The 60948-nt window shown below is 38.9% G+C and overlaps 1 protein-coding gene and 1 long non-coding RNA gene across 3 annotated transcripts; one reads left to right on the forward strand and one right to left on the reverse strand.

Moving 5' to 3' along the window:
- Positions 1-14276: 14276 nt before the first annotated feature.
- On the reverse strand, positions 14277-37861 carry LOC113144699 (uncharacterized). The gene is made up of 3 exons (XR_003297186.1): positions 37740-37861; positions 14450-14551; positions 14277-14294 (listed from the first exon to the last, which is right to left on the reverse strand). It is a non-coding gene; the product is annotated as an uncharacterized LOC113144699 (long non-coding RNA).
- tnmd (tenomodulin) lies at positions 14320-60217 on the forward strand. Of its 2 annotated transcripts, XM_026330924.2 has the most exons (8): positions 14320-14563; positions 18950-19084; positions 42022-42162; positions 46679-46786; positions 52839-53001; positions 54267-54361; positions 58399-58609; positions 59321-60215. In XM_026330924.2, the coding sequence occupies exons 1-7, from the start codon at positions 14516-14518 to the stop codon at positions 58606-58608; spliced, it is 900 nt and encodes a 299-aa protein (XP_026186709.1). In that variant the 5' UTR covers positions 14320-14515; the 3' UTR covers position 58609; positions 59321-60215. The 2 variants fall into 2 exon arrangements, with proteins under 2 accessions (XP_026186709.1, XP_026186708.1); XM_026330923.2 differs by having other exon boundaries at positions 14321-14563; positions 58399-60217.
- Positions 60218-60948: the final 731 nt, after the last annotated feature.

Genomic DNA, 60948 nt, shown 5'->3' on the forward strand with positions numbered 1-60948 from the left:
AAAATGATGAGTGTCAGTTGGGAACTTGACTAACTGAGGAGGAAGAGGGCAAGATTAGCACCAGACTACACTTCCTCCCTCAAAGCAACACACAGTGTATTGCAGCCTGAATACATTCAACAGCAGCAAAATTCTACATATATCCAGAACCTACTTCAATGTTAAATACATACTTGTCTCAGGACTCTTAATATTAATTTAACAATATTTCTGCAGCTAGCAATTACGCTCTATCAATCTATAGATTACTACTTTACTAGACATTCTGAAAAATTCCTTCACAATTTACTAGAGAGGTCCACATACCTCATTTTCAGGGTAATGAACAGCAGGAAATACCCACATTGGAGAAGCTGAACCCATGACGATTGGCATTTTTGCTTCATAATTAGGGTTAAGGTTAATTCATATTCTTTTGTTCAGGTATTCAGTTACTGGAGTGTTTTTTGTTCCAGGTCTATAATGCCAGCAGTCCTCTTTGTGGTGTATGAACAGAAAATGTAATGACTGATTGGAAACCTTAACAGTTAAATATATCTTCTTCTTTTTTTTTTTTCTTTTGGCTGCTCGCAATTAAGGGTCACCACAGCGGATCAATTGATCTGCATGATTTCTTTGGAACAGTTTTTACACCAGATGCCCTTCCCGACACAACCCACTCCTGTGGGGTAACTTAGAATCACCATTTTTAATCACCATACATGTTTTTGGACTGTGGGGGGAAGCCAGAGTACCCAGAGAGAACCCACCAAGCACAGGGAGAACCTACAAACTCTACAGAAAGACCCCGGTCGGGCTTCAAACCAGGAACCTTCTTGCTGTGAGGCAACAGTGCTAACCACCAAACCACTGTGCTGCCCATACCATGACATATTTGTATTATAGTTGAAGTACAAATTATTTTTGTAATTATTACTTATTTTATTTCTTTATTTAAAAAACTCAATCCAATAATGAATGCTGTGCAATTAAGCTCTGCAAGGAATCTCGCACTTGTAGTGGGATTATTATTATAATAACACTTTAATTGATCCACTGACAGTAAAAATAGAGTATAATGTAAAATAAAGTATGGAAAACACAATATAATAATAGTAGTAATGATAACAAAAAGATCTCAAGTTGAGGATGTCTGTGTCAAATTTCTATTTTGGAATTCAAGAATAAATTGAACATGTTTTCATGATATTGAACAAATGTATGAGCAGTTTCAAACCTGCCTGCAAATGACTTAAATATGTAGGTAATACTTTTCAACTGTAACTTCTCATGTTTGTTCATGTATAATTAAATCTAAGGATAGTTATGTGTGATCAGTCATTAAGTTGGTAGGTAGGTAGGTAAGGTAAGGTAAGGTAGGTATAGATGCATAATAGGAGAACATTTAAATGTTGACAAGTATATTAAAAAACACTAAAAATAAAATTCCATTAAACAGGTCTTTAAATACAGCTTTAAGTTTCGTTTTGTTTAGTTTTGTTTAAAGGACGGTGTTATCAAAAACAATATATTTGGTCATTTGATGCTGGAAATTTGAAGGAAAGAGATAAATATACTAAGTAACGTACTGGCCCTATCACATATGCAACAGACTGATCATTTCTAGCTTGTGCTTTTTAGGTTAATGGTCTTTGTATTTTGTTTTCTGCCTTTTTTTTTCAGCTGGTTCATTTTCTAGCCCTGCTCCGAGTGTTGTACCAAGACAGACACACACATTTTTTTGTTGCTGTTTCATAACTGAAGTCTATTATTACTGCTCTGCTGCCATTACAGACACTTCTTTATTACCCTCTTATAATTGCTCTAAGAAGGTCGTTTTGATCAAATATTCATAATCAGTGCACATTAAATCTTTGTAAGTCTTAAACTCACCTCTACATGTATCTCAAAACACCTAGGCGCTCCAATTTAATACCGCTTTTGTTAAAGTTTTGGGCAAATACTACAGTTTTAAATAAAGAAAATGGAATAAATGACTATAGCAAACATTAGGTAAGTTTTTTTTCCCTTCTTTTTGTCTCTTAAGTGCATTCTCTGACCAAAGGTAACAGCTGAACATAAATACAAGAGGAGCCATTATTTAATTTTAAAATTGTATTGTGTAATTTAAACTGATGAGGTGAATTATCCCTCGCTGGCAATTTAAAATTTTGTGCTGTTCATGGCTTCGTCTGATGAAAGGAAAAGAAAAAGTACAGCATTAAAATAATTTAGAGCCCTTCTGTGAATTAGGGTTCTCAGAAAGTAAAGGTCCATTTGAATAGCCCATAGCTTCAAAAATATCTTGTCTGAAGAAGCAAATCATGATAATTAGTATGTGATGAATAGGTCTATTTTGTCCCACTGCTCTTAAGCACAAACATAATGAAGCTTTGTCTTCTATTTGTCTTGTGTTGCTTTTAATTTATTTCCTCAGGTTTTAAAAGGAACGTGGTCCACATTAAAGTAGCTCACATTAAAACTTTGGAAATTTTTTATTTATTTGACAGTACTTTACGGGCAATTACAGTAAATAGGCCCGGCCATTGCCAAGCATTTCCACTTACATTACTTGACCTTTTGAATACAATATGGCAATTGTTTAAAGTCAAACTGAGACCAGATCATGCACAGAGGCGTTCAATGGAAGGTGTGCAGATGAAATACTACCTGTAGTGTTGAGGCGGTGAAGATCTGGTTAGAAATTTGCATTTATCTAGCTTCTTAATTTTAGTTTTTGCAAATGTTTTCAATTACAGTTGCAGCAACAGATGTTCTTATGGTGCATCAGAGGAAACATGTGCTGACAAAAGCACAGCTAGGTTTGACATTGTAGTTTTTAACTCTACTGCATTTATTTGGCAGCTGAATCTTCTTTACAGATTCATATATGGAATTAACATACAGGTAGTAATAATCCATTAATATAATATATATAAAAGTATAATTCCCATTGGGCCCCTTTTCCTGAATGGTAAGTGCTTTTCTTCAAGTGTAATGTTTACTAAGGTGTAGTTGAGATCCTAGAAAAAACAGCAAGAGGATTTCGAAAGTAGACAACTAAAGAAATCCCACCCTTCGGTTCCGACTTCCCTCCAAAGCCACTTGTCCAGACCACATGAACGCACACTGATGTTTTGGGGGGGGTTTTCTCCCAAGAGGGAGCATTGAGAAGAAGATAACAGCATCTCTCATGGTTCATTCGATGTAACTTAACTAATGCTAGCACTGGGCTAATACATACATAACAATTAAGTTGGGGGAAAAAACAAATCCACATTCCAAGCAAATCAAAACTGATCTGTGGAGCAGAAAATATGGCCACCATGGCTTCACTTTCCAGGCCCTTTTACTCCCTCAGTTGTTGCCACTGTTAAAAAGCCACACCTGTATTAATCCTGGTTTTAGTTCTTGCAGCCTCCGCCTTGTTTTTAGTTACAGCTTTTCTTTACAGTGTTCTGTTTGTGAAAGAAAGCTGCTATGGGAACCTTCTATCCCATAACTCACTATCTGTAGCTATAAAAACAGAGCACTAACACATATGCTCACAATGCCCTGTGGGAGACTCTTGGCTCATTCAAGGGCACAGCAGACGGCAGGTTGACAGGCAGGTTGGTCATCCAATGGATTTGTCAGGGTTGAATAAAATGATTGGTCAGGCCTTTCTCAACCCTGCTTCTTCCACAGAGGACTTTTTTATGTCATTACATTTAAGTGTTTTATTATTTATTTAGAGAAATTTAAGAAATGAAATAAAAAATGCCTCTGAAAGGAATCGTCATCGGTACCTTTAAGTAACATTTCACTTTGATGTGAGTATCTTTCCATAAAGGTATCACATGGAGCTATTTTTCTTCTCACCAAAACAGACTGCATCATTTAGGTCTATCAAACATCTTGAATGTGTTTTTCTTCCTGATTAAATATTCATGGGCACAACTTTTGGAATAAAAAAAAAAAAAAAATTAAAAAGCATTGTTTACACCTATGTCTTCATGCCAGCAGCTCTCTCTTCCTTGCCTTTGTTGATGCATCCTTACATTGTTTTTGTGCATTGCTGCCATCAGTGGAATAGCATGACACTATGTGTGCATAGTACATCTAAATGATACGTTTTTCAGGTCACCAGCAGTATTTTCAAGTGCACAGCACACAGAGGCTGTAGCCAGTTTTAAAGAAAATGTAACATTCTGCACTGTAAGGTATGTGTCAACTGACTGCTATTATTTCTGCTATACAATTATTTAGCCAACATGCTTGTTGATATGTACTTACTGCACAAAACAAAAAGGCTTTTTGAAGATGGTGGGGGTTAATTCTTGTAATAGCCCAGTTTCCAGTGGGACCTCAGTACCCCACAGCGAAGCAGCAATAGTTGCTTAGGAACCACTTCCCTCTTCCCATGGAGTCCTTTTGTGTGAGCTCAGTGCATAGCCGCTACTTACTCTGCTTTGCTAAACCCTAGAGGGTGTAATGTTCTATGTGCTGTTCACCTCATACGCGTTCAACTTTTGTTTCCAGGAGATTATTAGCAATTATTTACTTTCAGCAAAGGAGATCAAGATAGGTCCTTCGTAGGGGATTAAGATTACAGGTAGTGATAGCTGCATGTCATAATCCAGTTAATGCCTGTAGTGAGATCAGGTGTTTACAGTCTCTACCCATTTGTTCAAAATGAAGGCTTCTCACATGCACTACATTATCTGTAATATCATGTTGAATCTCAGAGAAATCACATTATTCAGTTATTATTGCATCGCCTGAATACTAGATGTAATATCATCTTGAGAGATACTGTGTGTGCCTGTTGTCGCAGTCCAACAGGTGTAACGTTATGATCACAGCAGAAGATGTTTTCCCAGATCATTTAATCCTCTTTCACTACAGTAGCTCAGTATTCACTTTCACACACTGTGCCAGCACTGGTTCTTGCTTTAGAAAGACCACTCTGACCAAACATTGCACATTAAAACTTCGGCATTAAAAGAGACACTAACTGCTGAACATCCAATAATGTAACTGGGTTTAAAATTTGGTGATGTTTGAGTCTGAATTGTTTACCACAACATTTAATTCATGATTTGATAAAAAAAAAAAGCAAATTTAGTTTTTAACAAGATTTAAAGGTGCAATGTGTAAAATTTAAAAGATTTAGCTACATGTAGTGGTGAGATTACAGAATGCAATACCCATCTGTTTCTACATTTGGCATTAATAAAAGTATTATGCATAAAATGTGAACCTGTTATAGTATTTACACCTCCAGCAGTTACAAAGTAACATTATCTTTCATTTGAATTGGTATATGTGTCAACCCAGTGAAAGTCCAATATTAACTCTCCTTTTAGACTTGTTTCTGGTCTTCTCCAGCTCCTGAGAAAAATCTCTGGCTCTTTAGCAGCTATATTCTCAATTACGTCCACTGGCGTAGCACTAACTTTTCTCTCATTTGGTTTTGTTTTTTTTTTAATTTTTGGAAAACATGTCAGCCAGAACCTACTAAAATAGGCACACACACGCACACATGCAGGCAGGCAGGCAGGCACGCGCACACACATATATATTATATATATATATATATATAATAATCTTTATGATTACTGATAACAAAGAGAGGGAAGTGATAACAAAGAGAGGGAAGGTTGTCAGGACTGAAGGAGTTGAACTCCCAGAAAGCAGCATAGCGGATGTTGAGGGCAGCTACAAGTACCTTGGAATCCCACAGGCAAATGGGAACCAGGAAGAAGCCGCAAGGAAAGCAGCCACAGCCAAATACCTACAGAGAGTAAGGCAAGTCCTAAGAAGTCAGCTAAATGGGAAGAACAAGTTCCAAGCCATCAACACCTACGCCCTGCCGGTCATCAGATACCCCGCTGGCATAATAAGCTGGCCAAAAGAGGACATAGAAGCCACTGATGTCAAGACAAGGAAGCTCTTCACAATGCATGGAGGACTTCACCCCAAATCCAGCATCCTGAGACTGTACGCTAAGAGGAAGGAAGGAGGCCGGGGACTGGTGAGCGTCAGAGCCACCATCCAAGATGAAACAACCAAGATCCATGAGTACATCAGGAAGATGGCCCCAAGCGATGGAATACTTAGTGAATGTCTCAGGCAACAGAAGCCCGATGCAGAGGAAGAAGAGCAAGAACCATCATGGCAGGACAAACCCCTGCACGGCATGTACCACCGACAGATACAAGAAGTGGCTGATATCGAAAAGTCCTACCGGTGGCTGGAAAAAGCTGGACTGAAAGACAGCACAGAGGCACTGATCGTAGCAGCACAAGATCGATAGAGGCCGGGGTCTACCACACCAGGCAGGACCCCAGGTGCAGGCTGTGCAAAGATGCCCCTGAGACAATCCAGCACATAACAGCAGGTTGTAAGATGTTAGCAGGCAGAGCGTACATGGAACGCCATAACCAAGTGGCCGGCATAGTGTACAGGAACATCTGTGCCGAGTATGGGCTGGAGGTCCCAAGGTCAAAATGGGACACGCCTCCAAAGGTGAGGGAGAATGACCGAGCTAAGATCCCGTGGGACTTCCAGATACAGACCGACAAACAGGTGATGGCTAACCAACCGGACATAGTAGTGGTGGAAAAACAGCAGAAGAAAGCCGTAGTGGTAGATGTAGCGATCCCAAGTGACAGCAACATCAGAAAGAAGGAACACGAGAAGCTGGAGAAATACAAAGGTCTTAAAGAAGAGCTAGAAAGGATGTGGAAGGTGAAGGCAACAGTGGTCCCCGTGGTAATCGGCACCCTCGGGGCTGTGACCCCCAAACTGGGAGAGTGGCTCCAACAGATCCCAGGAATAACATCAGAGATCTCAGTCCAGAAGAGCGCAGTGCTAGGAACAGCTAAGATACTGCGAAGAACTCTCAAACTCCCAGGCCTCTGGTAGAGGACCCGAGATTGAGGAAGACACACACACCACCCATAGGGGTGAGACGGGAATTTTTTATACATACATACATACATACATACATACATACATACACACATATTTCAGTGAGATACTGTTCCCAAAGACAAAAATAGTGCTCTAAATTTCTATTCTAAGCCATCATGCCACCATAATTACATGTCATTAGAAATGGACCAAATGACAGGTTTACTGAGCTACATTTCATAAAAATAATTAACAATTTCTAAAAAGAGTCATAAATAGTTCAGATCAAATAATTTCATATTGATTGTTGCTGTAGGGGTTTATTCATTCAGCTTTTATATTTTACCAGATGGATGCAGTTGAATCAGCATAATTCATAATTAATGGATTCATGCAATGAATGAATCATTACACCCCTATTGATAGTAATTAATTTTATTAATATTTAATGACTGACAAGAAAATGGTCTCACACAGCTTAAAGTATAGGAAAAGGATGGAAATTTGAGAACAAGTTTTAGTTCAGTGGGATCAACTGAAAAAAAATTAACTGGGTCAAATTTATTACTATTTAGATTGATTACTCTTTTATTTCCAATAACACATCAGCTGCAAACAATTAACTACAGTCTAATTAATTAATGTATAATCAGTATTTCTAAATCTATTTAGGTAGTATTTTATTACCTGGAAAACAGACCATTTGTACACAATTTAATCTTTTGTGAGTATTTTTTTTTAATCTGTCAGGTAGCTGTTAGTTTGTAATTAGGATGCTGTCTCTCACCATTTAATCAACTTGTAGCAAATTAGTGTGTTTGTTTTTACACCACTAGATTTACAATGTCAGCATGACTAAATTAAGTTGCAAAAATTCAAGTTTATCTTTAATATTATCTCTAAGAATCATTCAGAAATGTACAGCAGTTACCTTTAATTGTGGACTTTTTCCAAATTATATTAATAGAACAGACTACAGAGGTGATCTTTCAAAGGTGGTTTGTCATGTCAGTTTTTGCACACAATACATCCTCAAATTTCTCTTTTATATCAACCAAAAGCAATACCTGTCTAGCATTCATTAATTGTGAATGACTACTTAAATGACTGACTTACTATGAGTCCACAAAGTAAAATTATAGTAATCAATATCAATCAATTTGTATTCTCAAACAGTAATAAACCAGTAGATAATTGGTAACGATGCTACAATGGCTACAAACGAAGCAGATATATTGACAGCATGTACACTACCAGCCAAGTGTGACAAGCAAAGTTTTCACTACTGAGTAAAATTGTGCCCATAGTAAGTCCACAGAATAATAAAAGCATAATAAGTGAAGCAAATCTTCTGCCTTATGTAGGGAATTTTCTCTCCCTATGCACCAAACAAAGCTTCCGAGGCCTGTGGATAATCACTGCCCTTTACCTGTTGTCATTCATCTAGAGGAGTCAATTGGTCTGCTTCTGCAGGGTGCAGAGGTAATTACGATTTGGCTATGACTTGCATTTGGTTCTATTGTCTGACTCTGCAGCACACATGCTGGGATAGTGGGGACTTGAAGCTCACAGCTAATTCAGGAGACTTCCACTTTGACTATACCACTCAATGTTCCCCCCAGAGAGCTGTGCTACCAAATAAACAAAGCTCAGCCAAGATGAGTCAAGATCATCACGGTGAAAAAATGCCTGCACCTATTTTTATCGTTCACTGTGAGAGCTTTATTTGTTGAAATAATATTTTCAATCCATCCCAAGGAGCAGAATATTTACTCTTTCATTGATTCTGTTCCATTTATTGGTGATTGAAAAAGTTGCAAAGCAAGAAGTACAATTTCACAATATTGCTGTCTAGATCATTTTCACAGATCTGCCTCTCTTCAAACTCAGAATTGTATTAATATTTAATCGCATTATAAATTGGATGAGGAATACAATTATGTAAGTAAATACACCTGTCCCATCAAGCAAGAAATTGAGAAAATCCCCCAGCAAGTAGCTTGACTCTCAAGGTGAGATTTGGAAAATGAATGTATAAACTTTGGCAGATTTGGCAGCGCTCTGATCCACATTCCTGTTCATCAGGATCCTCAGCATGTCAAAAGTTTCTTACAGATGATGCATAGGTATCCCTCAAACTCTTATTTAAAGTCCTGTGCTTTAACATCAAAAAATACAGTTGGTGAATAGTGAATAGTTATAAATTTTAAAAGACAGATGACTGCAGTGATGCACATGGATTTAGTGAGGAATAAAGCCTGTAAAATGGTTTCAATTTACTGATTTGATGTTATGTTTGATGTTATAATTTATATTATCATATTAACAATGGTGAAAGTTGAATTATCATCCAACATTCTGTTCAGTGTTTTCATTTTAATCTACCATTTTGATTTACTCTCACAGAATTGTTTTCAGATAAGGCTGTCAGCAGTGAAATCACTAACTGTAGACTGATGAATTTAGTAACTAGCTGGTGAATGTATGTATGTAAGTAGCACTTAACAATACAGATACTTATGTAAATATCTGCTGGATGTAAATAAAAATAAAGTTGATGTCATGTTGTATTTGTGTTTGCATTATTTCAGCTGCCCCAAAAAACATAAACATAGCTTTTGCATGTTTAAGAGTGAGGCATTACAGATTTCTAAACTGAGAACTTTAAACCAGAAGAGTATTAAATGAGGAACTAGAATTGAAGGCACTTTTGTTGAGCTAATGGGGTTGTATTTGTTCTCTGGGAACAGGATTTTTTTTTTTTTTTTTTTTTGGAACAGTGGAAAATTTGGTTAAAGGGTGGATTTGTTAACATAAACCAAATATTGAATTTTAAATCAGTCTGGGTTATTCCTAAATAATAGAGATTTGGGTGCACTGTGTCTTCAAAAATTCGATTCAAGCAGCACAGATCTTGCTTCTTTGAATGAATGATTTGAACTTGCTGCAAGAATGCTGATTTTTAAAGTATCTATGATGATATAAAAGGCAAATGACTATGTATAATGTAAACAAGATCTGACACCTGCCAGCAAAAACAAAGATGGCAGAACACCTTCTGTGAATTTAGCATGGTAAAAAGTGAAGTGTAGGGAGATGTTTTTGCTTTGGTGGGCTCAAACTAAACAATTATGAGTAAATAATCTAAATCAACCTGACCTGATGATTGATTCTGAGTTATGTTTTGGCAAGGATTAAAATATTTTTACTTTTGCAGGCCTCAGTGGATATTTGGCACTTTGAAATATGCAGTAGTAAACCAGCACAAGCCTTTGTCAGTCTGCTGAAGAACCGAGTGACTCCTGGGAAACAGCGTTGTGTAAACTTCCTGTGCAGAGGTATACATCCTTCATCTGAAGCATGAGGAAGATCTGAAAGATAACGGATGGAGGTTCTCAAATCTTTCATCTAGACCGAGTCAAGAGCCGTGACTGCCTCTTCACGATGAGCCCATTCCTGCCCCACCTTTCCTCCTCCTGTAATGAAAGACTGAGTTGGTGTAGCTGCGTCGAGGCAGGAGGCGGATAATCAAATCACACAGGATATGTCACATTTGACCTGTACAGACCCGGTTTCTGCACTCAAAAGTGGGACTCAATCCGCGGAGGTGTTTTTTTTCCCTCAGCAGAGAAAAAAAATAGACAAATTCTTAGTCCTGTTTGTTTTTTTTTTCTATCTTTCTGCATTTCTATCTCTCTTCCACATATTCTTTCTGCATCTTTTTCTCTTTCTTCAGCTGTGTCAGTCTCCCTTCATGTGGGAAGAAACTGTTAATGAATGTGGATGTGCATGTGGGAAATGTGTGGGTTTCCACTACAGCTTTCTCTGAGTGACAGAAGCCCGACAAGGCTTTGGAGCCTGGCTTAAGAGTTTTTTAAAAAAGCAAACAAAGAACAGCTTTTTTCCAGATGGCCACTGCAAAACAGACAAAATATACTCAGCAAGTTTGTGGAGGCAGTGCCTGCCTGAAGTACTACCATACAACTCATTTTGAGATGAACTCCTGTTGTCTGATGGGAAAAACTGCATATATATATATATGCACAGAGAGAGAGAGAGAGAGAGAGAGAGAGAGAGAGAGAGAGAGAGAGAGAGAGAGAGAGAGATAGCTATATGAACAAAGCTCCTAGGATCTAAGTTGATCTGCTGGATTTGTAATGGGCATCGCTGTTGCTCACAAAGTTCAATCTGTGTTTGCAAAAGTCACAAACAAGAGAAAATTTCCTATCAAAGCTATCGGGCCTGAAGCATGGTGAGGATAGATTAAATGTTTATTTTGTGATTCTTCCTAGTTTGCTAAGGTTGCTCCCATCAACCTCTACTCTAATCTGTGAGTATCTACTATGCACTCCAAACTAAATTGCTGTTTATTCTTTTCTGTGGGTGTCAAAGCCGCAGCCTGCTGCTGAATACTATCGGGGGAATGAGGGTCCCAGGATGTTCAAGACTGCTGCTGACACAACACTATTTCTGAAAGACCTGCCACTTGATTTAGCCAAGCAAACTGTCATGGTAATTGTGAAGATTTATATCAATGGGAAAAAGCTGACGAGGTCCCACAGCTATCAGATCTGACAGACTTAATATGTACTCAAATGTTGCCTGCCACACTAAAGACCCGCTGGTTGACCAGTTTAACCTGGAATGTTCCACCTCAGATGGCATTGAGCGAGCCGTCGGTTTTCAAGTCTGAATCGAGTGTGAAGTGGAACTTTTAAGTTGTGAAATTGTGCTTTTAATAAACTGGAATCACTTCAAAACATTTTATCACACCATTTAGCTTTTGATTTGTGCGTCATCTCAGATGATATGGTTTGCATAAATAGACTGAGGCTTAGGTGTGCTTTGAAACCATATTCTTCAAACCCTGCCACAAGATAAGACATGAGAAATGTACAGTAATGGTGCATTGGGTAGTTCTAATTTTTCAAGCAAAATTACAAGACAAAGTTTAAAACTCAACAAAATGGAAAATATAAAATTAAGACAAAATGGTTAAACATAGGTTAAAAACTGGTGCATTAAGCCTGTATGAAATAAAATCTCAATAGAAAAAGACTTGGTCATGGTTACAATAATAAATGCACCTTTACCAGGTTTAGCCACAAAAACAAAACTGCTCTACTGACAATTGGTTTAACATGGGACAAAAACACTTGTCTCTTGTTTGAAAGTCCTGTCTTTTTGCCAGCACATCCATCCGCCCTGACCTTATCTAACTCTTTTTGAAATATCAGCGACAGTGGCTTTGGCTCACGTCATAACCACTACAGCTCATATAACAATACATACAGCTGAAATGCACCATCTAGCCTATTGGTAGATGCAGTTTGTCCCTACCAAAGCATAATTAGTGCATGGGCATGAAAACAACTGGCAACAGTCATTTCATGGGGTGATAACATTTAAGAGATCTGGCACTAAGTCCTGCGTCCAAATCCTGCCCATGTCCTTAATCATATGTCATCGTCACAACCTGCTTCACCCAGTCACTGCTGCCTGGCTTCACTGACTTCCAGTATAGATGAATCCAAGTTTGAAGTGCAGAGGAGTCTATCATACTGTTGTGTTTTTAGAGGCTGGAAACAAACCACGACTTACAGACTGACAGGTTACTAAAAGAACATGTCACTGTTTTCAGGTCATGGTTCACCTGAAACTGAATAATATCTGAACAAAGCAAACAAAAATGTAAAGGGACAAAAGGGAAGAAAAAAAAAGGGAACTGTAGGTGCAATCACACTTTCCATGAGTCACAGTGACATTTTCAAAAACTATTAATGGTACAGGGCACTGGCTGGATGAGAGAAATAACTGGGTACCTCTCAATGGCATTATTAAGTATACAAAGACCTGTATAAAGTTCGGAAGGTGCCAATATTTGAGTTTCATTTACTGCACGTGTAATTTAACCCCACCCACGGGCCCCTAACATTGGTTCAATACTAACGGCTTTGGAAACAAAAAACAACAAAAAAAAAAGGGTTCTACAATAACATCTCAGCTTACAGATTAAAAAAAAAACATGTATCACTGATTTTGAACCTTTTTATTAATCAGCTTGATGTTCTGTTACCTTTACTGCAGACACAACAGCATTATAAGGTTTTATAGCAGAATGTCCTGAGCTCCTCAAATGACTCTAGAAGAGTTTTAAAGTCCTGCTCCACCCCTCAATGCATTTTTCTTATTGTTACATCACTTGGATGTTTCAGAGTCTGTGCAGAATGATTTATGTGCCCAGATAGTTGGACACTGGAACGCTATTTTCACATCTGTTTGCTGAAAAAGACAACTCTCTCTGTGCTGAAATCTCAGTTTAATATGTATATGTATGAGCTGACTTTGGTATCGCACTTGGATTGGAAACCAGTGTTTGATGTGGAAATAAAAAAAAGTAACAAATCGCACTTTTGTGCACAAAAATAAACCCAAAATAAAATGGTTACTGTTGTCAAACCTTTTCATCCTGATCCTGGCCTTTTCTGAAAGGTTTTGAGGTAATGGTTAAAACAACACATTACACTAATAGGTATTAAACTGTGTTTATAGTGAAATAAACATTATGTCAAGTTTGACTGCTATATCATTTTTTAAAGTTGTGCCTTGCATACACTCCTGATACTAAATGTTTTCACAGCTTTTATGATTTTAAAATGTTGGCGCACACAGTTTCACTGCCCTTTATATCAGTGTCTTTGTCAAGGTTACATGGTTACAACTGGTTACAATTGATCCCAAACTGCTTTCAAAACCTCCAGTTCACAAACACTGAATGAACAAACTTTTATGTGAAGTACAGCAGGAAAGTTCTTGGGTCCAGTAGTTAAACTTTTGGCATAAACAACATCTGCAGAGATACTCAAGGTAGAAGAGGTAGGTTTAATTTTAAGAATTTTTAAAGAGGCAGTTGTGGGAAAACCAATTCAAATTTTATAATGATTATTTCAAGCAGAGTAATTTTATATGTCTTAAAACATGAACGGTATCATTAAACTACTGTCCTCAAATTACAGACTTAGCTTCATTTCTCTTTTATTTCCGTTTGTGTGCACATGCAAATTCTCCTCATTTTGGAAAGGTCAGTTCTTCCAGTGTGCTTCTATTCAGCCATTTCAACTCTTGTTTGCTGTATCTGTTTGTTGTTGAGTGTGCAGGCTGACAGGTGGAGGAACAAAAGCAGAAGGAAGGTACAGGATTTGAAATTGTTTTGATAGTTGTGAAAATAGAACTGAAAAGATCCACATCTGCACTATGTAGAGACAATTCATAATTTTTTTCACCTGCAGAGTTTTTGTAGTCCAAGCTGGAATCTTTTGGAAGCTGTGAGCCATCACTGTATTTTTATCCAAGTATAGTATGTAATTTATTCAACAGAGGGCTTGTCTTTCAGTCTGAATCCAGTTGTGGCTTTGTACCTTTGAAATGTGAGCAGACAGGCAGGCAGGAGAGACATCTGCCTTTCTTTTAATGGGTATTACAAATGTTTCAGTAATTCCACTCCATCTGAAACTTCCCTCCCCTTCAGCACACTCCCAAATTACAGGAAAGGAATGAAGCTGGGACTCTTTACCTTGCAGAGCCTTGGTATTTTCTGCAGCTAAGAAGATTGGAAAGATCCCTCCTAAGGACTTGCATCATGGAGACTAGCAGTCAGTCCAGTAGCCAACAGATTCTGTGGAAAGATGTGAGTCCATTTTTGTTACTATTGGGTTTGATATATTGCATTTAAATTCACACCACAATCAATTTAACACCAATTGCATCATTTATTGTCTTTTTAAATATACTAGGATGAGTTTTAGGGCAATGCACTGTCAAGAAAACCTTTACTATTTTACAACTCAGTAAATTAATTGTAGGTGGCAGCAGTACTGGTTTAAACATGAAGAAAATCCTGTGATATGAAAGTGTAAGCTTTAAGTAAAATATGTCAAACGTCCTTTGCCTTTTTTGAAATCAAAAAGCAGTGCTGCTTGATCTCCTGCCGAGTGATATGAGTTTTCTTAGAATAGTAATTTTTCCATCTAATTTCTTTTGGCTTTTCACCTCAGCTTCCTTCTTTTATTTCCAATCTCATATTCTGTCTCTCCTGAACAATTGTATTTGCTTTATATCTATAATATCTTTGCTTCTCACAAGCAAGCAGCATTCAAATATACACCATGAAATGTGAAAAAGTAAACTCTTTCAGTGCCCAGGCAACTGTTCCAGCAGATACTCATCATAAATACATAGTAAGGGATGGATGGAGAATGATGATGATTAAGAAATCACCTGTGGCTTCTTATTTCAGAATAGTTTTCATAAAAATTTTAATGCTTATATGTGTGTGCCCCAGTGTGATAAACCACTGCCTAAGCTTGTTGGTTATTTGGGCTACTTCTGTGCTTTTTCTGTGGTTTTCTTGAGGAAGTGCTCTTTCCTTACACGATAACAGCAGGGGGCTCCAGGCACTCCTCCTCACAAAGCTCAAGAGGAATTGCCTGGCTGATTCTGAACTCCTTAAACCTTTAAACACTAGTTGGCGGATGCTACACACTCAGACTGCTGCTCACTCTGTCTCCATCCCTGCCGTTATTTTTTTCTGTCTCTCAATCCCACCTTCTTCCTCTGAGTATTCGATAGTCAAAGTAGAAGCAGCGAGAGGTTTGTCCTCTAGTTCAGTTTCCACTGCTTATGCAACCTGCCACAAGAGAGTCTTTTTTTTTTTTCCTTCCCTCAGAAATTTTCTTAAAGTAAGGAATTTCTGGCTCTGATTGTGGCCCTCTGTTTTTCATCATGCCTCAGGAATGTACAGTACTTTGATGTCCCTCACATTTTTGGTGGTTACTGTCTCCCATATGTAAAATGAAAAGTGAAGAGTAGAGTAAAAGTAGAATTAATTAAAAGTAAGGCTGTAGTATGAAATCTATCTATCTTGAATAATGTGTCATCTGTCCTTCTTCAAGTCATTGTGCTATACCAGAAATTCAACCATTAACCAGTAACTCTCTGCGATGAATGCTAAGCCATATTTCCACCAGTCATGCCACCTACACACTGCATTGTTAAAATAATAAAAAGGAAAGATAAAATATATGAATATAATATTCAAGACTATTCTGGACAATTATTTTAACACTTTAAAAGTCCAAAGGTCACTGAAACCTAAAAAAAACTGTCGTTCTAAAAACAATTCTCATATATTATATGAAGAAGTCATTGTGTTAAAAGTGCTGTTCCATCTACTGCAGCTTAAATACTGTAACAATCTCAGTCACAATAGAAAACCAAAGCTGCTTTATCATCATTTTAAAGGACATAAGATAAGCAACACCAATTTTGCTAATTGAAGTTGGTTCCTTATTTATTTATTTTTTTTACATATCTGCTTTTCTGTTGCCCTCTGAGACCTTTCAAAGTGGCCCAGTGTGAATGAGAAGCTTTCATTTTCTCCCTACTGGAACAAAAGCCTGTCTTTATTAATTTGTGGCCTTAAGCTTGGGGAATAGAATACAGCAGGCAGAGTTTTAATTTGAGCAAAAGTTTAATAAATGTAACCTTCCTGTGGAACTTGTAGCAGTCCTTTCTTCCCTGTGCTTGACATAGTGATGGTTATATTTCTGTCATCAGTGCCTCACTGGAGGATATATTTTGCAGTTTGGCCAAATCAAATGCCATCTCTTTTGATTAAAAGGGAAAACTGAAAATAATGAAACATGGAAATGATAAATTAAAGCAGTTGGACATTTTGGGAAATGTGCTCATAGACTATCTTGCTTAGAGGGAGATGGGAACATCAATACTCTTATATTGGTTTTGCTTTTGTTTATTTGTTTGTTTGGATTTTTTTAGCTCAAGGCTAATCTCCCAAGAGTCAATCTTAAAATCATAGTAAAACATCTCAAAAATGCATTAAGCCGATAGCAACATATGCAGGACATGTACACATTGTGACTACACAAAATCATAATACACACAATTCCATGCATTCATGCAATAATAATTAATCATACTTAAAAATACTTAATCTACACAGCACCCTGTATATATCTAAGTTACTGAACACATTTATGATTTTAATATATAATAATAAAGATTATAATAAACCACAACAAATAAGTTGCATTAGTTGTACTGTAAACATTACTGCAGTTCAATTGTTTTCTTGTCCTGTAAAGATCTTCCTTTCAGTTTCTATTTCTATCTTTGCTACTACATAATGATATGTGAAAGAAGAGAAAAGAAAATGTGAACCCCTAAGGGTAGGCACATTTTATGTGTGCCAGCCAGTGTACCTAAAAATTTCAGGGAAAAGTTATTTTGGCAAGATACATCCAATCACAGAGCCTCAATCTGTGTTACAGCTCTTGCACCACTAACAGTGGGTGAGAGCTAAAGATTGCACTGTTGCGAAAACTGAAACACAATTTCAAATCAATTCCCATTTGAGTTCTGGAACAGTTATGGATGAATCTGCCATCTCAGGCAGCATGTTTTGTTCTCACATTCAACAATAAAGTGTTCTGAATTCACTACAACTCTGATTCACACCTCTGACTTGCTTCTTCTCATCTAGGAGGCAGCCAGGCCTCATGGGTATTGTAGTATTTTCAGCATCCACTGTGCCAAAATGAATGGTTGAAAAGCATTTTTCAGAAACGGAGTTGAAATAAATAAAAGTGTTGATGGTAAAATAAACCTACTGTACAAGATCATTATGTGGGTGTCTTTTTTCTGTGATAGGTTACACTGAAGAAATCACTTAAAGGTGCAATGTGTAAAATGTTTTAGCAGCATCTAGTGAGACTGAAGAATGCATCCCTCTGGCCATCACCTTTACAGCAAACCACAATTTCGTCTAGAGCCAGCATTTGGTTTGTCCATACTGGGCTACTGTAGAAACATGGTAGCACAACATGGCTGCCTCTGTGAAAGGAGACCCACTTTTATGTAGATTTAAAAGGCTCATTCTAAGATTAAGAAAATACAACTGTTACACACTAATGACAACATATTATTGAACGCTATATTTCATTACTGCTAATATTGAACTTTTAAAAAAGTTTCAAATAGAAAAGTCAAAATGTGGAGAAACACTTCCAAAAACTTCAGCTCCTACCATTATATTCTCCAATGTAAATAACCATAAAGATCGTATATCCCTGCCTTCAAATACAACCAGGATACAAGCAGTTCGATGTGCCATTTTGGGACAAATTAGTCTCAAACAGCTTCAGCAACTCAGGATCTTATGAGAAATGCTTGTTGTGGTAGAGATGAAGTATCAAACCAGTCAGACATCATTAAATCAGAAAACACAAGGCCAGATGGACAAGCTGCACCAACAGGAAGATATGACTCCATCGAGACAAAGAGAAGAAAAAGTCACCATAGTGATAGCCAAGGGCAAAGGAAGGCAGAAAGTCAGAGTCATAAACATGCAGTAAAGGCTGTAGAATGGTCATGAATTAAAGAAACAATATTGACTGTCAATTTGAAACTGTGGCGTTCCAATGTCACTGGACTTTGTGCCTTTGCTCCCATCATAATTACTATGGGCTCTAGAGGTCACCTAACAAGAAGACATATCCATGGGTCATAATGAGCTGCTTGCACAACCTATAGGGATGTATGTCTTATGGGAGGACAATCTCCTACACAATCAGATATAAAGCTACCACAGCAGCAAATTATTTTACCTTAGCAGTAAGCATGGCTGTATCCAAAGGTAATCCATCTAGCAACATGTATAAAGCTCACAAATGTAAGTTGTCATATTTAGCTTAATTTAATCTGTACAAACATTTCAAAAATTGTAAAAACACTCAGTAGGAGTTAGGTGATTAATGATCACAAAATGTTAAACAAAGACAGATTTTGTTACCTTTAGATGAACTCAGGCTAGCTGTTTTCTGGTCTGATAAGCTACTTAGATACCATCTAACTCTCAGCAACGAAACAAATAAACATATTTCCCAAAATATCAAACATTTCTTTTAAGCACCTGCTTATTAGTTAGGCATACTGTAATAGTCTTTCGGCCATATTCATATTTGCAAACATAATATTAAACCTATGCTGTTTGCAGGTTGAAGTGGGAAAAGAGAAGAAGGCCAAGTACCATATCTACCAGCGAGTGGCTCTGATTGTAGCTCTGATCTTCCTTGTTTTGGCTCTGTGCGTTTTCAGCCTGAGGTATCTGTGGAGCCCCAGTCTGGGAAAGGTAAGACCAAATATCACCTCACTGTTTTCCCATCATCAGACTTATTTCCACTGTCTGTGCTAAGTGTAGTCTTGATCAGACAGATGAAAGACACACTGAGTTGATACATCAACAACTCATATAGGTCACATCAAATGGAAAAAATACACAATGAAAATGGATGGCCACACAAAAAGCCAAAGGCAGTTTCTGCACTCTGTATTGTGTTCAACAAGATTAAAAGGGCTGTGGAAGAGACAGCTGTCAGATGTCTAATTTCATGAATTTCTTGGACAAAACCACAAACCACTTTCTACTGTTGCAAATGGTGGCCTGTTGCATTTATCTACTTTGTGCACACATTGTAAACATCACACAATGACAGACCTTGATATCTCAAAGCTGACCCTATTGCAATTGACCAGAGTGGCTGCAGCAGGACTGAAACCTCTTGGCAATGTAATTGGGATAAACTCTTGTCCTGGCAATTCATCTTGCAAAATCCAATTCAATCCCAATTGATGGAAAACATTTTCACTCTCCTCCTTTACCCTGATTTTTCCAAGGGCCCAAAAAGGCTAATTTAACCAAGCTAGAAGCAAAAATACATCAATAATTTCACATCCATAAATTGGACGCTCTTCTGAGCACAGTTTGCAATCAGAGGGACTGATTAAAATGAAATGATGGTTAAAAATTAGCACATATATTTCAAACCCAAATGCATAAATCTGCTTTGTGTGTACTGTAAATGCCATGAGGTGAACAGAGGGAAATGTACCGTGCAGGATGTCGCTTGCTGTTACACCAACATCTTTGTTATGGCTAATAAACATTAATTTAGAACACCCTCTGCCCTGTTCTCCTATTTCTGCTTCCATTAAGATACAAATTTCAATTGTCGACAGTCCCTTCTACGCTCAGGTTAACCATGGTTTATCTGCACTTCCTGTGTAGACATTATTGTCCACATTCTCTACTTTCAACATGGATGTGAATCACCTTTGAGCCATCTCAGTTTGTCCTTGTTAAATCTTTCATGCCGGGGGTAGAGCAGTCATTATTTCCACTTTAATAAGCTGTGATCATTCTCACGTGGCACAAAATGTGTTGATGGCAGAGGTTGCCCAAGCAATGAATATCAAACCTGGGGACCCTGGGTTTTGCTTTAATGGGGTCTTGCAGGGGAGGCTCATTCTTTGGCCTCTGCATCAGTGAGTGAGATAGAGGCACTTCAAAGCAGAATCACCTGTCTGTCAGATGGGATAGAAGCTCCCTCTGCCACAGTAGAATCGTAAAACTCAGATATGAATCCTCAGCGAAACTATCTGGGGACTTCTATGAAGGTTAGGAGATGGTTTGATTGGCACTAGATAGGAAGATGGAGGGATGGATTAGTTCTCTTGCATTAATGTGGCAGCCAGCATCTTGTTTGGTGAACGGGTGTTAGATGCAACACAGCAGGGCGCTTCTTGACTCACCAGATAATCCTGACACCCACATGTATAGACTATGGGTGGCAGAGCACAGCCAAAGGGAGTGAACATCAGACATTTTAGGAAATAGTTGTGTGGGATTTCTGGCGTTCTGGTGATAAACCAAAGTCATCTAACGTATAGAGCATCTGGTCTCAAACATATAGAGTATCTAGGGATGTGGTTCAATAGTATTTTATCAAATCTGAAACCAGTTCTGAATCCAATATCAAATCTATTTAAGTAGTTTGCAAGTTTAGAAGAAATCGTACTGTTTTTCATTCCGCAACACAAGACAAATTTGTGTAACAGAAAACAACTAGAATCCAACTTTTTCTGTTAAAAACAAAAAAAGTCTTTTTAATTGTGATTATAGACCAATTACAAGACTAGCATGACAGTGACACTAATAGAAACTATGGTAATTAACCATCAAGCCAAAGCCACGAACATTCTGCTGTGCTGAAGGTTGTACAGCTTTCACCACATATTTTGCCACTGCTTTGTGGCATTCATTAACTGTATCCTCACTCATTTTTCCTTTTTTCTCAGTTTGTTTCTCACTAGGGAGCTGTGCTGCAGCTGCAGAAACTATAGAAGCCAAAACACAACACAATGAAAATAATACTGAACCCACTCTATCATTCAGTGAATATACCTTAAACCAATCTCTAATGTGTTACACACACAATGCACTACTGCAGGTCACAGGATATGATGGGTCACACTAACACCAGCAGAAAGATGAGGTTATCACAAATAAAAAGCTCTTAGGGTGCCTGGAAAGCCAAAAAGGTTACGGTGGTGCATCATGTACGCAGCCACTGTGCATGCATGACAGCAGTTTGAGTTTGACTGCCAGCCTTTGTCAATGGTCTCTTCCCCCTTGCAGTTTCATAAGAAGCCAAAGAATGTGAACTAAACAGAGGCTAAACAGTGGGTAATTTAGCAACTTATATAACCATGATATATTTTAAATTAGTCACATGAATGCCCTGTTCCCCCAGTTGACTCAAAGACCCTTTAAGGCTACAATAATCAATACTGTCATGTTAAATAATGCATCAAATTATAATTATCACTGAATCATGCAGTTAGTTGCAATGCATAGAGCTTTTTTGCATCTTTCTAGTGTTTTAGTTTTGGACACACAAAAAAAGAGCGAATATTAAATTTGTTATACACAGAAACATAACACTGTTATGTTTACAGCCTGTTATGTCAAAAGATCAATAGATATTTAAAACACATATGACATATGTAGAATAGAGGGGTAATTGTCTATCCTCAGAGAACTACAGGAACATACGTTACTGTCAGTGTCCACTTTACTTGATTAACTTGACAAAGTAATTTTTCAATTAGTCCATTTCAGGTCATATTATAGTGGGCATAAAACATATTACAGCATGTATACATTCAAGTGACACAGCTCCCCAGTGGACAGTAAGACTTTCCTGGTTGTTTTTATGCCTAAACCCGGCACACCCTTAAGCTAGTATAGTTACAGAATACAAGGGTTTGTTATTTATTTTTCATGTGTTTTTCTGACATCAGTTTGTGCGTAAAATATTTCCGGTCATCACTAAGGGTGCAGAGGGTTGGTACAAACAATGCATTTGGTTGTGTACGTTGGAACACTTGATGTGTGACAGTGTGCAGGAACAGATTCAAAAGTGAAAAACAAGTTTGAAGAAAGATGTGCTCTCCTCTCAGTTTGAAATCTGTTATTACCTCCAGCTGTTTTGGCAGATTCTGAATATCTGAGATGTGCAAACTAGCTGTTAGGCTCACATCTTTTTTTTAAATAAAAGAGCCCAATGAAAAGGGTGGTGGAGCACCCTAGGAAGTAGTCGAATGTTACTTAGCAGCTGGTGTTGAATGGGATGGTGTTTAATTTTAATACAGTGGATAAGCTACTCTCAGATGAATGCTTTAAAATGAACCAAAATTGACAAATCTGAGAATCCACAGCTTTGAGGATGACAAAGGCAACTTAATGCAGACTTAAATTGAATTACTAAAAACACTGAAAACAAACGCGGTCCTGCTCTTAAAAATCACTTTTTGCATGTGGCTGCCCTCAGTCAATAGTGTAACTTACATAGTAACATCACAAGCAATTATCTTAATAGTATCACTCAACAATAATATTAACATGCACACATTACACACTATATATCATATACTACATAGAGCTTTGACCTTAGCTTTCTAATTAGAAGTCAAAACCACAGCAGGACTTCAGCCATGAGCACTTCTCCTCTTCTCAGAGTTCACCAAAGTAATATGACCTCATGCACCCAGCTTTGTATAAATAACCACAGAAAGGTAATTTGCTCTGTGTATTGTATTTCAATATGACATGATAACCGCTTGGGATCTTCTTTTAATTACCTGCAAACATATGTTGTTACAGAGGCCTGGGGAAGATACTTTGCCAACATTTTTCTGCCTGTGTGTATATCTGTGTGTGTATGTGAGGGCGTGGTTGTGCTTCTGTGTGTATGTGTATGTATCAGTGTGCTTTGTGTGTTTTGTTGTGTAGATAAGGTGTCTGTGCATTCTCTTTTGGCTTACGGCAAATTTCTGTTTACTATGTGCTCATTATTGTTCTGGGCCACAAGTCTCACAAGGGGATTTTGCCTCCTTGTAAATTAATCCTCTGTTATTACCAGTTTACATCAGCAACTCCATGAAAATGGAATATGGCTGGTAAATTCAACAGTAAAGTAAGAGTAATTTTGACTTGACAAACTTATTTTTAAAAATCATTTCACAAGAAAAAAAAAAAAAAAAAGAATCTAATCTAATGTTATGTTATTTAATATTGATGTTGTATAATGTGTAATATTTGTAGTGTCCTGCATCCAAAATCAAAATTTTCATATCATTAGCTTTGGTGTATTTGGTGCCATTTTTAATTCATGAACCACTTTGAGTGAGATTATCTGCAAACTAGCAGCCAGGCACATAGTAATTGTGAACCTGCAGACACTGTAAACTCGTTTTTCCTGGGAAACCTTGAATAGCTCACAGGTGCTGTTGGGCTGTATGGCAAAACTGCCTGTGAAATACATGAATATCAGACCTGAGGAAAGTGCTCCATTATTCAAGCTGAAATTGCATAGCTCACCTTGATGCCTTTCCCTCTGCAGTCCCAAGGTAGCTGCTGGTTGTCGCTCCTGATGGCCTCTTAAAGGCCTCACTGTCAGGACCAGCTTCTTTAATGAACACTGCTGCACCTGCTGCTTTTCTACCGGTCACAGGCGTGTGGCTTTTCAAGGCCGGGGCCCCCCTTGTTTATTTATCGTTCGTCAGCTGTGTACACCTGACAGTCCCCTTATTGTCCAGAGGTCAACATGCAACAGGGGAGGGAGACACAAGATCTAATCATGATATGATTCTATTTTCCTGTCATGCAGATGCTCTTTTTCTTAGTTTGTCTCCAGGAATAAAAAAAAGACACTACTAACTTTTCCTCACACTGTTTGTTTACTCAGTCTCGTGTGGAAGAATTATTATTCTGGGGAGGCAACAGGGCTTATCTCAACAGCTGGTTTGGCAGGACCTTTTGGGATGCTTACTCCTCAGTCTGTAATCTTTTCTGATTTTACACGTCAGACTCATTCATTCATTAGCAGACCGGTGTCCACCAGTGGCTGTTAAATTAGGCCGCTGCAGGCTCGCTCCTAAGATGATGCATTATGCCTTCTACATGGGGAAGAGCCAGGAAGGGGGGGGTGCAGACCAGGAAAAACAAAAGAGAGTTGTTTTAAATTGTTGCCAGTGGAGTGCCTGAGGTATAGGAAGGCTTCATGGTGGTGGTGGCACATTGCCTTCTTCTGAAACACTGACTGCTACAGAGAGCGTGACAGTGCTGCAAATCCCACCAGGAGCTACTTATTGTACGTACAGCATTTTAGTTTGTCTGACTTTCTTTTTTTAAAGACAGAATAATATAGATATATAGGAAAGATTATCATCTTAATTATCTTTACTAAATTACTGCCAACCCACCACCACATCATGTTTTACGTACAGTGCGGTGGGTAAACAGACACAAATGCTCACGTTTTTTGTATTTTTTTTACTTTTTCAGACTGTGTTTCTCTCCCCTTTCTGTCTCACCAGTGTGACTGCCAACTAGACTCCTCTACTCTGGTGTACAATTTAAAATGTGATTGAGCTTTCACATCCACTTTCACTCTCCCAGTCTACACTGCCTATAGCCTCAATGTGCATTCACAACCACAATGCTGAGGCAAAGAATTGAACAGCAAACTGGAAATACTCAGTTCATCTGTCCTCTGTGCAGATCAGAAACTTTGCTACTATCCTTTTATATACTCTGATGAATCATGATTTGGGAAATGCAGCAACCACTATTCTGAAAAATGGCTGTGTCACTGCAGCCTGCTATATATCTGTCAGCAATTAAAAGGTTGCATTGACTTTTTGTGAGTTTGCCCCATTAGTCACCTTGCTCAATATGTCAGCAGAGAAGTGGCATCTAAATTATCCTTGCAGGTCTCTGTGTGGTGTTCAGTCTAACACTTCATGTAAAATAACCTCAGTTGATTAGCCTTTTTTTAAATGTGAGAAAATGAGAACTTGTGGCAGCTCCAAAAGTTAGCTCATTTTAATGGCATGCATCTAGACCTGCCAGGCTTGTTTAGGCTGTTTTTAGATTGATGAAATAAACATGAAAAACTGCAGAAAATAACACAGTAAAGGAAAGTGTCATCAGTGAAACTTCAAGTGTTTACACAGGAAATGAGCAAAGTAAGCCATGAAACTTAGGTTTTAGAGCAGCAATGAACCTCATTAATGAGATATTCATTCCAGATGTTATGACGCCATAGAATAAGTCACAAAAGCTACATGCTAACACTGTACAAGGTTGTTAATGGGCTGACCCACTGTGACTTTATTCTGGTATCACTTTGGCTTCACATGTAAGAGTTTGAAAAAATTAAAAGGACATTATAGTCAAGGAAAGACAGAATGTATGTAGAGATGCTCCTTCCCCGTTTCCTGGCCTGACCAGACACTGTGGTGCTGAGGATGGAGAGAGTGGAGGGGTTTGCTGAAGTCCACTATTATCTCCACAGTCTTGAGCGGGTTCAGCTCCAGATGGTTCTGACTGCACCAGTGGACCAGCTGTTCCACTTCCTGCCGGTATGCGAATTCATCACTGTCCTGCATAAGAAAAAATGACTGGGGTGTCATCTGCAAACTTCAGGAGCTTCACAGAAGGGTTTCTGATGTGCACTCATTAGTGTAGAGGGAGAACACACCCATGGGGGCGTCAGTGGTGATGGTACGGGTCCTGGATGTGATGGTTCCCAGCCTCACCTGCTGCCTCCTGTCAGCCAGAAAGCTGGTAATCCATTGACAGGTAGAGGCAGGCACTGTGAACCGGGTGAGCTTCTGGTGGTGGATTTCAGGGATGACAGTGTTGAACACTGAGTCCATAAACAGAATCCTCGCGTATGTCCCTTAGAAGTCAAGGTGTTGCGGGATGTAGTGCAGTCCCATGTTGACAGAATCATCCGCCAACCTGCCGAGGGTCTAGCAGGGGGCCTGTGATGTGGTTCAGGTGGCTCAACACCGTGTAAGATCCTATTTAACATACTGGCAAAGTGTGTCCACGTTGGTTGATATGCAGTGTGTTGTCATGATTTTTGATGATCAAGTATTTTAAAGAGTCACCTAAGATTTAAAATCTGTCATATTAAAATAAGTCTAATACACAGAAGTATTCATGTTTTTTTTCCTTTCATACCGGATGTGTAGTTATCCTGCACTTATCACCATAAGTATGATGGATGACAGCGGCTGCTTGGCCGCTGTGTCTCATTTACCCAGAAAATGTTCTTCACTTTGTCAGCTGATGGTGATAAAGCTCGTCAAGAACCTATTCCTGGTATTCATGGGGGCAACAGAACTGCCCCACCGACCTGCATGAGCAGCTACAACATGGATGGATGAAATGGAAGACGACTAAATCATGTTAAATGGAGGAAGAGGATGATGATTGTTTTGATTTTTCTGTTCCTCTTCCCGGTGGGAGCAAAGACGTATAATTTTGGAAACACAGCTTTCTTCTAACCAGTTAACTCCAGGGGTCTCAGATTCCTTTAAAGTACAGTGTATCCTCTGGGCTTTTGTCTCTCACTGAGATAATGTGGGGCTCATTAGCTGTCTGGCAGGAACAAATAATAGCCTGGGTGAAATGTTGCAGTGTTTAATTAACAACAATGCTGTCATACACTATATATTAATATCAAAATTCATTCCTACTGAGAGACAAGATATCTACAATATTAATTTTGTTTAAAAATGTAACTAAATTAACATCAACACATAAGATATGCTATATGACTTTACAAATTTATAAATGCAAAATGGCAATCCATTCTTTCATTCACTTATTTTGTTGCTGTAACAATTACAGGTTTCAAATATTTATTACAGTATGTACCTGAAATGAAAAAAAAAAAAAAATCCTGCCATCAGACCAGCACCTGCAAGCTGAATCCAAAGGTCACTGATGCTCTAACTACTGATCCTTGTCCTCTTCCCCAATGTATTGGTATTTGTACCTGTTTTCATCTAATGTCCTAGAGGCTAAATTAACCCTGTGATCGCCTCACTCAGCTTACACTATCGCAGTGGTGTTTTAGCAAAGCTATTTAGATACTGATTTTTCCAAACATCTGTGATCAAGAAAGCACATTAGGTTTAGGCACTTTAAAATGACATATGTTTCTGTGGTAAATCTCAATGTCATCATAATAATTATGACAGGAGCAAAGGAAGAAGTCTGGTGACATCATAGAATGAGGATGCCTGCATATAAAAAAAGGATCCAGTTTCACAAAAACAAAGAAAATATTTAGTATTTCTTTTCACTTAAGCCCTAATTGCTCTCCCTAAACCTGACCACACAATAACAGCGCAGTCACATCATAAAACTGATGATTTATATTGTTTTAGAAAGCACAGAGAAGCTATGTCCTGTTATCCTGTTTACAATGGTTTTTTGAGAGGGCATTGCCAAACAACAGATAAGAACTGTCATTTAATTTGGGTGACTTGTTATTGTCAAGTCCCTGCATCACCTGCAGGATAAAACACCCCTCCGAAATACACCATGTGTATTAGCTCAGTTAACAGGCTCTCACAAACTGACTAGCAACCTTGGAATCAGCCTCAGCTCTGATTTACTGTAAATGACATTCAGGGATTTATCCTGATCTAGATTGAAACGATCTTATGTTGTCAAAGGTCCACCAAACAGTACAGCTGCCCAGTTAAAAAAATATAGTAAATGTCTCTGTAATTAATAAGTTGTCAACACTAGTCACTGCAAAAACTACTCAATTAGTCTCCAAGCAAATTGTCAGTAAGTCCAACACTTGACCTAAAGTGAACACAAATAGGTTGATAATGGAAATGACACTGTCTCGCGCTTAATGTTTCTATTTAAAACAAACATTCTTATCCCACATGGCACTGACAGACAGCCTTCTCATTTATTTCATTCGAAGAGAAAACATTACACTGGCTGTTCTCTTAATTTTCTGCTCCATGCCACTGGCAAAAATACTGAAAAGCATTAATTTGTACTTTCGGAGCGCTTGATTTGCATCTCTTTCATCAGTGGCTGACCATGACGGACTGTATAGGTTTGATAATAAATAGTGATTAAAAAAAACGGAGTCAAAAGATGATGCTTTGGAGTTTGTTTTTTTTTTTAATCTCATGAGACAATGTTAAGTTAAGCAGTAAAATCACAGGCCCATACCAGTGGGAACATAATGTGTTGTGTTCCCCCAGTGGGTCTTCAAAGCATTTTTCAGTGTTATTAAAAAGGAGGGCAGACTAGCACTGACATGCAGCCCACACAAGGGCCATGGCAACAGACCAAAAGCTTCTCATCAGTACCCACAGTCCCAGTGTGATAGCCCAGTATCTCTGCATAGGACCATCACTCCCTGTTTTATTGTGTCTTCAAGGCAGAAGTGTGGTGTAAACAATGTTTGAACAATTATGAGCCTGTGTGTCTCCCAGCAGCTTTGTTAGGAATTGTTCTAACAGCCTGCCTTGTTATAGGCACAGCTCACTTGTTCTGTATGCTATAAGGCACAGGTGAAGTTGTGGTGGGGGGTACTTGCGGTTCGGCGGAACATCCACTGTGTTGTGATCATAAAAAAAGAGGTGGTCATGCTGCTGTAGGAATTCAAACTTTGATGATCATGACTAAACCATAGATGTCTGCTGAAGCTGCTGTTATTGGTATTCGTAGCAGAAACGGTAACCTGACATTTTTGCAGTAAGCTGATTGTACACTGCCTTTTATTGCTTTCCATGCACATTTTTTATGCACAAGTTGGCACACAAATATATGCACTACTGATAAATAGCAAGGCAACTATCTATTGTCATCTGTTGGTAATTTGCCAGTGAATTTAAATATGTCACATCCTCAATATTGAGTGAATCTGAGCAAATGGAAAGCATTTTTGCCCTTCTGAACTCTAAGATGTTCAGCCTTCATTGACTTTTAACAAAATGCTACTTGGACTTTTTTTTTTTTTTTTTTTTTTCTTCAGTGGCTTAAAAACTTTCTGGTTGCTGTTAATGCCGTTCATCTGGCCAAATTATTGCCTTGCGTCTAAATGATCTAAATTGCAGCTCTACAGCTCTCACAAGCTGTTTCTTAAATGCCACTTAGCTGCTGGATCCCAGATAGTGCTGCTGTTGATTTATTAGGAGATGGAATGGTTTAAAGCCAGCAGAGCGGCAAGGAGAAATATTCACTATAGAGGTCACGCCTCTTGTGACTACATGCCTTAAAGTTCAGAAGCTTGCAGGCACTGCTTGCAGTCTTCTGTCTGTTGAAGTCTCTTTCAGTTTCTAAGATACGCATCTGAATGCACCCAAGTCTCCAGGGGATACCTTTGATGAATATTTCATAAACCACAACAGCCCTTTTATTACAGAAGATTGGTCGTATTCAAATAACGTGTTCACCTCAACAATAAGCAACAGGATTCATTCAGCGCTCCTGACAAGGAGCAGATTGTTCTTCAGCTCAGCACAGTGGTTACTTGGCAGGGACAGGCATAAAGGAAAGACGCAACATGGAACAATGACAGGGGAAAAAAATAAATAAATAAAATGGCACAACAATCATCGCCAAGGCCTTTGTGTTGTTTAACTTCATTTTTTACTGCTTTATACTGGTTGTTGGATACTATGAAAGACTTTTCTTTCTCATGTTGGTTTGTGGAATGTTGCATCATTTGTCATGTCCCCAAAAGGTGCTTTAACACCATCTTTGTTAATAACACCATGTGAAGTCCCTGTGTTCTCGTTTACTGTTGGCAGGTAAAGATAAAAAAAAAAAAAATACACTCTTGGACATGCTGGAAGCTCCTTTTTCTCTGTGTTACTGAGGTAAAGAAAAAAAAAAACAATATTTTTATCCTGGGTTTGGCTAAAAATGTAAAAATCTTAAAAGCTGATCAAACATCAGTTAAAAATGCAACATCATTTCATTTGCATCCTGAGTAAGGCTGGTGTCACTTGTCTCTACACATATCTTTTCTATCCTCGGTGCCATATTTATATTACACAGTACATGTTATGAATGTTTTAAAACTGCAAATAAGATAAGAAAAAAAAAAAAAAAACATTTAGTAAAAAAAAAAAAAAAAGTAAAGTAAGTAAACATCATATTCTCAGAGCTGAAATACAACTCTTTGTTTTCACTCCGACTACTGAGATCACAGTAACAAACAACATCGAATAACAATATGTCCCAGTCCCTGAGTTTGTTTCAAACAGTGTGTTGACCAAAAGTATGGAATAGCTCCCAAAGTTCTCCCTACCCTCCTCCCTCCTGAATGCAGCTCTATTATGGGCAGAGCACCACGTATCAAGGTGATTTATTGCCAGAGAGAGCTCAAGTTGTTTAAAATGACTGGTGTGATTAGTCATATATGCTTCAGAGCTGAAAAAGGGGTGCACAGTGCTCCTGTAAATTAACAGCAGCTGCAGACTGTAGTCGACCACAGCAAGGTGGTCAAATGTGGTAAAGTGGCAAAGTCGCTGGGGGACAAGGAGAGAAAGTGGGTCATTACACCCCTTTCAGGTATGAGCAGGTTGACACAAGAGAGGTAGGCTACATTCAAGATTCAGAGGCTCTGCAATGAATTGATTTCCGCAATGAAAATAAAGCAGAAAAGGTATGATAGTCTGTGAGTTCTGCCGAAATTCCACTTGAGTTACTGCACAAATGTGCTCATATATTCCACAAGCCCTCAGATACTTCCACGCACCATTATCCCTGACAAAAAAGGTGTTACTGCAAGAACCTTTTTATTTGGTAAGTGGTTTTTGTTTATAAAAAAAAGCATTATTTCCTCTTCCCTCCACTTTTTTAGCCTATAAAGAGCTCTACAGAAAACATTCTTACTGAACCTCTGGCTGAAAACAGAAAAACAGCCAAGGAATTCTTTTCTCTGTGTGTGTGTGTGTGTGTGTGCGTGCGTGTGTGCGTGCGTGCGTGCGTGCGTGCGTGCGTGCGTGCGTGCGTGCGTGCGTGCAAGATTTTCCCTCTAAGGAATAGTCACCAACTTGGTTTGGTTTAAATGACGACTAACTAAAATAAAAACAGTGGCAGTATTGATCAGTTTGAAACAGGACAAAAACAACTGCATCCTGTGTTTGGCACCAACCCTTCCACTCCAGCTGCTGTCCCACTTGGATTGTGTCACACTTTAATCAACCAGCAGTGACTGTAGCTCTTGTCATACTTACTGCATCCTTGGCTGCTAGAGGTCACCTAATCATAATACATAGGGATGATATGCACTTTCTTCGGTATGCACAGCTTCCCCTAGTAAAGCATGGTCATGAATGGGATAACAATTGCCAGTGGCCATTTAATGGGTTAATAACATTCAATCTGCCTGGAGTAGTTTATTGGTTTGCTTATTAGCTTATGCATTTTGACAGTTAAATGAGACGACTGATGCCACATTAAATATTAGAGTAAGGATGCAGTTAGATTAGCTTGGCATAAAGACCAGCAGCAGGAGGGAACAGCTAACCTGGTTCAGTCCAATCATTTCTGCCACTTTCTGATACCAAGAATACAGAATTCATGGCTGGCCAGCTGAACAACTGAATGTGTTTCTCTAGTTTTCTTACTTATTTAACACAACTATTTCTGTCACTATTTGGATGAGAACAACCACCACTATGGATGTCTTTCATGAGAGACTGACCCATTTCTTCCCCCGTTTCTTTAATATAAGCGCCTTCTGGTGTTTGATCCATACAGATAATGCAAATAATTTTCCAAACTGTTGCACTATTATTATATTATATATTACAAAACTGATTCTTCACTGATGGCCATCTGTGCTATACAACACCTACCTGATACCAATGTGATTAAGGGCAGAAGACTCAAATTCATTAGCTTGTCAAAGTCGAGCATTTTCACTTTGTCCAGATAAGCATTTGATTTTCTCCAAGGATGCTGTTGATGGACTTACAGTGATATGTTTTTCCAGCCTGTTGCGCATTTAAAACAAACAAAAAAAAAAAAAAAAAAAAATATCACTGTTCCATTTGGACACACTGTTGAGTAGGATTGGTTTCTGATGTTTCAGACAACTCAGGAGTGTTTCTTGTAATGAAATGTCATAATTCACTTTTTGGTAAATGCACTTTTTTTTAACCTGTGGCTGCATTACATTCTGGTCAGTTGAGGTTTCTGTCAGCAAGGAATTTTATACCTTTTCCTTGTCTATGGTGGATTTATACAATTACTGGGCACTGAGTGCAAACCTGAGAGTCTAAAAAGAAGCTTTTGCGATTCTCCAAAATCTGACCTTTATCATTGATGTTTTAGGTGGTCATAAATGTTTCTGTGAATAAACTGCACTCAATCTCTGCTGGAAATATCTGAGAGTGACTTCACACTGTCTATGTGTTGGCAAGAAATGTACTGGAATAAAAAAAAAACAAAAAAAAAACAAAAAACCCCACAGTATCAAAAAATTAGATTAGTTCAGAAGGGAGGTGTACTGCCAGTAGCTGTTTGTTTTACCAGTGTTAATGTGGTTTAAGAAGAATGCTCCATTAAGCTTTTGCAGCTTGAAACATTCTGACTTGTTCTTTGAAAGGCTAATGACCTTAGCTTTTGCCTTAACTGGCCCTTGGCATTTGCAGCTGTAAAACATTTTAACATTAAATTGATGCCGAAAGTAATTGCTTGCGTGAATTCCCAAACGCACTTTAACCCCACGCCAACCTAGATTTAGCTTTTCATTTAATACTTATGTAAACCACATACACAGATGGTGATTTTTGTCTTGCTTCCAAAAACATATTAAGAAACCACAAAAATGCAGGAGTTCAAGCTCAAATGTGCAGCAAGATCATACATTTAAGCAAGATTGAAATAGGGTTTACATTATTTTTTTTTAAGTGAGTCTAGTGAGTAGTAACTTCCTAAATCGATTTGCATTGAGCATCTGCTGGTTCTATTTGGACCTGCTGATAGAACATCCTGAAGATAAAAAGAGGGTGCAAACTTGGGTGCTGTTCCTTAATTGCTCCTAGACAGCTATTTACCTCCAAATATACCCAAACCACTGAAATGACTAGTGCTAATTATAATGCAGAAATGTTTCAGTGCCTTACTAATGTTTATATTTAGAATCCAACTTTGTGTCCTTTCATTACACACTGACTGGGCACATACTTACAGCTTCCAGGCAAAAGTTGAGACTGTATGCTTTGGAATTATAGAGGCTGAAATTTCTCTGAATTTGCAGCCAAGAAAGCTCAGTAATTGCTAATCTGAATGTTACACATACTTTAGTGACTAAACATAAACATGGAAGAATTACATTAAATAAAATGTTGGTAACTTCACTTTCTGTGACCAATGTTAATCTAATAGTTACATCCATTTTTGTAATATCTAATGAAACCTTTAACTACTAAATCAATTTCTCAGACCTTTTTGTAAATTTTATTAGAGATGTAAAATTCATCGTCTTTATTATCAGTTCAGTGCAAACCAGCTATTGTATTTGGCATTTTGAGAAAATGTTCATATTTACTGTATCAGTGAAATGTGCATTGACTAGACATTTGTTTTCTGCCTAGATATCAGATTTTGCAGTAGAATAACTGTTTGTAGTGACTGCAGCATATGGTTATGTTTAGGCACTGACAGATCGGAGAGATTTGGTCTGACATAGTACAGAAAAATAGTGACATGAGACAAAATGTGTTTATTTTACATTCATCAATTTAATCACTGACTGGTTAGGGTCACAAGGAGATGTTCAGGTGGATGGTGGTTGTACAGCACCATCAGTGCTAAGTCTGATCTGTTACGTTTTGACTAAAAATGTTGCCCAAACATATCCATAAAAAGTTTAATAATGCTTTAGTCATGACAAGTGAATGTTGTATTGCTTATTTGGTGCTATATGTTGTAATCTACAACTGGTTTGGCCAGGGCAGCATCATATGCACTGTTGCCTCACAGTTCGAAGGTTGTGGGTTCGCAACCCGGCCTTTCTGTGTGGAGTTTGCATGTTCTCCCTGTGCTTGCTTGGGTTTACTCCGGTTACTCCGGTTTTCTTCCACAGTCCAAAAACATGCATGTTAGGTTGATTGGTGACTTTAAATTGTGTGAGTGTGAGGTTGTCTGTCTTTGTTTGTCTCTATGTGGCCCTGTGATGGAGTGGTGACCTGTCCAGGGTGTACCCCTGCCTTCCACCTGAAAGAGAGCTGGGATAGGCGCCAGCAGATCCCCGTGACCCTGGTTAAGGAATAACTGGGTATAGATAATGGATGGATGGTTTGGACAGTCCTACTGTTTTTGTTGGGAGTGATTGTTTAATTTGTATGTTTATCTGGATTTGCTTATGTGATCAATTTACAGAACGAAATCATTTTAATTTTTAATATTTATGTATGTAAAAGCAAATTTCGACAAGGATGTTAAAATAAAAAGATGCAGTGTTGTAATAAAATGGCTGCTGTACAGCCACATACTGTACTCACAGTTTGCAACATGTTGCATCGTGCTGTAATCTGCTCTGTGTCAGGTTGTCTTTAGTGAGATTGATGTCATGCACTGCCAGTGGGCTCATTTTACCCTGTACCGACTAAGTTGATGACGCATTAGTGACTGACCAGTATTTTCTAAATTGAATTTTCTGAGCTGGCGCCTGTCCAGAACCAGCTGTCTGTATTCTGCAGGCATCACCAAACAGCAGCCTGTGCGTGTTTGGCAGCCGCAGAGCATTCCTACTTCATTTATCCAAATTCTCCTGGCCTTGGGGTTGACAGGCTTGGTAATCAGCGTCCACAAGTATAATCCCCATAGTCTCAAGACACCTCACAATCAGATCACTGACTCTGTCTGTTTCTCTCCATCTCTCCCTCTTTTTTCCTCATCTTTTATAGATGAAATCAGTTAAAAATCACCTTGCAAGACATAAACACATCCATGAAAATGCTGAAAAACACAGTGTATAATAGCATAGCACACACACATACATACACACCCTCACACACATACATACACACACACACACACACACACACACACACACACACACACACACACACACACACACACACACACACACACACACACACACACACACACACACACACACACACACACACACACACACACACAGAACGTGTATGGAGGGGAAATATATACCGGATGTAATTGTTTTACCCTGGAGACTCTCATATACAAGTAATATCTCCATAGGAACCAGCTCCGTCTCTTTTCTCAGCTTAATGTGTTACGTTGCCAAGAATTCTCCTCTCAGGTTTCTATTCACTACCTTTAATTTTCTTGTGTTTCTAATGAAAACCTCAGTGTGTTTGAATTTCTTTGTCATTATTCTAGGGGCATATCAATTATACTAGCAGAAACTGCATCAGCTTGTATTTGCAAAAGGTTACGCTGCTGCAGTGGCAATTTCCAATGTGTCTAACAGAGATGTTCCATTTTTACTCCTGAGAATATGAAACACTAATAAAAACAACACTGCCAAGCACAGTGTAGCCAGAGTACTTGGGAGACATTAGTCGTTCTCATGTGACTACCCATGTGAGGAGACTTGAGCTCTGAAAGTAAGTCTGGTACAGTCTCTAGTAGGACAAGAAAACGGGAAACAGAGAAAGAACTGCTTCTGCTGCATCACTGAAGTCAAAGCAGAGGTGATCAACTGTCTATTTTTTTTACTCCCAGCTGTTCTAAGTTTAAGCTCTTCAATTTAAAAAAAAAAAAAAAAAACTTATACCTGGGAGACAAAGAGGTGTTTTTCCTCATTTCTGCATCTGCAGTTCATTTATAAGACACCTGACACTTGTACTAGAGCAAGATTTCACTGCAAAGCACTAGCCAATAATAATGCTTGACAGATGTAAATCCTGGACAGTGTCAGACAGATAAAATATGCATAAATGGCAACAAAACAAACCTTAAATGTCTGGAGTCTTGATTAGTTTGACATTATCCAAACAACAATTCAACTGCTGTCATGCAACAATGCAGAGGAGGCATCAAACTGAGCAACTCAGCACCCAGACAGCATGACTATCTGCTCTAGTCAGTGCAACAGAAAAATCTAAAAAACATGCACATATTAATAAATGTTAAGTTCTTCTGATCAAATATGGCTAAGTGTTCTGTTCACAGTGTATTTAAAGCTGCTCTCACCCAACTGTTAAAGCCACAAAATGTGATTCAAATGTGAAAAATGTTGGTCTCACTAACCACATGTGAAACACTATTAAACACGGGTGTGTACATCCTATAATTTAAATTACTGTCACAAAACACAAAATAATTCAATATAGAAGGCAAAATCAGTCTCAAAAATCTAAAAAAACTGCCTGTTTTATACAAGCATGCCAGTAACTCTTTTTGACATTGAACCACCATTAAAAATACCAGGATCCTGAGACTAAGCAGCAAAATAGAAATGAAAATGCACAATCAAGCAATATTTTTACAGAAATTCCAGTTTAAACAAACCTGCAATATTATATCAAAATTAATGCAAAGACAGTATTTTATAATTAAAGTTCTCACAAGATAAACAATTACACTTGTTACCTTGTTTTCCTGACAAGAAACCTCTTGTAACCATACCAGCATTTACTGAAGAACGTTTCTAGTCAAGAGGCAGTGTGACAGTGTTGACTCTCAGTCTTTTAGTCCACTGTGAAGAGCCTATGTTCACTAGCTGTTCAGTGTTTTTAATGTCTTTCCTTAAGTTTCTAGTTTTAAGTTAACTATAACCTAAACAAGACTGTAGATCAGACACCACTCACTGAATTTTTTAAGCTTTGCAACCCTGTCTCCATGAAATTATATTCAGTAACCTAATTTTTTTTTTAGCCAATTACGATTTGCTGAGAAAAATAATTGCTGCCTTAATTAATTGCAAACACAGGACTTTGACACCAAGTCACTTTTGAATTTTTCTGTATTTAACAAATCATCTTTTCCTAAATCTAACAATTATAAAGTTGCATCATGGTTCATTTGAGTAGATACTGTATTGTAATGGCAGATAGTATAGGAAATACAGGAAAAAACAAACTCAATGCATTGCTAGAGAATATTTTCAAACACTACTGTGACTTGGCAGACAGAAAACATAATGACCAGTGCTGTTGATTTCTGATTTTATGCCCTAAGAGATTTTGGACAAATTCTGTCAAACTGAATTTGAAGCTACAAGTTGTTCTAACACCAGCAAGGATTTCAAAAGGACTAAAACCTAAAGGACACAGTGTTCGTTGGTATGACTGAGCTGCTGCCCACCTCTATCTATCAGGTCTGCCTATGGCTCCCAGGAGGCTCAGTTCACTGTGCAGCCCTCGCACCACCTTTTCTCCCCTATGCCTCCCACCGCCATCACCACCCTGCCATGAGTGACAGGCATCCAGTTCCGCCTGACTGGAGCCTCTATCTCCTAACCCTCAAGGACAACTAAGAGGACATATTGTCATCAGCTCATCTCTCTCATTCCCACGGCCACATCCTCCATAAATGCACATTTGCACATGCTTTCTGCCCACACACATATACACACATACAGTACCAACTGTGACCCACTCACCTGTAACAACAACTATGTGACCTTTGCTTGATGTCCTCAGGCACCACACAAGAACCCATTCGTACAAACAATCTGCAGGTCTGGCTGCGGCTGCCGCTTCTCATTCTACTCCTTTCACCAAGAGTCTGTTTGAAACTATCTATGTGGAGGTTGTTAAGAACCACTTCAGACAGAAACCTTGAACAGAGGAAATAACAGAGCATTCTCTGTGAATACTTCCGCACAGATCGCCTCACACCCCTGGGTTTGAATGTTTTTCTAGCTGTGGTTATCTGTATTCTTTGTCTCATACTACACAGCACTAACGGATCATGTGATGTGACAAAAGGCAAGTTGCTCCGAAGGGTTATCGGACATAGTGACACTTTTTCGAATAAATAACAAGGTTTGCTTCGCAGTAATGTTTTTCTGGCAATCGATATGTATTCAGTGTACTGTGTTGTTTGCTATGTAACCTTTAGATGAGCGTGTACATGAGGAGCTCAGTTTTGAAAAATAACATCATCCAACATCATTGTACTGTTGTTGGTTGCTGGTTTGCTTTCTTATGAACTAACTGCTCTTACTCCTGCGAGTTGTTTCTGCACTACAGTATGCTGTCAGAAGTTGTAACACTGGTGAGACAACAGGGAGTGAGTACTGCACTTCAGATTAGAGGCTGTTGCTTATACTCACAGAAGAAAACTTCACATGTTGACAGGAAACTCTTTTGAATTTTGAAAATGTCAAATCCCGGAAATAATGAAATTTGTTTTTAGAAAATTATGCAGACTTTCAAAAAGTGGCCAGCCATATTAACAAAGACAAGACAGGCTAAGAGTAAAGCCCTCACTAAGAATAGTTTATAAAGAAAGTTGCTAAATAAAAATAACATGAGTCCTTATTAAGTATATATTAATAATATATTCATAATTATTTATATGTTAAAGTGCATGTGCATGAACAAAAGGATGCATGCAAAAGGTGGGTACAGTGCACTAAACCCTCCTTCTCAATTTCTTTGTGCTCGATTTTTGGTCCTTTTTTCGTTAAAAGTCCTTGTTCATAATTATTAAAGAGGAATTAGCTTTTTACAAGCAGAATCTTTGTTGCTGCTCAGATTCTTTGAGATCTCCCTCAAACAAGTTGTGTCTCTGACCAACTAAGTAAGTGGCTTTGAGTTAAGATTTTTTTTGTCAAACTACATAAAATAAATTGGAGCTTTTCCCATGTACTGGCCTTTTATCTGCCTGTTCAGTGTCATAAGGGAAACTAATTAACTTTCACTGTTTCTGAAAGGGTTTGCAGCCAAGTGACAGATTCTGGAAATTACTGTTTAGAAATTGTGCAAGATACTGTAAGTAAATTATAGGAAACAAGTCCTCTCGAAAAACATTCCACTGCATATTTTCAAACTTAAATGTAGAATGAAAATTATGAGAATCGGCACAAAAACAAATTATACCAATCAGCACCTTTACAACAGGGTAAAATTGTATTCTACTCTAAAATCTTCCCGTTATTGCAGCATAAATCACACTGCAAGTTTCCCAGTGCACTGAAGCATCTATAAGTATCAAAAGAGGCCATAGAGAGGCTATTCATTTCTATTTTCAGAACGCCAATTATGGTGCACAGCAGCAGCTTTGGATATTGAACCAGTTGAAGTCAAACTGTTGTAATACATTATTATCTATTTCAACCTGGTGCGATGGGGAGATTCTCACTGCTTGATTTTCATCAAAAGTGATAGCCTGCTGAAAATGTAATTCACTGTTTTAGTATAAATCAATAAGCCTCCAGAATCTATTCCCTCATTCCACCTTTATGTTAATATAAAAGAAATGCTCAAGTAGAACTTTAATTCACCACACAGGCTTTCAGACTGGTTAATAGCCCCAATTTTATCCATAACTGCTCAATTGACACTTAAATTTCAAGCCCATCTTAATTTGGCTTCTCCTGACGATTCTAAGTTCCACGTCTTTTTCAGAGAGAAGGCTACTGCGACCCATGTTAATGGAGATTTATAGGTTAGTGCCTTTCTAACAGTGATCTTCTATTAAGAATTATATCCCATTTGATCATTATTACGCTGCTCTCCCACGAAAAAGATAAGTCATTGCTACTGTATATGTACTGCAGTGTATTTAAATGTCCTGGAGACTTCATATAAGAATGAAGATACAATATATGTTAAATACTGACCATGTGAAACTGTGAAATTGCGTGTTAGAACATTAGAGGACATTCAGATGTTTCTGATGAGGGATATAAATCCTGATGGACTCTCATCCGAGTGTATTCATTAATCATGCGTCTCATTGGCGAGGCTTTGATTTGCCACTGAGACAGATGAACTCAGCAATATATTTCTCATCATAACACAACCCTCACATAAATATTAATAGCATATTTTCAGCTAGTGGGCATGAATCATTTTTCAGACAGGGAATTTTAAGAGCTATCCATGCATGTCCAAGAACAGTACACAAGTAAGCAGTTGTGATAAACAACACTGCTTTAAGGCAGCACTGAAGAGGAAGCTTTAACTGTTACAGTGATTTAAAAAGTATTTATTTTAAACTCTACTACTAACAAAACATCTTATTTTAGCTTACAGGTCGTCAAGAAACAGTTTACACAAGTGATTGTTTATGCATATAGCAATCGTAGACTTTATCATTTGAAATAGATTGGTTGGCTGATTTTATTTTTTTTGTTTTTTTTTTTATTATTTCAGATCATGGATATAGCATGAGGTATTACTGACATATTTAACATTAAAAATGAATAAAATAATTAGATGTAAAAGGGGTCACATGTCAGAATGCATCTATAGAAAATTATAACCTGATCTCACTTCTGCTTTATAGAGAAATTATTGCATCTTTAGGTTTTACCCTCTGCAGTGTTAACGTCGGCAACAAAAATGTTGATGAAAAAGCAACATTTGATAACGTGATAACGAAATGTTTTACATTCTTTGCCAGTGAATAAATACTGATAATGTGACAAATGCACCTGAAGTAGGTTTAATTATCTTCTTAATTCAACTCCTGATAAAACTGTTTCCTCCTCCAGCCAATCATCTCTTCAATCGAAAAGCTGACTATTAGCTTTAGTTTGACTCTTAGCACTATGGCCACTCTCACCTGTTTATGAGCGAAATTCTTCCACAGTCCACTGAGAATTCCACAATAAGATGCAAAAAGCAGCTGAGACATGCTACATAAATGCAGGGAGCACATTCATATTTATAAAAAGGTCAGATAATTTAACCTGAAGTCTTGTGGATTTAATGTTAACATTATTTTCAATCTGACATCTTTGCTGTTGCTATCAAAGAGGGTTAAATCAGTTTCCAAGATATTTGTCAACCATTTAGATTTTCCTGTAGATGTTCACTACAGACACTGTATTAATACCCACCCACATTTTAGCATCTGCTCTCAAAGTGAACGACTTCCACAAACCTAGCAACATCTGTCACCATGGTAACTGCAGACAAAGGCGGTGACAGCTGTAGGCTCAAAATGCTTAGAGATAAATGAAGGCTAAAATTGGACTAAAACAAATAGATGTTCACCAAAATACTCAGTCTGAAATTAAATCAACTTCAGATGCCAGAATTAACAACAAAAACAAAAGCCTCTGATAATACCCAGCACCAAATACCAGCTCCAACAACTGTTTACATGTTAACCATCATAACTTTGTCATTTCTAGATGAGCAGGGGTTGCCATGAGTAGTTAACCTCATATGATCATAAGTTTAACAACAAATGAAAACAGACATGTTGTTTTAAGGGTTGTTGTTCATGTAAGTGGGCTGACAACAACCTGTCTAGCTGAAGCATTCTCATGAACTCTTCTTGTCGATTGTGTTGCATTTTTCTGATGCTATTTTTTCCACTGGCCGCATCTACTTCTCTGGCTCTTCCACAGGAACATGATGTCTTGATTCTTAAGCCTTTATACAAAGCAATGTGTTTCCAAAGAGGAGGGGAAGGAAAAAAAAAAAAAAAAAAAACAGCTGTCAGTGAGAAGAGCACCAGAACAGCCTGAATAGATGAAGCAATCTGAAATATGGGTAATGATTCAGCCAGTTAATCTGAGGTTCAGCACAGACCTCGTAAATGCTGAAACACAGTGATTGTCATTTTGTGTGAGAAAACTCAGAAACTGGCCTAAACGTTTTGTTTTCAAAAACCTTTTACTCTATTTTTGGTATAAATGATAAAATGATATATATGGTCCATGCTGCATTAGTCACAGTAGTGTATGGTTTGTGTCATGGCAGGTGTATGACCATCAGTACAAAGCTGTGCTGGATGGCGTAGAGACAGACAGTATGATGGAGATTGACCCGGGTCAACGCACCGAGATCTTCAGAATGGGAAACGGGAGCGAGGAGGTGCTTGAAGTACACGACTTCAAAAACGTAAGTAAAGGTTAAACAAGGCCATGTAAGCTATTCTTTTTTGTTCAGAAGTTGATGCTGTAATAGTGCCTTCTCTTCAGCACAGAATGGATTATGGTGTTCACATTCTGCCCTTTTCAAAGAGGTAGTTGACAACATTTATCCATTCTTGAAATCATATTTTCTTCTTCAGCAGTATTTTCGCTTCTTTTGTCACTCTTAATGAAAAAAGGTGTGACAGACGTTTCAAACATCTAAGAAACACAGTAATGGAAATTATACTCAGTCAGGTACACACACAGGATGGAAATACAATTTCTGAAAAGACTGTACACATGCACTTAATATTAGTAATTGATGCTAAAGCAGCAGCTGTTCTCCTGGAGCACAAAAATAGCAGCCAGAGAGAAAGACCGGCCTTTTACTAATAGACTGCTCTCGTCATGCTAATTCTATACAGTAACTGTAGTGCAAAGACAAACAGCATTAAGAAGCCTGTCTCTGTTCGTTTCTCACAGCTTTTTCAACTGCAATTTTGTCTCCAACAGAACTCATTAACTTACTTTCATTCCTAAATCCTGCTCAAGTGTGCAGGAGGTTACACATGCTACACCTCAGAGAACGGTGTGTGCTGCCTGACCGGGTAATGAATGCTCTTACTTTCGCACCATTATTTACTGTGAAATGTTGTGTTGCAAGGCTGAATGTTACAAGATGCACCTCATCCCAAACAAAAACCTAGATTGAGCTGTTATTGTTTTTGTTACAATGGTCTTTTGTGGATCTAAAATGGCTATATGATGGAAACCCAGCACAGCGCCGGAAAACTTTAACCTCTGCAATCAATCTCCCTATTTCTTTCTCTCTCCCTCAACAAGTCTGCTATGTGTGTCCACATACCCACACACGCATAAACACATGAATCTGTTGCTAGTTCCACTTCCAGTTAGTGAAGTGCATCCCCTGAGGAGGCTGGTTTGATTTAGTGCTCCGCCATGGAAGACTAAGGAAACAAGCGAGTGAGCAGAGTAATTCAAACCTTATTGTGATTAAAAATAAATAAATAAATAAAGACGAGAAGGAAACCCACACAAAACTTACAAGTTCGTGTGCTGATGTTACAATTGATTTTGGTTAATAGAAAAAAGGGAATGGTGGATGGTATTAAACTGACCAAAGCTACCTCTAAAACAACCTCCATCAAGCCTGAGGGCTGTGCGAAGAATGGAAAATGAGGCGATTATGCCAGCAGGACTAAGGACCACAGGAGAAATCCACTCACTATTGTTTTAGACCACTACTGGACTTATTTTAATGGGAAGGGACAAATATGGAGAACAAGACACCCTGAGAGAGAAGCACCAGAGTCATTTTTACATTAAAACAAAACTGCAATAAATATTCTTGACAACTGAACAAAAGCACATTTAGGAAAATTGGCCTCAACCTTGTTCTGAAATTTTAGTTCAATAAAATGACAAACTGCACCAGTCTTACAGCAAGAATTAGTGTAAACATTTTAGCCGTACTCCCAAGGAAAGCTGATGTATGACAAAATTAGATTTCAGTTAGGACTGAAGCAACTAAAACTTTGGTATTTTATCTAAGGTATTGGCCATGGTTATATTAGAAAGCTTTTTGCTAAAGTTATTCCTTTCTACTGTCATTCAGTACAATACCTTTGGTAATCTGTCTTCAGGGAAAAGATCATTTCAGCCCCAGATGGTGTTGCATGACCATCGGCTTATACTGTACACTGTACATAAAGTTACCCTTCGGGACAGTTTTGTCTTGTTACACCAATGACAATGTTGTCAAGTTCAACATTTTCCTTCTCTACAAATAGTACATGTAAACAAACAAAGCAACACTGCTCCAGAAACCAAACAACAAGAAACAATGCTCAGTGCTATTTGCATGTCAATTGGCACCTTGCAGCACTTTCAGGTATTTATCCAGGATAAAGCATGTCTTTTATGTATTTTGGGGAACTCACTCAAGCCAAGACTGGAGCACTGCAGACCCACAGTGTACAGAGTGTGTATATAAGGGCTTTAATAAGTCAGCATGAGAGCCATCAAGCTTTGGGATTTGTGGTCTCCTCCAGCCAATTTCACTGTGGGCCCTGAGCCTTTGTGCACATATCTAGATCACAGATATCACTGCAGCAATGTTACACTGAAAGAAGTTTATATTTTATTTATAGATATTACTAATATCCAGTGTGACCATTTCGACCGCTCTGACATTTTGACCACACTTGTTCTTTCTCAAGCGTAGCTGAAACATCATTTATAAAGAAAGGTCTTTGGAGCTTAGTCTGCAGTCGTCATCTGCATTTATGGCTCCTAGACAGCTGTTGATCATTCTAATGGTCTGTGGCACCATGAGAGGACCCAGAGGCAAACCACCCAGTGTCACACCTTAAATATAAAAACTGATGGAACAAACATTTTGTTTCTAAGCCCAGAATTTCTTCTTCTTTTGTGTGACATACCACCTGGTCTCATAGATTAATCAACATAAACATAAGAGCCGCCAGCTTCTCAGCACAGTTACTGCCAGCTATACCTGATTCACTTGTGCATAAGGTCATATTGCAGTAGTTGTGCGTCATCCTGTTTCAACCGTTTCCCTTTAAATGACATCTCGCATGAAGCTCAAGGTAACAAACATCCATAAATCACAAGAGATGTTGGAAGGCACAGCAGGTTATTCCAGCCAATCTGCAATAAGTAATATTCATGTAAATTAGATGTTTTTAAAGAGGCTTTGTTTCTCAATGGCTTCCGCTTGTGTTTTCTGTCATTTCTCATTGTTTTCCTATGTTGAACGCATAGATTATCTTCAGTGTACCCTATAAACCCTAGTCGCTGGCACTGCACATGCAGCTGTATAGCTGTATACAAAGGTTACATAGTTTGTTGATTTTTGAAATAGAAAAGGGAAATACAATCCCTAGTATTGAAATATGCCTGTGAAGACTCTCAGACAAACCATCTGCGCAGCAAATATACATTAAAAATTCAAATATTCATGCATTGTTATATTATGAACTCGAATAACAGAAAAAAAAAATTAAAAGCTACAGCTCAGATAAGACCAAACACAAATGCCAGACTAAAAAATAAATAAATAAAATAAAAAACACATAAAAAGCTCAAAACGGTTCACCTTATTACAAACTTTTGTTCATAATATCAAGGCATCATCCAAACTAATACCTGCTGACATGACTGCAGTTCTTTCATGTTCTCTATGCTTTTGAATAGATGCTGATGAGCATCTTGCACATGGATATGCCAAATGGATATTTCAAAACTGTCTGTTAAAATGACATTGCTTTTCCATTTCTCATCCCTGTGTTAATGTGTCTTTCTTCATTTTCTGGTTGACCAACCCCAGTAATCATTGTATCTCATTACAACATTGCCCTCCTCTCTTCTACTGCAGCTCATCAATACAGTAGACCCAAATTACAGACTCATCACAATAAAGCTCGGCATAAACATTATGGTTTTGTGCTTGAGACTATTATTGCCCCATCCTTTTCCTACACAGATGAAATCACATGCAGTAGATTATGACAAGCATCACTTTGTATCATGTCTTGTGTGGCTGGTATCTGGTTTTCAGAGTGACAGCACCGCAGACAATGTAGAAACAGCACCCACATGGTCAAGTTAACCGATTCAAAGGAGACGTCATAGCGATCACCATGTTACTGTAATTAAATTTTGATTGAATCAAGTCCATTTTCATGGTACTGCTCATACAATTTTCAGTTGATACAATTTTAAAGCAGCCGTGGCAGGTGTAGATCCTGCTGTCTGTTCTAATAGAGTAAGCTGAATGAGCAGCTCTACTCTGGAGAAAATAAATTGGATACAATCTGATCTACTGACAGTCTTTCAGACTTATTCCAGCTGAATATCTTAGATTAACATAGAATGGCATAGAATGGCGTCAGAGAATTAATAGATCTTTCTGGCCTATTGAGGCTCTGTGTGTCGGGAGTGAATAGAGCTACTGTCCACATGGTGGAGGATCATCAGTGGAGCTAAAGAGAGTAACTCCACACTTGACTGCGCAGATTAAGAGAGTGACAGAGACCTATGACTAGCTAATTCAATGGGACCACTCTCTGTAGAAAACACTTCATTCTCAACAATGTCACTTGGCTCTCCTGTGAGATATATACTTCTTGAAGTACATGAAGTATTATACAGTCACAGTGTAACACCCTCGCCTTTTTATTTCCATTCAGCTTACAAGCAAAAGCTGTGTTGCAAGGACCTAACAGTTATCAATTTTATACCATGCTAAAAGAAAAAAGAAAGATCAAAACACACCTTTTCTCACTCATTAGGTTTTAACTTCTCTGACTTTTTTAAGAGCTTTGATTATCAGCAAAGAGCTGAGCGTTTTAAAATGATCGCCCCAGTGCTTATGGGATATCCACATCACAGAGACCTAATGAATGATACATACATCTGAATTTATGAGTATCCCTTCATTTCTCTTTCTTTTTTCAAAGGGAATCACTGGGATCCGGTTTGCTGAACATCAGAGGTGCTACATCAGGACCCAAACTCGAAAACTACCCGTAGTGACAGAGGTGGAGGCTAAGGACACAGAGTTACTGGTATGCCACCTCCCTCAGCTGCCTGTACCTCACATTCTCTGTAATCCTACAAAGGCTGTCATGCATATTGTAGGGAGATAACCAAGAGTACAGCACTGTGAGCACCACACAAATCCTCAGCCTGTCTATCTTATTCTTCTCCTCCACCCTTCTCACTGAAAAATAAACTGGGTTTTGTGGTGCCTGTGAAACCATCAGAAGCTGCCCACAAACCCATAGCCTCTTTGTGGCTCACATGAAATGGTGTTTGCTGTCAATCTTGAGCCAATATTAATTTTTAATCATCTCCTCCAAAGGCTTTGCCCAAATAGCCTAAAGGGGGAAGGGTGCAAGAGAGGTTTGAGTGAGAGGTAAGCCATTAAAATGGTATTTTTTAAAAGATGTTTTCTTTGTAAAATTCGTGAGGTTCCCTCTCCAAGTTTAGAGTGATTCATTTTACTTCTCTGGGTTCTTATAGCTGTATGTGAACTTCAGTAAAAGGAATAGAAAAAATTCAATCAATCAAAATTTCCAATTTTTCCATGTCACAGTGCAATTCACTGAGTGCGTCGTATGTTCAAAGAGAAAATCCTTCTTTCAAATGTCTCTACTGCTAGCATGCTCTCATTTACATTTCACAATGTGGCTGAGAAGAAGTAACTGGCAAATATCTGATGCTCTCCCAGCTCGCTGGTTCAGTTTAAAAAGAATGAGCCGACTGTCAGTCCAAGCAAAACCAGTTTCAACTTTAAGAACTCGAGCTGCTATGCCTTAAAAACAAAAGCTTATTTGTTTTTTCCCCTCTTATCATCATAATGTCTGATCCGTGTTTAAAGATACTAATTGGACAGGCGGTGCCATATGTCCATGCCGTTTTGGTCTTTTTTTTACAGGGTGAAGCCTAATTGGCTCAATTCACAGCTCCAAAATAATCATCTAAGACCAGAGAAGTGACTATATCACTAATCATTAATGCTCTTATTATGACTGCCATATGACTGCTCTTATATAGAGCTTTTCTATTTTCTACACTCAAGTGCACCAAAGCGCTTTACACTTATTGGACCATTCACACTCACTCTCACACCAAAGGTGGTAATGCCTGCCTCATGGCCAGGCACTGTCCTGGCCATGAGGCAGGCGCAGACACATTCATACACCGACAGAACGGCCACTGGTCAACATGTGGACCAGAGAGGCCAGGGATCGAACCACCTTCCAGTGGTTAGTGGAAGGGTACTCTACCTCCTGAGCCACAGCCTCCCCTGAGCAGACCACCCTGCACTATGTTCAATAAAATGCCCACTCAAAAGGTTTTTCCAAGCTGTAGTTTATATCAGGTTGTGCCAACCAATGAAGCCACTTTGTTTGTTTACCATTTACAGAGCCAAGGCTGTAACGCTGGATATTTTTTTCAGGCCTCACACAGAATGGACAGCTGGCAGACTGAAGAGATATTTGAATTTCACACAAAGTGCATTAGATTAAAATCACTACCTGCACTTTTAAGACGAGCTAAGTCGTGACAACCAAGGAACTAAACACAGAAGCACCACAAAAATGGCATTTTTAAACTACCGATTGGTTCATTTTTTTCCCCACAGGCATCGTTTGCTTTATTGCAGTAAGTGCAACAGTATATACTACATGCTAGTCAGAGGCAGCGTTGGGGAAGGTACATAATCAAACATACTGTTCATTAGAAATAATAACTTACATGTTGCTTTCTAATGTGGTAACTTACTTTTTATGTCATCTTAAAGTTACTGTTGCAAAGAACCTCCATAAACAGACATTTGGTCAAATATACAAATAATTATGAAGCCAAAGTTACAAATATACTGTGCTGCTCAAATGTCTCCTGCAAATGTCTAAGACATTTCTCTGGTCAGGAATGGAGTCCATTATCACAGTTTGCACATGGTGGTGTTTCCACCTGGGTCCCCACAGACACACACACACACACAGACACACACACACACACACACACACACACACACACACACACACACACACACACACACACACACACACACACACACACACACACACACACAGACAGAAGCCAGTTTCATCAAATTATTTAAGTCATATTAAAGTTAAATGTTGTAAAGGTTCTCGAGGTGAGATTCTCCTTCGTCACCTAGACGCGTTTCATACACGCTAACCCAGTTAAACTGCAAACATCTCATGCCAGGGATCTGAAACTCACCTGTTCTTGCTTTGTCTTGGTCTGAACGCGCTTTCTGGAGGCCAGAAGATTCCTCATCGTCCACCACACATGCAGCCACACGCTCCTTTAGCTCCTTCATAGACACTGAAAACGAAATGTGAGCTGCGTTGACTCTTGACTCTTTAGCATAGTTCAGCATCATGGAGACGTAACCGTGTATCCTCAGGTGAGTAACGCCATTAACATCCGACTCGGTTACCCTTCCCGCTAACCGGTTGTCATTGTGTTTTATTGTGAAAATCCCCTGCACGGGTCTGATTTGATGAAACAGAAAATGTAGAATGTAGGTGCAAAAAGGCGTTTTTCTTATTCGTTTTTTGGATTTTAAATTGTAAAATTTGAAAATGAAGTTCAACTGAACAGAAGTTACCTGTTCCCTACCTGGATTAAACCCTAGTTTGGGGTGGCACTACTTCTATGTTCAGATATCTCTAAAAATGTGAACTACTTAAGGAAGTAGTTTAACATTTTGGGAAATAGACTATTATTTGCTTTCTTGCCAGTGTTAGTTGAGATTATTTATATCACTAACAACTTGTAAGAGTGGGATTGATTTTCTCATCTCTACAAAAAATGATAATAAAAGTATCTTCCAAAACGTTGAATCAAATATCTAATATATATTCGAAATCCAGTAGGCTAGGAGCAAGTTTATTTTGCCATTACTCTTTTTATTCTGTATTTTGCCAAGGATGTGTTCACCACAGAAATACTGTATTACATGAGAAAAAGAGAAAATTAAGGAGAGGAAGAGCATATTTGGGTAATAAATGGTGACTGGCCAGACCTCAGCAAGGTCTGTCTTCATATTAGATTGTGGCCCTTCATCTGTAAAAATCCACCCACATGTCACACCAGAGAAGATCAGCACCAGTTTATCCTCAGGTGGTGAAACACATGAAGCTCGTAGGGGTTAAAGCCGAGCACTAAAAGTTCCCAGTTTAACCCTGCCGCAGGCTTTTAGGAGAGAGGTCTCAGAACAGCTGCAGCAGGCTTTGGAGCCAAGGTGGAAAACAATGGAAAAAATTGTGGAAAAACTGCAAGCAGCTGATAAGGAAATTCAGCCCCTGCAAGGGAGAACCAGGTGACAAACATGAATTGTTTGCCAGGATTTTTTCCTCCCTTTTCAATTTTCCTCCTGTATGAAATGTCTGAGGGAGTAATCCCTGAGCTTCATTCCAGTTCCCCCAGACTGACACGGAAATCGCCATCCGCCTCCCTCGCACCCGTTAACATTGTCAATGGATGCTACTTGCTCCATTAAACAGCCACTTAATATGGATGACCAAAGCTCACCCAGCAACGCAAAACCTCCCACTCAGACCACAACTGCAAACAGGAAAACACTGTGCAGCGGAACAACACACAGCACAGGATTTCAATGCACCAATGAAGCACACAGCTTGTTTAGCCTCACTGAAACTATTCTGCAACAAAAATGAAAAGTTCACATAATCATTCCTATGGTCTGGTCACAGCTGAAAGTGATATGGCAACAATTATCCAAATATCACCAGAAAATATTACTAGTAGCTTTAGAAACTTGAAATAGTAAATATGTACTGTAACTAGTATGCTACACACCACACTATTTGGGTTATTTATTCCCACCAGCATTACATTGTTTCATTCAATAAAGAGTTACTGAAGTGAGGAAAGAAGCTCTTCAAACTAACTGATTCTTAGGAAGCTGACTCGCTTGGTTGCTAATGCAGCACAGTTTATTCAAAAGATGTATTTGTACAATTGACTCCTCTCTCAACTTTCTGAACAACATCCCTCTTTTAGTGGGCAGTTTTACACTCAGAGAAGGATTAAATCAAAGTGGAAAGCACAACACAGCTAGGGTGCCTTTCTACAATTCCTACCACAACTGTTGACCATTTGTCTTTGCTGTATAGTTGCATATCAAACATCACCAAAGTTGAACTCAACTTGAAAATTTTGCACAGATTTACTGTTTTGAGTGCTGCTGTGACCAGGCCTTTACTGTCCTTAAGCAAGTGCTAGCACTTGCATTTTAAGTGAATATGAGTGTCAACTGAAAGCCACCACCTGGTACACTGCATAATAAAACCCCCTGCCTGTGATATGTGCAGCATGTGAAAGCTCCTGGGTATCACGAGAAAATCTTTGTTGATCTCTGGCAAACATACCACAACTTTAAACAATGTGTCATGTAGACATCGTTTCCCCCCTTGGGACACAGTGGCAAGAGAGGGTAAATTCATTAACTACAGCACAACTGGTGTATAATTAAGTTGTGCACTGTAGGCGGAAAGCATACATACACCAGGAGCATGCTGCACAAAACAAATTACCATCATTCCCAAGGTCCAATACTTGATAAAAAAGTTAGTTGTGTCCTAATAATATATCATTTGTCAATACCAAAATGGAAAAGCCTTTCAAAGATGTGTATAAAGTGGTGGACTGTAATCATGTTGTCTTTGTGCTTGTCAACTGGCATTTAGAAATCCCTGCCCCATGCTAAAATGCTGACCTTTACCATGTCCCCCCAGGCACACTCTCCTACAAGTTATTGGAGTCGTATCTCAACTGTGAAGTCCAAGTCATGTTGCGAGCCCTGTGTCGTGACCTCCATTTACTTTCTGGAGAAGACTCACTTGGCTTCAGTGGTTAAGAGGGCCAATTAGAGAGTGATGTTTGTGTTCCTCAAGTTTGATTGTAATTTCTGCAGCCACGAGAACGGTGAGCACACCCCCCTCCACCGTATCACCACCACCCTGCTACACCAGTCCTCCGAGTCATCATTAGTCTACCGGTCGGTACTTAAAAGTGAAGAAAAGTGTGTCAAAGGCTTGGCTAAACACGTCCTGCACTCAGACGCAATCTTTGATGTAGCAGAATGTGCTTAAGTATTTTTTTTTTCCTCTCTACAGGTCACAACTGTGTCGCTCGATGACAAACAAGAAGCAGCATGGAAAGCAAAATTCTAATTCAGGCGGGAGTGACAGGGGTGAACAGGAGGGAGGGGGCACGACCCAATATAAATGATTCTTGCTCCTACTATAGCCCCAGGATTCTACGTCAAGCCTAACTAATGTGCAATTAAGCTTTAGACTGAGAGAAAATCACCTTGTAAAAACATTTGTCAAGTGAACTGTGTTTCTGTTCTGGGTTGCTAATTAACAAGGGAATGGGAAGAGGGGTTTGTTTGTGTTTGTATTTACATATACATGAAGAAAATAAATATCTGCACTGTTAGGGGAAAGCATTACCAAATCCCCTTCATATGTCTCTATTAGACAACACTGACATGTAGTCCCTATCATTAAGCAATAATAGTTTACTTTACAGCTCATGAACTACAGTATCAACAAATTAAGCCAACTGATAGTGCTGGATGCCAAGTGAAGCATTGGGGGGAGATAGAGGGGGAGGGGGTTGGGAGGGTGGGGTGTGGATGCAAGGCTTTATTGTGTCTGTCACATTAAATGATATTGCAGCCACACTCAGAGTAATGAAGACCACTTCTAAAGTCATTTCAAAGTCAAATCATCACTGTCTGTGAATTTCAATGATGTGTAATACAAAGAGCAAGCCAGAGGCTTAAGGAGAGGGTGAGAGAGAGACAAAGAGGAGGGAGTGAGGGCAGTAGGAGTCAGGACTCAGGGAGTTGCCGCCCTCTCAGAGGACAGAAAGGTGATACATAAAACGATGAGGCTGGAGCTGCTGCCTGGTTCAGGGAAGAGTGCACATGCAGGACTATACTTGTGTGGGGCATTTTGGTGAGCTCTGACATGTTATATTATTGTATGTGTGTGTGTGTGTGTGTGTGTGTGTGTGTGTGTGTGTGTGTGTATAAATGCATTTAAGCAAGTGGATGACGCTGAGGCCATGGATATGAAGGTGGAAGATTCCCAAGTGTGGGTTCCTGCTGAGGAGCCCATTGTTAACCCAGCCTTCCTCCTCGACTCCAAGATCTGGGAGATTTGCCAGGAGCTGCCCATCTACTGGATTCATCCCTCCCTTCTGAGTGGTGAGAGCAGGGGGCATTGCTGCCTCTAAATGCAGACTATTAACACGTTCGCTGGAGGGCATACCCACTGGCCACACATAGGTCCATAGACACTGCATGATTTCCAGACCGTATGAGCATCCAGCTGGGGCTGCTCTGTGTGAAGAGACTGGTGGTCAGTGGTGAAAGAAGCTTTCAGATCTCTGCCTTAAAGTATCAATACCACAGTGTCCCAGAGCAATAAGCCTGCATTCCACATTTTATTTCAGTAAAAGTACACATGTATTATCAACAAAATGTACTTATAAGTATCAGTAGTAAAGCTATTTGCTATGTAAAATTGAAAATATTGAGTTATCTGGCCCTGTGATGGACTGGTGACCTGTCCAGGGTGTACCCCTGCCTTTCACTCAAAGAGAGCTGGGATAGACTCCAGCTGATCCCTGTGATCCTGGTTAAGGAATAAGTGGGTATAGATGATGGATGAACGAATAAATGAGTTAGTATCTTTGAATTAACATGTAACTTGGTGAAGTTAATGTAAACTACTTTACGTTATTTTCTTAAAATAAGTGAAAAAACATGACAAGTATTTCAACTTGATTTCAATGGAAATCAGTTTCTTTGAAGAACAGCAAAGAAATAAGTGTGAGAATGGTAGAGCAGCTATAATTGATATTTTTTATAACACTATCTTGAATGACAGTGTGTAAATAATGTGATAATATGAAAGGGATCACTTATACTGATGAACCCCTAAGAACCCCCCCCCCCCCCCCCCCAAAAAATCCCACAGATACTCAAAAAACAACTTATTCCATGTTCAGAAAAAGATCTGGCTTTAGATCCAAGACAGCTAACAACTTAATCTATGAAAGGTAGTAAAAAAAAATATCAGTTAGTACTTGAACATTTACATAAACATCAGTACTTCAGCAAATGTGCTTAATTACATTCAGTCACTGCTGAAGGTCATCTGGAGATTTGCTTTTTAGGTATTCTTCACTAAAGGATGTGCAGGCTTTACTAATTAGGATCTGTGGAAAACTGGTGGGTATGTGTATCACAACAGACACAACTCCATTGTTTGACAGAAGCATGAAAACGCTTGGACTGAATTCCTGCATATTTCTTCAGAATCTTAGTAATTAGCATCTAGCCACTGGGAAAATAGAGTGTACAAGCCAAAATTTAATCTAATAGCCCTATCGTTTTACTTCAAACAACAGAAGAAGTATTACAACTGTAAAGCTCTCCTCCCTTTCCCACTCTCCCTTTGCATGCAGATGCTGAGATGGAAAATGTGGACACACCCGACGCCGAGGTCACAGGTCAGCGCGTTACCCGTGATGTCCTGGATCACCCTCCTGTGAACGACTATGTAAGTGGGCCCCACTTATAGTACATGTTATCCAGGGACCACACCATGAGATACAGTACAGCCACTTCAACCAGCTCCCGCTCTGCCTCAACTCTTTATGCATATAAATCGCTCACTAATTGATGTTAAAACTGACTTTGTGCACTAGAGGGCATAGCAATTGCTCTATATATCTGTTTAAGTAAGGCCAGTTCATTGAAGACTCCCTTAATGTCTCTCCATTAATTGAGAGGAATATCCAGCCTTTCAAAGGCAGCAACTTGTGCCTAGAGCACCAGTGCCTTTTTCACTTTTCTCTTTTCTGAAGCAGTGGAAAGCACTGTACAAAGGAGCACTCTCAAGGTCACTCATTGCTGCACAGATAAGTTCCATTTATTAGTAATGCTTTAATTATCAAAGCATATAAAATGAATGGAAAGGCCAAGTGGCATATTTTGGTGCACTGCTTGTAAACCTCTCAATATTGTATGATTAATTATCCCTCACTCTGAGGGAAAGTCACGTAAAGCAGTATATTACACAGGAATTATGCACTCACACAGGCACACAACACAGCTGTTGCACACTAAAGATATCAGGAATAACAAAGGTGCAAAGATAGCCACCACACACTAACACACACACACACACACACACACACACATTCAGCACTTACACATGCATCACTACTAGAGCTAAATTCAAGGATAATGAGTCAAGCTCAGTCTGTTCCTCAGAGCTGTGAGAAACCGTAAGAGACGCGCTGAGAAATGAGACGTCCTATAATGCTGACATTTATCAGGTCTGTCCCAGAAACACCTCCCGCTTGGCGCCTCAATTTCCCCCCAGCTCTTCTGTCTTCTTCCTCATGGTCTGCAGTAGGAGATGCAGTGCTAAGCAATTAAAACATACCAGGGGATGAAAAACTCAGCTCTCCTTTTGAAACGTTCTGCCTCTATCAGCTGAGTAATGCATACCACTGCAATCCATTCCAGCAGCACATCCAGGCTCTGTTTGTGGGTTTGACGATAACAAAGGCCTTTGTGGGCAAGCAGAGGGCAGGCAGTAGTCTGTAATTGGGGGTCTGAACTCTCGCTCATGCCAATGGGATGCCACATGTGCTAGCCAGAACTCATGTAAATGTACAAAAAGTCAGAAAACGCCCAAGCGCACACGGTCAACTACTCTTACCATTTCTCTTTCTATGTCCTTTCATCTACCTTACTCACACAAACATGTACACATTAAAAACCGTGGTTCATAACTCTGAATTTCAGTGCCACATCTCACAGTACATGTTTGCATAGGAGAATAATGGTTTGAGTCCTTATGACAGAGGGTGACAGATATATGAAGCTGACCTTTGCCACACTTGGCATGTGAGTATGCAGTGTGACCCTGGAAATTTCAAACTAAATAACTAACATCTGACAAGGCTGAGGGGATGGTACTACTGTCCTTGACCCATATATGAGCTCACAATATGATTTGACCCTACACACATACGTGTATAAAACCTTTGGTGTTAGTTTCTGTCTGTGTCTCTTTGTGTTGTGTGTGTTAAACTTGGACTGTCCTTACAAACCCCTGGAAGACATATTCAGGGTCAGGCTAGAGGGTTCGTGCACAAGAGAGGTGCAAAAAGCTGAAGGGATTCAAATCCATGAATGCAGAAGCTGTTTGTGCCTCAAGAGGAATCTTTACACTGAAGCTAAAGCTCCTTATCACTTGGGTAAACCAGCAGAGTTTAGTGAAATACATGACTATCTCCTTATTCAATTAGATTATTCATACAAATTTCATTTCACTGTTATTCCAGATCACTGTAGAGCACAGGCAGATGAAAAACTGACATCAGGACACGCATCGAGACATTTCTTATGTTGCACTGTCCTGTGTGTACAAGAAAAAAAAACATTTTCAAATACAAAGCTGGGTATGAAACAGAAATGTTATCTCTGCTGTTTTGCTCAGAGATTTAATAACACATCCAGGCATGTGCTTCAAGCTCATGAAGAGCGGTGATCAGCGTGTGTGAAATAACACCAACAACTGTGGAGATTAGAGGAGTCGTGCTTTGATTCGCTACATCTTATTGAATGACTGACGCAGTTTTCTACTCTGCAGACTCATTCATATCCAGTGCCTCATATTATGCACAACTGTGTGTGTGTGTAACACCGTGTGTTTGCATGTGTATGCGTGAGCCTGAGAGTGTGATGAAATCAGATGCAGCAAAGGGGTAATGGCTTTTACTCTTCATTAATGCTGCTTGTTTGTGAGTGACTGCCTGAGATTTCCCAAGGTGAACCATTCTTATCACTGCAGCATCCCACTGGAGACGGCAACTCAAAGCTAGAGTGATTAATATGTACCCGCCGTTTAAAAAGGATAGCTCTGATTAATTGTCTTTAAGGTACAATGCTGCCTATTGGCTGTTTGTTTTGATAAACGTAGCGTCATTTGAATAAAATATTTTCTTCATTTTCCAAGCTGGAGCTCTGGATTTCATAACATCCCAGGTTGGGCTGTGAGGAGCAGATAAGATTATCATTGGTCCATTGACAGCTTTCGTGTTGTTTCCATAACAGATTGTTGCCTGGAAGCTGATGACCTGAAACCTGACTGAAACAATAAATCATTAAAAGCCTACCTGTGCTTGTCATAGTAATAAATCAAACCCAGCTATCCTAGATATCATCTGTCCCACCATTTCTATGAGTGTTAAGTATGTCTCTTGAGTGTGTAATTTTACTCATTATTTGTCATGATTGTGGTGAGTGTATTGTTATGCTACAGAGAAGAAAAATAAAATGCGTGTAAAACGCATGTGATTGAGGACCCAGCCCTCTGAGTTATAGAGTAGATGCAAGAAAACCCCTAATTCCCATACTAAATGCAACAGGGGACTGGAAGGACTCAGCCACGTGTTCCTGCGGGTCCTGTCCTCTTAAACAATTCCCACACATTTTCTATTCCCAACAGTGGATGTGTTTTGTTCTGCACTATTGCATGCAGCTGAGTCATTTTACATGCTTGCAGAGAATTATGCCGGTTTGTTGTGAATGTGAAGTCAGCACAGGCTGTCTACTCCTGGATCCGAGCAGTTTAACAAGACGGCGCCGGATTGTCTCTGAGGGTTTGTTTACTAAAAGAGACTGAAATGTGGTCAAATGCATTCTGAGGGACAGTTGCTGCCTCATGTTGCACGGTGAGTTAAGTGGCACTTCTTTGAACCCCATTTGGAGTTGCTCTTGATCAAAGGCATGGCACTCAGCCCCCCACAAGTCAAAGGGGGCATGAACCAACCAGCACAATGAAAAAATCCAAGGGCCATTAATTCTACCCAATTTACCTTTCGTTTGGGTTTCATTTGGCCCCTCTATAAATTCAGAGGCAGCCAGCAAGAGAAAATGAAAGAATCCTTGTTAGGCGATCATTACTCTGCTAATTGCTTTAGGATTGTGCTGTGCACTTAAAGTCAAGGTCAGGGGGAGGGAGCCAAGACGTGGGGAACTTGAATTTGAATGCTCTGTTGGAGGAGGGGTTAGTCATTTTGGCACAGAGTGTGGGCTGTGGCCGAGGGAGTTAAGAGGTCAGAGATGAAAGAAATAGTGTAATTATGCTGGTAACTACCAACCTTAGAGTCCCTTTGATTGAAGACAGCACTGGTAGAGAGGCTGTGAATGCTGCATTCAGAGATGGGGCATTGTGCAGCCTGCGGTCTTGCTACCTCCAGTATAATAGAAAGGTCAAGGGTATTATATCATGTTTTATGCTTGTGGAGTTTAAATCAAGCTGGCTCAGTCTCGCCACTATCTTGATCTCTTTGTCACCGTGATCAAGCATGGCACAACTTTATATTTTCACAGACATCAAATCCGATCTTTTCAGTCTTCTTTGTTTTTTACATATATTCTGCTGACCTAGAACCAAAGTAGGCTCATCAATTCACACCGCTGCCTCCTCTTCCTCTGACTCCTCTGTCCTTGCCTTGGGAGGACTGGCATTTGTCATGTGTGTGATGGTTACCCTGCCCAATCCTGTGTCCTCCTCAGAGAGACGCTGGAATCGAGCTGGATAACCGCCTGGATGACCAGGGCTACTGCTGCCAGTACTGTCGCCGTGGTTACCGCTACTGCCGCCGCTACTACGAGCCCCTGGGTGGATTCAACCCATGGCCGTATTACTACCAAGGAGGCCGGGTCATCTGTCAGATCGTCATGCCTTGCAACTGGTGGATCGCCCGTATGCTGGGGAGGATTTGATGTGAGCTTTAAAGATTTAAACTGTTTGTCATTGAAGGTGAAAATTCTCCTTTTGATAAATAGTCCAGACCATTTATGAGACCAAAGCAGTCCATTGCACACAATTATTGTCCAATTTGAAACTTGGCCCATTGACTATTAATCACTCTAAACAGTCTAAATGGCATTTGAAGAGCTTAGATTTTTTCTTAAAAGGCATTGGTTGTTTACAGCTGTCTACTTTTCTTTGCTTAGCTACCTATTTGGTCTCCATGCTATTTCATCCTATTGAATGGGTGCAATTTAGCTTGGAAGATGTCTGTCACTAGAAAATAATTTGCTCTAAAATAGTTCAGCACTGCATGTCCTTGCTTTGTGATGCCTTCATTTTTTATTTTAAAGGTTCGAAGAACTTGTTATACTGCAGTGTATGAAAATGTACATACAGCATAACAAAATACAGTATATAGGCTAACGATTTCTGACTGGTGCTGTCACATTAGCCATTTATCTAAACAGATGTTTTATGTATTTTTTTTATTTTTGCTTATATAACAAGTACACAAAACACCTTCCCATATTCCCCACAAGGAAAAAGTTAAGGCTGTATAATCAGATGTTAAAATGATAATACTAATATGCCAGTACAGAAACAGAAGTTGATGAAAAGCAAGCCTTCACAAGTTTTCTGACTTGCTCCAATTGTTATAACAAATCTTTTCTCTCTTTTTAGTATCTTGGTAAACTAAGGAGGTACAGTATAAAGATGCACAGACTTCAGATGTCTTTTGTGATATATTTACTGTTGCAGTATCCTTCCTTGCTTTTAGCTTTGTTGTTGCAAACCACAGAATGCTTTAAATAGTGCTACTGTTCAAACAGTTTCTTCTTTGCAGAGGCAATTTTAATCTGTAACACCACATCTCAATCTGTCGAGCTGAAATAACTCTCATCTGCAACTAACAGATAAGCAAGCGGGATAGGCATTTGTAATTGATGTTCTGTCGTCAGCATAACAAGGTGCATAAATGCCCAAGAGTATTCAAGCTGTGTGAGATATTCAAAAGTTAAACAGAAAGACAAAAAAATGACAGCACTCTTACTTTAAAGTCTTTTGTGTCTGTTTCTTTCCCTTTCCTGATTTTTTGCAATTAAATTTTCATTTTATGAATACTCTCGTATGAAACAATGTGATTTCATTGAAAGAAATTTAATGCCCTGGGGTGCATGTATGAAAGCCGATGTCGTGCAGGTTTGAATCTGCCTCATGCAATCCACAGAATAGACAGACCTTCTTCTCCCTTCTCTAGTAGTCCCATTGCTCATTAGCAGAAACAATTAGCATCAAATTAAAAAGTCTAGACAAGAAGGAAACAGACAATTCATTATTTTCATTCTATAAACTGATGTCTAATAATACTTTGTTTACAGTGAAATAAATGTATCCCCCTTTTAAGTATATCTAGCTGTTGACTCATGTTGGCTCAGTGTGATAACAATGTCAGTGATATCAATAACAATTGGCAGGGAAATGAATTTTCTGAAGAACAGGGCAAACATATTCCTGTATGTAAATGTTTTATGGATATGCTTATAAATGGAGTTCAGACTGCAACCATATTGTTATTTTTAAATCAATAATGTCAATGCCCCAAAGCAACATGTCAAGCAAAAAACATTGGCATGAGTTAACAAATGCAGTAATTGCAAACATACTTCAAATAAACTGACAAGTGTACTGCAAAGCCCCCAGGGCTGCTCAGAAAAGTTCAGAAAATCAGTGTATATAATTCATTTCTCATAGTTTTCCCACTTATCATATCAAATAATCAAGTGTTTATTAAAAAGGATGCATGCAGCATGCTGGTGTTACTGCTGCTGCTATTGTCAAGCTCCTGCATTCACAATGTTGGGAAATAATGTAAAGTGTTATTTTTCGTAAGATGCTGTTAGTTGTTAGTTGTCTATCTGGTGAGATGTCTGAGGACTCTGAGGACTCTTTTATGTAGTCGTGAGAGTAAATTGCCATGGAAGCCCTGAGAGTCGTTCTGAATAGGATGGCTCACCCTGACTGGAGAGGCTGATACAGATATTACAGCTGGCTCCCTGAGAGCTCCTCATGCCTGTTGGGATAGAAGTCCAATATTAACCATGAAAGTCAAACTTTAAAAGTACAAACGTCTCACAATTAAAACTCATCATGGCTGAGGCCCCAAAAGACATGGGATGATGGAGATACCACAGTCACACCTATAGCAGAGCAAAAGTGTATGACGATGCAGATGCTGCATCCTAAAAAAAAAATACACAAAACTGCAGAAATCTGTACATATTGAAAGTTCCTCAAGGAAACAAGTTGAA

This window comes from Mastacembelus armatus, chromosome 10, assembly GCF_900324485.2.
Source record: "Mastacembelus armatus chromosome 10, fMasArm1.2, whole genome shotgun sequence".
NCBI classification, from domain to species: domain Eukaryota; kingdom Metazoa; phylum Chordata; class Actinopteri; order Synbranchiformes; family Mastacembelidae; genus Mastacembelus; species Mastacembelus armatus.

Excerpts from the sequence above, each read along its gene's own strand:
- tnmd (XM_026330924.2), top strand. The coding sequence starts at position 14,516 with ATGGAGACTAGCAGTCAGTCCAGTAGCCAACAGATTCTGTGGAAAGAT. Across the intron at positions 53,002-54,266 it reads TCATCCCTCCCTTCTGAGTG|ATGCTGAGATGGAAAATGTG; the intron begins GTGAGAGCAGGG and ends CTTTGCATGCAG. Across the intron at positions 54,362-58,398 it reads ACCCTCCTGTGAACGACTAT|AGAGACGCTGGAATCGAGCT; the intron begins GTAAGTGGGCCC and ends TGTCCTCCTCAG.